Source organism: Arachis hypogaea, chromosome 8 (assembly GCF_003086295.3).
Source record: "Arachis hypogaea cultivar Tifrunner chromosome 8, arahy.Tifrunner.gnm2.J5K5, whole genome shotgun sequence".
In the NCBI taxonomy this organism is placed as follows: Eukaryota; Viridiplantae; Streptophyta; class Magnoliopsida; order Fabales; family Fabaceae; genus Arachis; species Arachis hypogaea.
In genome coordinates this window covers 34,747,416-34,815,915 of record NC_092043.1, presented here as the reverse complement: position 1 = coordinate 34,815,915, position 68,500 = coordinate 34,747,416, and the positions used below count along the sequence as shown (strand labels likewise).

Below are 68,500 nucleotides of genomic sequence, written 5' to 3'. Positions count from 1 at the left end.
TAGTGTCAAAATTTATTTTTTTGACAAATTTTAATTTTCTTTTACACATTATAACCCTCAAAAATAATCTATATTGTTGTAGTGGATTATTGTTTTATATATATAAATATATTTCGGTGGACAATTAAATTTTAACTTGATGGATATTTTCTTATACGGTAATAAAATTTTTAGTGCAACTATTAATATTTATAGAATTGTTTTTGTGTATTAATAATTTAATATGATACATAAATGAAGTCATTATTTATTATTTGTTTACAATTATTCACATAATTGATTAAAATATTTGTCATATTTTAAATTATTTTGTATAGATATTTGATTACGTCAATAAAATTTTTTAGTACAATTAATAGTATTTTTTAGGAGTTAATTTTTGTTATATTAATCATTTAAAAATATAATTTACTGTTAGCAATATATAGTTTTTAATTTAACTATTGAATTTTTTTCTTAGTTATACTGAGAGCCAATAAAATAAATTTATAAATGGAAAACAAATTTATATTAACAAAATTAAAAAATAATATATCCAAAAATAATAATTATAATATATAAATTGAAGTAATAATTTAAAATTTTCTAAAACTAATATAATCAAATGCTAATATTAGATCTAAACTATTTAAATAATATATTAGCTATCCTAAACCTTATAGACACAAATAAATAAAGGTTAATTATAGTGTAAAGATGTAAATTTATACAGAAAATACAGATATTCATTTTAAACCATACAAATTATTATTTATTAATAATATTAGTAACATTGTTGATACATACGTGTAGTTGTTTTCAACCACAAAAACATAATTTGTATAAAATAAATTTTTACAGTAGTGTTTTTCATAAATAAATAGATTTTAATTAATCAATCTCGAAATGATAATCAATTGAAATAATGTTATACCTTAAATATTTAGAATTTATACAAATTTAAATCATCCTCTTGCTAAATAAACTTCATCATTCGTTATTTATCTAATATAGCAAGATATAGAATAGCCACGTCCAAAGGCTAAATTTACCTTTATTTCCATCAATGGCATTGAATTGACGTACCAAAAAACTAAAAAATCACAATATATTATAAAAATATTTAGATTACAAAAAATTTAAAAGAAGAATATTTAAACACAAAAACTAATCTTTGAAATTGCATTTCCAAGGTTGACATAATTCTTTAAAAATTAAACCTAAATTGAAGAAACTCAATCTCATTATATGCTCCACTTCAAAGATTTTCTTGCAGATATAGAAAGCATGAAGATGATAGAATTTAAACTTAGCCTATAAAATTTCTTGATAGCAATGGCTCAATAAAAAATTGAGCTTCTCCTAAAAAACTAACTTTACCACATTTTATTGGGTTGGTCATAATATATATACAAGTAGTTCCAACTATCTTTCAGTAAAATAGAATTCATTACCCTTTCGTTAAACTCTTACATTCATGTAATTAGAACTCGAATCAGTGAATACAACCCGAGCTAGTATTTGATGGATGCAGTGCATTGTAAATGATGTGGCAAAAGAAAATTGCGATGTAAGGTTAGATGAAAAAAAAAAAGCTTGAATATAAACAATAATCAAATTATCAAAAGAATAATAGAATGGATACATCAATAAAATGTCATTAAAAAATAATAACTTGTACCTTAAAAAAACATTTCAATGAAAAACGAAAGATGCATTTTTATTTTATAAAGTAGTCAAAAAATAACAAACTAAAAAATTAAATAAAATATTTTACCTTCAAAACTTAGACTCATAAACCTTATGTGTGGTATTATATATACCTTTAGTCGCAAAAAATTAATTATTGAAATTGATATCAATATTAATTTATTTTTTATTAATACACACGTGGATAACAAAGCTATTAAGCATATATATTAGGTAAATATTAATTATGTATGTAATAATTATATTATAATTATTGTCAACTAGAATAATTGATAATTAATATAATTAGAATAATTGATAATTAGTATAATTATTTATTAAATATTTTTTTATATAATTATAAAGAATGTATTTTTAAAAAAATAATATGAGAAGAGAGATACTATTAACATAAATATCATATAAATAATAATTATGCATGATTGCTAATTATATTTTATTTATTAATAATTAGAATGATTGACAATTAGTATAATTATGTATTTGTTGATTTTTATATAATTATAAAGAAGATACTTTTTTTTTAAAATAAATTGAAAAAAGAGAGGTGTCATTAACATAAATATTATATAAATACTAATCATGTATGATTGACGTTTTTTTTTTTTTGTAGAGAAGGGTTATAGACTCCAACAACAGTAAGAAAAGCACAAACTAAAACAAAATACTAAAGAAGCATTACTTGCAACCTCTCAATCTGAGGGTACTCATGGCGTCAAAGGAGAGTGCATGAATAGTATTTGAAGGGGAGCATAAAAATATAGAGACTACAAAAAAGATTTTGTCCTTTTTTGGCTGCCATCGAATTTGTTTACGGAAGAATGTTATTCCAACGCACCTGGGAGATTCTTTTCATGAGAATTGCAACGTCTTCAAGAAGGATTGCACACACGGATGCTGGGCAGGGCACCCATGCTTAACGAAATTAATGGCTATAGCAGAATCTGACTCAATAATTACATGATGAAATTCATTAGCAGTAATAATTTGTAGTCCTTTAATTATTCTCTATAGTTCAGCTTGCATGATCGAACATCCCCTAAATTGTAAGAGAAACCTGTGACAAACCTACCCAAATGATTACGGACAATACTTCCACAGCTTGCATTACTTGTTTGATTGAAGAAAGAACCATCCATGTTAATCTTCATGAATAGATTGTTCGGGGGCACCACCGAATTAGCTCCGGATTGGTGTTGATCTTCTTTGAAGTAATGTTGGCCTTCATCATTAGAGCAAAATCATAGCTCCTGCTGATAATAGAGCCAGCCACCCCACTAGGATGAGAACTATTTCCTTCGAACACATGTTTGTTTCTAGAATATCACAAAGATGATAAAGACTCCAAACCGAATAGGCCAGTCACCATGAGTCAATAGGTTGCCAATTAACCACTTCATCTGGTTATAAAGTTGAAAATTTTTTTTATGAAAATTTGGAGCTGAAGTAAACGCCAAGTATCTTTAGCAAAATGGCAATCCCAAAATATATACAAAGATGTTCCATTACTATGAGGGCACCAGAGGCAGGTAGCACCATGGGATAAATGTCTTTTGTACCTTTCAGCATTGGTGAGAATAGCATCATGGGCAACTAACCATAAAAAATAGCATATTCTTTTTGAACCTTTCCATCTCCAGATGAGCTTGAAGTTATGATTATAGAAGTCTCGAGTCCTCTTGTAACGAATTATAAGCAAATTTCAAGAAAAAAGTTCCATGAGAGGAGTTCTCTTACGCAATATTGTCACCTTCCTTCCAAGATGAAGGTAGAGACACGGCCACTATTTTCTAAACCGCCATCTCCGGAAGCAAGCTCTTCGGTTTGTCCACATCTCAGCCCTTGAAATAGTGAGAAAATTTGTAAGTAAGCTTCCTGAATCAGAGATATCACTTACCTGAGGGTGAAACTTATTTAAGCTTCCTATATTTGGCACCCAGTTATGCTCCCAAAACCTTATTTGAGATCCAATGCCTATGCACCAAATTGAATTGGCCTGGACATCCTTCCAAGAAGAGTAGATACCCTTCCACAAATTGGATTCATTTTTCTTCCTCCCATTAGGAGGAACAATATCATTGCTGCATTTGTACTTTGCCCTCAGAACTTTTGACTAGAGAGAGTCTCTTTTCTCGATCAAACCCCAGCCCAATTTTATCATGAAGGCTTAGTTTTGATCTTTGGCATGTCTAACGTCAAGACCATTAACCGGCTTTGTTTTAATAACTGCCTGTCAGTTTAAGAGATGAACTTTTTTAGATTGCTCTGTTTCTCCCTAAATAAAGTTCCTACAATTACAACCAATAAAATTACAAGTAGCAGTAGGTAATAGAACATTTTGCATAGTATAGAAAGTCGTAGTAGAGAGGACAGTTCTAATTAAAGTAGTTCTACCTGCTAGAGAGAGGGAGGAGGTTTTTCAGTTGTTAAGTCTTCTCTTGATCTTAACTTCAATCTCCTTGTATGTGTCTTTTGTCATTCTAGAGTGAATGATTGGAATACCCAAATATTTTTTCAGGTCGTCAGTTCTAAAAAAATTTAAGCAATTGCTAATATCATGTTTCATTTTATGTCCCACATTCTTTGAAAAAAATTCTAGTTTTTTCATTGTTGATTTTGACAATTAGTTTAAAAATAAATAGTCATTTCTAACTATGAAAGATTTAAGCGATGACAAAACTGACAATGAATAATTTAAATAAGTGTTGTGACCATAAATGATTATATCTATATGACAATTCTAACCAAATATTTATCTATGAGTAACTCCATTAATTTTTAATCTTATGTAGCTATTACTCTAATACGTGGCAATAATTATTTTTATTTTAAAAATTAAAATATTAATAAGTAAAATACCCGGAAATTATTTTTTATATGGAAACATGGGTGGTGTATTGGGCAGATATGGGTGAGAGGGGTGTTTTGCGGGAGGATGGTGTCAGGGGCAACACGCCGGGGGCGTGATAGCTGAGCACGGTCAGCCACGTGGCGAAGCCCTAGCAACACGCCGGGGGCGTGATGAAGTGGCGAGAAGACAGCTGCCACGCAACACAGGGGGCGAGATGCTGTGAAGTCCGTGAAGCTTGCTGAGTTTCGAGGTGTGCAGCTTCACGTGGGGGGCGTGTAGCAGGCCTGCCTGCATGCAGGGAACACCCCCCTCCCCGGTAAGCAGCGCCCAGCTTCCCTATATATTGATGAGCTTCCTCCATTGAAGAACAGAAATGGTGTGCAATGAAATCTGGAAGCAAGAGAGGGGAAAAAAAAAGGCAGTGTGCTGTGAGCCGTGTGTTTGAGGGAGTGTGAGTGTTAAAATAGAGTGTGGGTAGTTTGAATAATAGTAGTGGAAGTGAAGGTGTAATCAGTTGGGGTAGTTATAAAAAAAACTGTAGAAATATAAAAAAAATGGTACGTAATTATGCGGCGCCTGAAGATCATATTATCAACTATTTGGAGCATCCAATTTATGTAAGTTGATAAAATTTAATTTTTTATATGCTGAATTTTTTTAAATATTGTTGTTGTTGTTAATATTTTATAAATTTAAAGAAGAAGGCCCAATTTATTTTGTATTTTACGACTATGTTAAAAAAAATTTGAATCTGTAAAATATAATTATATTTTTTTTGTACGTAAATTTTTTGAGTATTATCGTATATTTTTTTTCTGATTTTTGAATATATAAAATTTGTTATGATTGTTAATGAAAGTAATGCATAAATAATAAATATTTGAAGTTTTTAAGATAAAATAATTTTCGGTATTTTTAAAAGATTAATAAAAATAAATAGATACATACATTGTATGAAGAATCGGATCTGTGCACTTTCATTGAAAAAATATGAATGGATTTTGACAAATAAATAAATAAATGATATTAAAAATATTATTTATTTACTTATTAAAAGAAAAGAAATATATATATATATATATTTATTTATTTATTATAAAAAAATTGCTTGACAGTAAATAAAAAAAATATGTAGCTTAGTGAATAAATAAAACTATTTAGAAATATTTATTTATTTATTTTAATTCAATAATATGTATAACCTATTTAAAGTAACATTTTTTTAATGCAGCCTAACAGGAATTTGATAGTGCGTAAATTGGATCTGCCACAGACGTGGAATCCGATGGTGGAAAACTACCTACGCGCCACGGGATTTTACCACGTCTCTAAAATTGGGGTAATACGTGGATTTCACCCGCTATTAGTTGCTCTGGTCGAGAGGTGGAGGCCAGAGACTCACACCTTCGTGTTGCCGGTAGGTGAGGTAACAGTGACATTGGAAGATGTTGCTTATATATTTGGGCTACCTATTGACGGCGAGGCTGTGAGTGGATGGACAGACAGTAGTGGTGACTTCGTGCAAAGCCAGAGCCACGCAATATTTGGTCGAGAGCCCGAAGTCAGTAGTTCTTCAAAATCCTATATAAAGCTGGGTTGGGTAAGACGTGTCAGAGACGCGGAGCCGTTAGACACTGAGGATTCTGTGAGGCGATATGTCAGATGTCATATCTTCTGTTTGTTGGGGTCGACATTATTCACGGATAAGTCGACCGCATACGCCCACGCGAAGTATCTACCACTGCTTCGAGATTTCGACCGGATCCATACTTATAGTTGGGGGTCAGCATGTTTTGCACATCTTTATAGGGCATTGTGCCGTGCATCACGGTTTGATACGAAGGAGATGGATGGACCACTTAATTTGTTGTTTGTTTGGGCTTGGGAGCGAATGCCTTGTATTGCGCCCGTACCGAGGAACACCCTACCACCCGCTGAGATACCAGTTGCAAAGAGGTAATAATTATTATTTTAGTCATGTGTTATATTCATGATGTATCTTTGATTAAGGGTTAAATATGTAAATTTTTCCAACGAATTATGTTTCAGGTGGAGTCATTCGGCGCGCACCACAGCGTGGTCATCGAACACCGTAGTGACATTTAGGCATCATATAGACTATATGCAGGAGGTAAACATTTATGATTCTTGTGAATTCTATTTCCAAATATTAACGTTACGCTTCTGACAAACGAATTATGATTGGCAGTTTGAGTGGCGGCCGTACGCCGGATTGGTAATACCCGACGATCTACACGGACACCTTGATGTGTGTGACACCGTTGCTCCGTTGTTGTCGTTTGAGTGCATCGAATGGCACCCTGTGGACCGAGTGATGCGTCAGTTTGGGTATGTACAACCTCCCCCGCAAGAAGCAAGGGAGATTCCAGTAGACCTGCATTGCATGGCTCTTCGCGGAGTGCAGCTTCATGACTGGACAGTTATTCATGGGGCATGGATAGGAGAGTGGGACAACAGGCAAAACACTCGGCTGCGTGATCTGCACCCCCTTCCGACTTGGGATTTTAGTCCGTCCGCAGAGTATTGGGATTGGTATGTGCGCTCATATGGGCATCTGTTGAGATTGTCGGGGTACGTTCCTCAGGATCCACAGCCACCTGTACCACAGCCACCTGCCCCACAGGAGTTCGTCCCTCAGCAGCCATAGCCACATCAGCATGCAGTCTTTGAGCCGTTTCCATATTATGTACCCCAGCCACCGGAGCACAGTCATGGTAGTCACCAGTCTCAGGGCAGCCACCACTCTCAGGAAAGCCACCACCATCAGGGCAGCCACCACTCTCAAGGCAGCCACCACCATCAGGGCAGCCACCACTCTCAGCTGCCTATGCTTACGATTCCTTCCGGTCATGATTGGTTTGAGTTCTCTGTTGGTGGTCACGGAGATCAGCAGCAACAGAATTGGGCCAACGCTAGTTTGGGTGGTTGGTCAGATTTTAGCGCCATGCATTCGCCATCAGTAGGTGCGAGCCATGGCTTGCAGGGTCATGGTCAGGACCCCTCATCAGCGACTGCGTCATGTGACAGTGGTTTCCTTCGGCGGGATTACACAGTTGTTGATGACTACCACCCCGGTGCATCAGCTCCGACAGAGGCAGGTGGGTCCTCTACTCCGGCAGAGGCAGGTGGGTCTGTTGATCCGGCAGAGGGAGGTGGTTTGGCAGCTCCAGGTCACCCATATGACCTACGGACAGAGCGAAATCCACCTGATAGATATACTCCGTCGCGGTTCGGTCTGGGCATCATGGGTAAGGGACAGCATTGGATGGCTGGAAAGAAGTGAGATTGGATTTAGGGTTTTTAGATTTAATTGTAACAATTAAGCTAATGTAATTCGTATGTTCAGTAAGTTGACGTACGTAAAATGTAGTTAACGTTTCCTATGTTTACTTCACGAAAGCAGAAAATGATAATATCAAAAATACAAATATGACTAGTATGAAATTTAAAAATACAAACACGAGTAGTTTGAAGTTTTAAAATTCAAACATGACTGCTAAACAGTTTAAAGATACAAACACCACTACTAAGAAATTTAAAAATAAACACAAGACTAATAAGAAATTTAAAAATACAAACACGACTACTAGGAAATTTAAAAATACAAACACGACTACTAGGAAATTTAAAAATAAACACACGACTACTAAGAAATTTAAAAATACAAACACGGAAAAAATAAACGTCATTCACCCCCACCACTCGGTCCAGCACGCTGAGGACATCGACTCCGACTATGACCCTGAGCACCACAGAGACGGCATACCCGAGGACCACGCATGTCGCGTGAATCCATCTCGTTCAAGTACCGGGTCAATTTGGGGCGACCTTTCGACGTTCGTCTCAAGGCGGGATTAGCGACCAATGTGGGTCCCTCATATGCGGGCCATGTCTCGGGATCACCCAACGGAGTAAACTCAAACTTATATACCTTACGAATCTCTGACATCTTGTACACGTCATGCACATACAGCTGCCAATCGAGCCGCTGGTTAGCACAACAAGCAATAACATGGCGACAAGGTAGTCGTTCCACCTGAAAGTGCCCGCAGTCACAAGTCCGTCGCGCAAGGTCAACAACTGACAACTTCCCGTTAGCCATGTCGCGCACCTCAAACACCTCATTTCATCTATCAAACCGGTACACTACTATATTCCCAGCCTGTTTCATATTTGCCTCTATCCGCTGTTGTGCAAATACGGAGTAAGTAAACCCAGCCCGCCTGCGTTCGTGAGCCTCGGCACTCTTCCGTGTAAAAAGTTCATTTAACCGATAATATGTTGCTCGGACCAACGCCAGCACAGGTAGATTACGGGCACCCTTCAAAACTGAGTTAATGCACTCGACAAGGTTGGTCGTCATATGGCCCCATCGATGCCCCTCGTCGAATGCCAACACCCAATGTCTGAGTCCAATGGCATCGCACCACCTGACATATGCCTCGCCTCGCTCTTCCAGCCTCTTATAGTTGATGTTGTACTCCTCCATCGTTCTTGAATACCCAATGTTGACAACAAGCTTCTGCAAGTGAGGGACTTTGAATGCCCTTAGGAAGTTGCTGCCGATGTGCCGTATACAAAACATCCACCATGCTCTTGGAGGTTGCCAGTCACCTCCGGAACGATTTACTGCTGCCCGAATTGCCTCATGCCGATCTGAAATCATACCCACACCGTCTTTTCTGACAACATGCATTCGTAGATTTCTGAGAAAGAAGTGCCACGCATCAGCTGTCTCCCCTTCCACCAGCGCAAAAGCTATAGGCACAATGTTCTGGTTCCCATCTTGTGCAACAGCGACCAGGAGTGTTCCTTTGTATTTTCCGTATAAGTGTGTGCCGTCCACCTGAACTAGAGGCTTGCAATGCCTAAATGCCCTAACGCATGGATTGAAGCTCCAAAATACGCAATGAAGTATTTTTACACCTTGTGCCTCCTCATTCCCGTTGTACAGTGGGCGTGTTTCTATTTGCACAACTGACCCAAGTATCTTCTGAACCATGACCGAGAGCCACCATGGCAAGGCTTGGTACGAATCCTCCCAACCACCAAAAGCCTTCGCTATGGACTTCTGCTTTGCCAACCAAGCCTTTCGGTAACTGATGGTATAGTTGAATCTTGACTAGACTTCCGCTATTATAGATTTCACCTTGATTGACGGGTCAGTCTCGACTAACGGCATTATACTATCAGCAACGGTATCCGAGTCCAGCTTGGAATGATCCTGTGAAATCGCTCCCATTGTGCACGTGTGCCTTCCATTGTATCTGCGTATCTCCCAACAATCTTTTTTCTGTATCAAGCTGGCTCGGATAAGCCAATCGCACTCACGCCCATACATCTTGCATTTTGCATAGAAGGTCTGTGGCTCAGACTCATACACATCGTAGTCAACTCCTCTAACGATAGTGTATCTTCTAATTGCAGCAACCACCGACTTCCTGGAACTGTATTCCATTCCAATCCGGAACTCTCCGTCCTCAGGATCGGCAACGCCTACAGAAAGCGGAAAATCATCGTTCACTAATCATTCCAAACGTATCAATTACCAAAAACGTATTATTCATGCATGACGTACCTATGTTTTCATATTCCAGAAATTCCGGTGCATGCATGGCGTCGAGATCCAACTCACGCATGAACGGTGGCACGTCCATCGGTTGACTGCTCGAGGGATGAAGCACTATATTCTCCGTTGCTGTCTCAACTCCCACATCACCATCCTCGTCTTCATCGCCGGCTTCGTAAGTGGCTTCGAAGTCCTCTTCGCTGTCACTATTCATTCCCTCGTACACTGCAGCTCTATCATCCTCTATATCTAAAACATTTTGAATCCCTTCCGTCTCTACGCTTTCAAACTCAACATATAGTTCAATCTGTGGCTGTCGCATCTGAGTTTGCCGGTAAATTTGAAACATATTCTGCATACTCCCTTCGTCAGTGATGGGCATGGTGTCAAACTGTATTAGACCACCAAAAACTACAACTGGATTCCGGTACAAAATTCTGCTCACTCTCATTAACGTACCGTTCTCCATGCTTTGACAAAGACCGTTCTGAAGCTCCATTAACGTCATGGTGCATGGAACCACAAACGAAAATGGATTCTGACAGACAAACCTCACGCCCTCACGAGTATTGCGTATTATTTCACCGTTGCGATACACCACCAAGTTTGCAGTACCCTCCATTGCACTCCCAACACTCACAAAACACTCAAAGAACACTCACACACTCTTCCTCAAAATGAAAATGCAGCCCATCACTGCCTATATATAGATGAGAGGATTCACCACGCCTGCCCCGTGCTGCCCGTCGCAGCCAATCAAAGGTCGCCACGTGTCAGCACGCCCCTGCGTGATGAGTCAGCACGCCTCCCACGTGCTATGGCCAACTCAACACGCCCCACGTGCTGAGTCAACACGCCCCCGGCGTGATTATGCCACGTCAGCACGCCCATCTGTGCTGAGTCAACACGCCCCCGGCGTGCTTCGAGCTCCGGCCAACGTCGTATCGCCACGTTTCTTCACGCCCCCTGCGTGTTGACCTTGAATTACAAACGTCCATAACATAGTAATACACATGGTTCTCCCATTACTAGCCAATTCACCATCAACTTTTCCATAAGCAAATTATTGAGCCTAAAATACCCATCAAATAACGTGTAGTTATCCCCAACCCTCCTTTTTTTCTTTCAAAATGTTAGAAGAGTAGTCACCAAGAAAACTTAAGTCACCAAAAAACAAGTTAGAAGAGTGAGAGTCGGTGTAAGTTTTGCGCGAAGAAAAAGTGATGAAGACAGTGGCGATTTGCAGTCGCTGATCAGTGTCATAAGATTGTTCATCGTATACGCGTTTGGACGTCGCTCGCGGTCGCAAGTTCATCTTGATCTGTGGCAGCATCTTCGCAGAGGAGGAAGACCAAGTTATAGACGTTAGTGATTCGATTCTGAAAAATAAGCACTTTTACAATACTTGGATGCTTGAATATTATGGTATGATTCATGCATTTCAATGTAGTGGTGCATTGTTGCTTTGGGATTATAGGATTAGAGTTTGTATTGTCACTGTTTGCAATTTTTTTTATGGTTCTTAAACCAATTTTTTTTTTATGTTGTGATTGTCTTTTAATTTTTTTTCTTTTGATAATTTCCTTTGAGATTCTGTTTTATATTTTCTTATTTCTTTTTTTTTTCTATTTGTGTTGAATGTGGATTAAGTCATTTCCAAAAATAAAAACTGTATTCATTCTTAAATTGGTGGACAGGGGTTTGAAGGGAACCAAGAAAAATGGAGGGAATGTAGTAGAAAAAAAAAGTTCATGATTTGGCTTTAGCTCGTTGATTAGAAATTCTGAGTTAATTCTAAGTTTTAGGTAGTTAATACTAAGTAGTATTCATGAAAAAAAAAAGTTATAAACATTGTTTATTCGCTTTGACTCATTGGTTAGAAAATCTAGAAAATTAGTCAACATTTAGATTACATTATTTTGTTTTATAAGATGATGATGTACATGGAAGAAATTTAAAATTTATGACTTTTACTAATTGTTCTATTTGTGAATTTAATATAAAAATTCTTTATTTATTTTCTTCTGTTTTGAATAACTATGTAGTTTAATTTGTGTGTAGATGGCAACTACTCATATTATACTACAGAAAAAGCAGCACCAGCTACCGCACCAGGACAGAACACACCTACAGCAGAGCCAGAACAGATCCCAGCACCGGCACAATAGCCCGCAAAGCAGGTATTGTATTTTCAATACACCCCAATACAAAGTTACACAATTTAGCATCTTGGTTGGATTATTGTGATTTAAATTACACAATTCTTATTGCCTGAATTTAGATTCTTTGTGAATAGGTGGCACCAATTATTCCATCTCCAAAACAATCAATAGCAATAAAGCCAGCTCCAGTTAGACCTCCAACATACATTAGGCCACATAACAGCAAGAAACCCCCAAAAGATTACAAAGAGGCCGCCACCAATTCTCCTAAACATCATCAGGCCTCCTTCAATGAGCAACCCATCAATAAGACCTAGTGTGAACCAAAAAACCATGGTGGGTGTTAGTGCTGAAACTACTACAAGGTTCATGTAATTTATGTCAACCTTAGGATTAAGGACACCAACAAATGAAACATCAAGTGGCAGTAGCAATTCCACCCCTAATTAAGACTAGCTCATACTGGAATTAGAATCGTCTCCTATTTTGAACATAGATTAGAGCAACAAGATTAAGATTTTTTGTGATTTTCATAATTACTATGGATATATAGACCATATATTGTTATACCATTTTGGTACTTATTTTGATCTTTCAGTATTCAGATCTTGATGTATGAACCACTATCATGATGCTGATATTCATACTTATGTGTGGTTATAGTCAACTTAGTTGTAACTATCAAACTGATGTATGGCCATTGGCTTTTTGGTATTAATATTAACTTAATGTTAAAACTTTATTTAAGAGTATTCTACTTGTGTTTTGTCTACTATATACAACCAGTGTCATATTCTTATCAATCTTTAAGTTCATTCATTGTCATAAAAGTGAGAAGCTTGAACCAAAACTTTCTTATATTTTTTGAGAATTTTTAAACCAAAAAATAAACCTTCTCATGGCAGTAAAATTAACACTTCATACTCAATAAAACAAGAATTGAGATAACAAGAGCTTCATTTCATTACATCCAACACAAATACAGATACAGTTATAAGAGATTTAATCTTCAGTTTTAAATTAATGACCCTTAAACATCATACCATTATTGTTACTCAATTCAACTCAATTTTACATACTTCAACTCTTTAAGAATGGGTACATAGTGCAAATAAAACACAACAACAGACAAACAACAATACACATATTTCACACCCTCATACTTTTAATTTCTCCTTTTAAGTTTCTCCATCTTTATAATCAATTTCAATTTGGCTACATAGTCATCTTCTATTCTAGTTACATTTTACACTGCATCATGAGTAGAAAACGTGCAATCATTGTTTTAATCCAATTAAAACTCTAGCAAATCTTTCCATCCACCATCAATCTCATCTACCTAAGCAAAATATTTACAATCCTGATTCTGTAGTAAACAAACCAAATAATATGCATCATTGTTGGGTAATTTTTAAAATAAAAATTACAGTTCCTAACAAATATTTAGCAAATAATTTTTTCACTTACTGCCTATAATGGACAATGAATGAAACTTCTTTCAGGATTTGTCAATGTGTCAGATTCCAGCAACACCACATTCAACCCGCAAAAAACACCTCCTATCGACCTTCTTCTCCTTTTTTGCATTAAAGGGTATCCTAACTAAATCGCCGCAAATGGTTTAAATTTAAAAACACAATCACTACTATTGCCTATATATGCCTTTGACATCATCAATAGGACTTCAAATTAAAATGATGGGTTTGCCTGTTATCTTTTAATTTAAACTTAACTTGACAAGGACTTAATTAGGTCAAATTTAATATTTGGGTGTGTGTGTGTGTATAAAATTTAATATATATTTACTTTAAAGTATATGCATGCATATATATAAAATTTTGAAATTTTAGAAGTATATCAATTTAATTTCAAAATATATTTGTAATCCATATTTTTAAAACAAATTATATTGATAAAATACTTTTAAGTTATATAATTAGATTATTTAAATATTAAACTTCTATAATTTATCTTTAATTCTTTAAAAAAACATTTAAGCCTAAATATATGTTTCCGACTAAAGCCTAAAAATATATCAAGTTAAAATTTCAAGATCCTCAAATGCACAACGGACCAAATTTGAATGCCGCCCTTTTATAGAAAATGTATTCAATATAAGTAATTTTCATCAAACTGAGTCATCACTAGCTACCAACTAAGTCTATCGATGAAAATTAAGTAGATCTCACTTTAGATTCGGTCATTTAATTAGAATTGCTTAGTTGTGTATGTTAATTAGATTATCATTTACTCAACACGAATGCAAGTTGAGTATTAGAAACATGTCTAAAAATGGTCGCATTTAATTATTTTTTGGTGTAATTATTAGGGATTTAACTGTGTAAGTGTAACTTAATTAAGGTGTTTTCTTTTGGCTGTACATCAATTGGAACGATGCTTATCTTAATGGCAATGTTAAAGAGATAATGGATGTTCTAAATTTGATACTGCTTTGAATATTAGGATGATTAATTAAATAGTTTATTTGATAATTAGTAAGTATAGTGATGTTTTGTTTATAGTTGTACTTATCAGACTTCGTCATTCTCCTTTTTAGTGTCGAAATCTTTGCAAAATTATCAAAAAAAAAAATGTCGCATTTTATTATTTGAGGTGGAAAGCAAGTGAACTGGCCGGTTAGAAGATGAGTAATAATACAAGTGTATTTCTTTCTTTTTTTTTTCTTTTTTTTTTTTTAAGTGTGTGTGAATTAACTCGGTCAACTCAATTAGATTATTGATGTTTCATTAAGCGAGTAGAGTCTCTCAAACACAAATAATTTCTGATTAAATGATCAAAATACCATCTTATCAATCCCATAGAGTCTCAAGAATTATAGCCTCCGCATGTCCTATTACTATTTTCTTAGCATCTTCAATCCCTTGTATATATATGGAAACCATGGAGAAGTAAAATTTTTTTAAAAATAATTAATTAGCCTACAATAAAAAATTGAAACCATTTCACTTATCACAAAAGTGTTAAAATACATAAATGTGAAAGAGTGCAACTCGAATAATATTAAAAACCACAACAAATTAAACTAGCAATCTTTATATCTATCTAGCGTAAAATTTCTATTATTTATTTATTATTGTATTACAATTGAAGAACTATAAAAATCAGAAAATATGGTAATGTGGTTACAATTATATATCTCAACGAACATATATTAGGTAACGTTTGAAAGAAAGACTAAGACTGAGAAGATAATATTTTGCCTCTCAAAATTAAATTTTAGTTTTAATTTCTGACTTTCAAACATAATATTAAATTTCAATTCTCCCATATCTTAATTTTAATATTTAAAAATAAACACTACCTAAATAAAAGCAGATGAACAATACAATAAATTGCATAACGGCTAAATTAGATACGGAAAACATTTATATTATATATCTCACTGCAGAAGATATCAAAAGACACAAACAATGCAAAAAGCTATAAATGAGCAAATTAAAAACCTAACTAATAGTAAAAACTCACTTATTAGTACAATTATTTTTATATGAAATTAATAGTTAAAAATTGTTAGATAATAACTTAGTTAAATATATCAAATTATTTAACAATTTTCAACTATCAACTTCATATATAAATAATTGCATCTAAGTCTTCACCCTCATTAATATATGCATCCTCTTGATGAACATACAATTTTATTAGAAAATATGAGTAAGAAATAAAGAAAAAAAAAGAAGAGTAAAGGGAGACATTTACTCTGCAAAAACAAGTATGGATAATGGACATATGGTCATCACTACTCATTATGCTTAGGGTTTGGTCCTCCGGGTGAGACCCTATCACCAAAAGAAATCCGAGTTTTCATATGCTTTGCTCGATCAAACCCTAGATTATGCAAGAGGCGCTGCCCTTCCAGATTCCTAGCCTCCAGACTCATCAACATGGTTGAGATCATCAACATAAGAATTACACATAATTCAAAAACTCGTCCTTTATTCGTATTTGCCATGCATGCAACAATGATGATAATATGTATATTGTTATGTGATCAAGAGGTTATATACGAATTTGAAATGGGAAACACTCAATTTAGGGTCTGAGAGTGCATGCTATAGAATCATGCTCACTCTCCTGGCTACTATTTATACAAGACAATAAACAGAAGAATTATATTCTTACCTTTTTTTTTATTTTGTTAGAGTGCATAACCTAATAATTAAGCAATGCAAGGAGGAACGCTATATTATTATGCATTAATCTACATGTATATTTTCTTGTACACTTTTTACTTTTGATATTAAAAATAATTTATAAAAATTAAAAAAAGTATCTTTTATATTAAAAAAATGTATAAAAAATATTTTAAAAATATGTAAACATTATTTCCCATTAACAAGAGTATTAGGGGGAATATAAGCTTTAAAGTTTTTGTTACGAGGGTTACCTTGAAACGATGATTTGGACTTGAACGTGAGGTCTAAACTTTTTATGAGGCAGCAATCGATTTGTTCTTGTGCTGAGGTGTTGCTGTCCGAGTTCCTCGTGAGAAGGTGAGGGTGGTACTTGCAAGAGACTCCGATGCTTAAATTAGCGAGTATTTTAGGCAGGTTTTTAATATATTAGAACATGAATATACTTGAGGGGTGTCAGGGCATTTATAGTAAAGTTGATAACCACATTTGTTAGAGAAATTCCACCTTTATTGATGGATAATTGTTTTCTTTATTTTAGGAGTTTGTTAGAATCTATTTTTCAGAGAAGATAGATATAGTTGGAAAGATTCGCAGAGGCAGTTACTTGCATGGACAAGTAGAGTTGAGTTCCTTTTGTTGTGTTCGACCTCTTCAAAGAGGTTGGCTATACGGCAGAGGCCAGCTCTTTGGGTTAGGCCTTTTACCCTTATTGGACCCGACTTTTATGAATTTGGGCCAAAGTATGAACAGTGTCCCTGTGTGAATCTGAGCTTTACATGAGGTCGGGTTCAAGCATTTTGTGACTTCAGTTTCGACGTCGAGTACGCCACCTTCAAGAGGTCGAGTACTCGACATGTTTTTGAAAAATTGAATGCTGCCTCTTTGAACGAGGGGTGAACATTTTGTGACATTTTCCTTGAGATCCACGCACGTCTTTAAAAAAGGGCATGAAATGACTATTTTGCCCCTTCTCTCTTATAAAAATGCTTCAGCTCTTCTTCTTTTTCTTTTCCCATTTCTGAAAAAGGCTTTCCTTGCTCCCTCCATTGAAAAAACTTTCTCACTTCCTTTCTTTGTTTGTTTCGCAACCATTTTTTGTTTTTTCAAGATTTTCTTTATCTTGATTCGTTCGAAAGAGCATTTAGTGAAAAGGATCGTCCATGTCTTTGCTGCTTGACGTGTCCCTTTCCTTCTTCGAATTCTTCAACAAGATTGGTATCCTCGACTCTTAGCTCCTTTTTCGTAACTAGTTTTTGGTCTTTTTGAATCTATTTGTATTGAGGTGACCTTTTGGGTAGTAATAGAGGTTCTTCGTATTGTTGGTTTTGTTTGTGTCTTTAAAGTATTTTTTTTTTTGAAAAATTGTTTGATGTTGCCGCTTTGTCTACTAATAAAGAACTCCTTGTTGAAATTGCTTTTTGTCATTTGTGGTGTGTTTAAATTATGCTTCTAAAGTTTTGAGGGACTGTAGCCTTTTGTGACTTATTGAATGTGTTTGTGTAGCCCCTAATGGTGTCGCTGTTGTTAGTGCAGGAGAGACACTATTTTTGCATTTTCTGATTTTGAAAAAGATGTTTTTGAAATTGTGTTTTGCATTTGTTTTTTTTTTTTTTGCCTGATTTTGTTTACCGATATCTATTCTCTTTAGTGAGGAATTGATTATTTGTATTTGTAGGTGTAGCTTTTATGTCTCGGTCTATCATTCTCAATATGTCGACAAAAATCCTTCCTAATCTTTTGACGTGGGTAGATACTCCTGTCATTTTCTTTGTCCCCATAGTCGATAAAGAGTACACAGAGGTATTCTGAAGACACCATAGGTTATGTAAGAATCGAGAGGATGAGAGGAATTACGAGATAGTGGAACCCGACCCCGAAGAGAGAGAGTGTATTTTCCTCCTTTAGACGACTCAAAATGTCCATTTTTCTATGCATATGATTGCTTCTTTACAAAGTTAGAAATTAAGCTTCTTTTTCCAATTTTGAAATGAACATTCTCTGGACTTGTAATGTCGCTCCTTCCCAGCTTTACCCAAATTCTTGGGCTTTATTGAAAATTTACCAGCTTTTATGTTAAGAGCTCGAGATCCGACCTTCTCTCAAGGTTTTCTTTCACCTTTTTGTCTTGACAAAACTTGGGTCTTCGAAAGAAAAGTCTTCTTGGTTTTTCTTTTGCGCTGTTCAGTGTAGAAAGGTTTTTTTCATTTTTGATAAATCCTTCCACGACTTTAAAAAACTATTTCTTTAATGTCCGAGCTGTAGAGGGTGTTTGGCCTTTCTATCCATATGAAAATGATGAGCCTTCTTTTCTACTGTACTGGGAGGAAAAACCTATAATAGCTAAGTATAATGTAGATACCTTAAATGATGTTGAAAAGTGTGTGGTGGACGTGTTAAAAGAGTGCTGAGGCTAGGCTCCTTACTTGGACAATAAAAGATTCTTAGGGGACCCCAATCAGTTTCGGTTCAAGTTAGGTAGCTTTCCGACCTTTAGCTTTATGTCTCTCGGATGTAATTTATTGTTTAACGTGCTCTTTTAGTTCTATTTTGTAGAAAAATGGCTCCTAAATCCGTAGTGATGAAACAACTACGCCAAACCAAGAAGACTGTCATTGCCCGAGGTACTCAGGAAAAAGAAGTCAGGGTTGCTTCTGTCCGATCTTCACCGAAGAAGTCGGATTTGGGTCTTTCATCTTAGAAGAAGTTTATTCCATTTTTTCTGTTTAGGTGATTCCTCCTGACTCTCTTCTAAAGAGTGCAGTTGTGCTCCCTTCTCCTTTATTTTCAGAGTCTCTTCCTAAAAAGCAAAAAACTACCAAAGAGAAAAGTATTTACGATAAAAGATTTGACGGAATTGTTTGGAGAGAGAGAAATATTCTCCCTCGTAGCCGTATCAGTATGGATGATGTGGCTATTCAGAGCCATCTCCAACTCATTGCCCAGAATAGAATTCGAATAGCAGAAGTGTGTACGTCTTTGACTAAGGAATTACAAAAGACTCCCTTTAGTGTCACTTACAGCTCTCTTGTGGCTTCCCAAGCTGAGGTGGAGAGACTTAAAAAAATAAGGAGGGAGTTGGAGGAGGAGAAAGTCAGACTGATGTCCGACTTAGAGAAAGCTTGGTCTCGGGTAAAGAATGCGGAGGCGGTCGCGACTATGGCGGAGAGGATGAAGAAGAGAGTGGAGGAGAGCTACACCTAAGTATATGGGGAGAAACTTGACCTTCAAGAAGAGTTGGAGAAGCCCAAAGAGAGATATGCCACACTAGAAGAGTCTGTTATCGAGAGGACGGATGAAATGTTTAACTTGAAGGCTCAAGTCCAAGTCTTGTCGTGGGGTCGATCTCTCCTTGTTCAACCAGGACAATATAATGGTTGATGGAAAGATCGTTCTGACCCCTGAGGATGACGATGAAGAACCTTTACTTGACCCTAAGTCTTCAAGTACTGGGGTCAGACAAGCTTCTAGAAGGTGGATGACACGGCAACGTGCAGGCAGCAGAACCACGGATGCACGGACGACGAGGGACGAGCAGTAACAACCACCCACAAAGACAGATGAGAGGCAGAGGGAGGCACGACGACACGTAAGGAGGGAGAGAGGTGAAGGCCAACAGCAGCGGTGGTGAGTCTGTGGTGTAGCACGGCGGTTTCGAGAACGGAAAATGTAAATGGTGAAGTGGAAAGGAGAGAAGAGGGATAAGAAGAAGAAGGGAAGGGTGTCAGCGGTGGGTGGGTTGACAGCGACAGATAGTGTGGTTTTGGAGATTGGAGAGGAAACCGATGGTTGAGTGAGAGAGGATGGATCTCGAATGAGTAGGAAGAAGATTCGCAATATAAATTTACGATCTATTACCATTGAATTTATCGTTGGATACTACAAAAAATTATTAAATACCGTCGGATTTACAGTCAAATTTAGCATCATCTATGTGTGTCGGCTTTACCCACAAATTTAACAACAGTTTTATTGTAAAATTTGTCATGCCAAATAATTACTTACTGATAATCTCTTCTAACAGTAAAATCGGTAGGTAATTTGTTTTCCCATTAAAGATTACTTGGCATTTCCTTGAGTTTGGATATCGCTAGTAATCTTTGATAGAAAACAAGCCATTTCCTTGATTTTTGGATAAAAGAAAATTTATTTATCCCATAAATAGACTCTGTTTCAAAATATTAGTTGTATATATTTTTTTAATTGAACAAAAATTTGTTATTAAATTTTTTAATTGAACAATTATATAATATATTTTAGGTTTGATATTTTCATTGGCAAAGCTTTTTGCGGACAATGGAGGCCATGATCTCCTAAAATATTTTGAAAAATATTTAGTAGTAATACAATAGATAATATAACAAGCTCATTTGGCAAAAATATTAGGTAATAATTTAAACGTATCTACGTTCAACTCTTCATCCATTTACTTAATAATTTTTCAAATTCAACATGAAAGACTATTGGGCTAACTATAGAAAGGTTCATCATCATAATCATTACAATAAATGATTTATATTTGGTTTAATTACTCTATTAATTTTTATAGTTTTACAAAATTTTTAATTAGGTCTCTATATTTTTTTTAATTGAATTTCTATATTAATTTTTTTTTTTCAATTAGGTCACTCTTAACAGTAATTGATTTTATTATATAGGGATCTAATTAAAAAAATTGATGTAAGAACCCAAATAAAAAAAAAAAGTATAGAGACCCAATTAAAAATAAATTTTCGTACAAGAACTTAATTAAAAAAAAAAAAGTATAAAAACCTATTTAAAAATTTCGTGAAACTATAACGACTAACAGATAATAATTAAACCTTTATTTTTTAATATTATTTTATGTTTTATTAGCTTTTTAAAGAATAAGATGAAAAAAATACTTGTTCAAGGATAATTTAATTATTTATATTACAAAAAATATTTAAAAAATTTGTTCTAATTTAATTATTAAAAATTTTAAATCACTTAAAATTTGAAAAATGCCACTTTAAGATATTTTATAATATTTATCTTTAAAAAAAATTCGTTTATTGTCATGGTAATGACAAAATATTGAAAAATTGTGATATTTATAAATTTTGTTTTTATATAATACTTTTATGTATTTTTTATGTTAAAATTTGTTGTCCTCTCAAAAAAAATTTTCAAACTCTGCTATTGGATATTTAATTGTTTATAGTATATCTAAGTGTGAAATCTTTTCTTTCAGATGTAGCATATATTGTATCTACTTAATATATTAAAACTGAGTTTTCCCCAATTAATGAAAGTGAGGTGTCACTTTCTCGTGAATCCATTTTTCCTCCAAAAGGAATGCATTTAATGAATGATACATAATTATACTAATTTAAGAAAATATCTTTATTTTAATTATATAAAATCAATATTTAATGTATTATTAAATTATTTATCAATTATTAATAAAAAATATTTTTAATTATTTTAATGAATAATGCATAATTATACTAATTTAGGAAAATATCTTTATTATAATTATATAAAATCAATATTTAATGCATCATTAAACTAATTATCAATCGAAAATATTTTTAACTATTTTAATTATATATTCATTTTAATTATATTCATATCTTTCTAATTCTTATTCATTATCCAATGATTTTATTAGTGGCAAGTTGTTAACCCATTTATATTGATAATAATAATAATTTTATTAGGATAAATATCAAATTCTATTCCTAATATAAAAATATAAAACTTAATTCCTTTCATTTTTAATTTATCACTATAAAAGACCATATATGCTAGAAGAAAATATCATTCGTTTACCAATTACTCTTTCATTTGATAGCTTTTACAACAATTCTTTTTCTTCCTATGAGGCGTCATTGTAAAAAGACAACTATCGTGGACACAAGCTACCACACTCTCCAACTTTCGTGCTCATCATTCGGAGCTCTATAAGATATGTTATCTATGAAGTATTTATAGACCATGGTATTATCATGTATGCATAAATAAAAAAATATTTCGTATTTAAATTTAAGTCATTTACCTGTTTGTGATATATTGTAGTGTGAAATTACTTTCAATATGTGTTGTATAATGATATTATGTTCTAATTTAAGCTTTTACTTTAGAACTGTATTATGATTTTATCTCATCATTTTTTCTTAGATATCAAGTTGACGTATTTTTATTTATTATTATTATTATTGAAACGGATGTGATATGAAATGTACAAAAAAAAATTCTCACATTCAATTTATTTTATTTTAGTCTTCTGTCTATTCTATTTATTTTTATTTTCTTCTTATTCATTTTATTTTCTTTTTAAATGTTATATAATTTATTATAATTTATACCAATATACTTCTATTTAATATACTAAAACTGGATTTTTCCTCAACTAATGAAAGTAAGGTGTCACTTTCTCGTGAACCCATTTTTCTTTCAAAATGATTGCACTATTTCTTTCTTTTAAATTTATTTTTAAAAATTATCTTTAATTGATATAATTATATTATAATTAGTATGTAATGAATGATACATAATTATACTAATTTAAGATAATCTCTTTATTATAATTATACTAATCTCTTTTAAATTTATTTCAGAAAATTATCTTAATTATAATTATATAACAATATTATACTTAGCATTTAATGAATAATTCATAATTATACTAATTTAAAAAATATCTCTATTATAATTATATAAAATCAATAATTAATACATTATTAACCTAATTATCAATCAAAAATATTTTTAACTATTTTAATTATATTGATATAATTCTATTTTTTATTCATTATCCTAAAATTTTATTAGTGACAAATTATTATCTTAATGGTGACCTATATAATAATAATAATAATAATAATAATAATAATAATAATAATAATAATAATAATAATAACCAAAAATAGAAAATTATATTTTAGAGAAATATAAATTAATTATTAATAATTGGTTATTAATAATGATAATTATATGATTAAGTTTTAGTAATCATTAAATATATTTAACATAAATAACCAAGTTTAATTAGTTAACAAATAAAAGAAAATATTATTAGACAATTGTAGAATATATATATATATATATAAATAACTAATTAATATTAATGATAATTCAAAATATATATATATATATATATATATATATATATATATATATATTAATAACTAATTGAATAATAATAACGATAATTATCGTTATTATTCAATAATAATAATAATAATAATAATAATAATAATAATAATAATAATAATAATAATCTTTTCTTTTATTAAAACACTCTTCTAATTGAAATAATAAAAATATTTAATGAAAATAAAGGATGAATTTTTTGGCTTGAAGGATAATATAATCGAATATTCTTGAAGATTTTAAAGCTGTAAGTATATATTCTTCCTATATTAATATACACATACATGTTACCTCATTTTTTTACATATGCCTTATGCAAAACATATGGAAAGTTCTTGGAGGTGACCAAGCTCCATTACTTCTTTCCACAGCGGCATTTATGGATTCATGACGGTCGGATATCAGTCCCACACCATCCCGAGTTACAACATGCTGACGAAGGTTACTAAGGAAAAAGTACCATGCATCAGAAGTCTCTCCCTCCACAATAACAAACGCAATTGGGACGATATTGTTATTGCCATCTTGTGAAACGGCCACTAGTAGACAACCTTTGTACTTTCCGTACAAGTGTGTCCCATCCACCTGGACAACGGGCTTACAATGTCTGAATGCCCTAATGTAGGGGTAATAACTCCAAAAGACCCGATGCAATACCCGAATATCAATCACCAAGTCATCACCTTGATATGCAGGCATAGTCTCAAAATGAACAACAGCTGATGGCTCCTTATGACACATGGCCTCAAACCATATAGGCAAGGCTTCGTACGATGCTTCCCAGCCTCCAAATATTTTTTCCACTGCCTTTTGCTTAGCCAACCATGCTTTCCGATAACTAACGGTGTAGTTGAACTTCGATTGCACCTCTGCTATAACTGATTTCACGTTTAAGGCGGGGTCAGCCTCAACCAACGGCTTTATTGCCTCTGCAATTGTATTCAAATCCAACTTTGAATGATCCTGAGAAATTGTTGCTCTGGTACATGTGTGACTGCCATTATACCTCCTTATAACCCAACAGTACTTCCGGCTAATTATGCTAACCCAGATAAGCCAATCACACCCTGACCCATATTGTGTACACTTAGCATAAAATGTCAACGGCTCAGACTCATACACCCGATAGTCTACGCTTCTTCGTATGGTATACTCTTTTATCGACTTAATAACACCTTCCCTTGAACTGAATTCCATCCCAACGGCAAATTCACCATCTGCGATAAAAGGAATTTCTGCCACAACGACAGCCATACAAAACATACTTAAAAAACAAATATTGTAACATCGAAAATGAACGTAAACAATTTTTTATTGCATCCATTATGACATAACTCCATCTTATTTATATTTAACTAATTGACTTATTTACACTGACCGCGAATTTGTTTTCAACTAATTTACTGACTGATATTAATTTCTATTTAACTAATTTACTGGTTTACTATTTTACTAATAAATACTAATTTATATTAATGTAATTTACTAATTTACTATATAAAAACAAATTTATATATTTACTGAAGTTTTCTAACTTAACTCATAAATCCTAGCTGATATTTATTTGATTTACTAACTTCTATATAATTTCTAATTCACATTCAACTTAAGTCACTTGCTAAAAACTTTCAAAATAAATTATTAAAAAATTCTAAAACATTTTATAAATATAGAGAATTACGTATCTGCACTGGTATAATCTGGAAACTCTGGAACATGCATGGCTTTCAGATCCAAAACTCGCATGAATGATGGCTCCTGAAACGACATTTCGTTTGCAAGTGCATTTGCCACATCTGACATATCCGGAGTCACAGCTCCGTCACCTTGATCTTCATCTCCATCTGGACCAACAACTTCGTAGTTGTTTTCGAACTCTTCTTCGCTATCGCTGTTGTAATCTTCCCGTAGAATATTCCGGTCGGCCTCAGATTGCTCAAACTCAACATACAACTCGATGAACGCGAGTTGACTCCGATTTTCAATATACTTTGAAAACATCTCTTGCATGCTCGCTTCGTCCGTTACATATTTCGTTTGAAACTGGACGAATCCACCAAATACTTGTATAGGATATCTATATAGAATACAGGCCACTCTTCTTGCCCTCTCAGATTGAACATTTTCACAGATCACACCTTTGAGCTCTTCAAATGAGATTGTGAAAGGAATCACAACATCTAACGGATTTTCACAAACAAATCTTGCTCCTTCAGATGTTTGTAATAAAATTTGACCAAAATAATACACTTTCAATAAAACTCTGTCACTCGTTACTCTTAATCACATAAACAAAATCAAAAACTTGAGAACTAGATCTTTAAAACTATTATGCTAAGTAAAGAACAAACAGAGATAAAAAAACCAGAACCGTTGAAGAAGGAGAAGAAGACACGAGAACGTCCTCACCCGCATTCAGACACTTTTGTTTAGAGTCACCAAAATATCGGACTTGCGATTAGGTATGATTCATTCAAAAAAATTTGAAAAACTCCTAATCGCACCATCCGATTTGATTACACGAATTAAAAAAAAATACACTTCATCAGCAACTCCGAGAGTCCGATTACGCTTATCAGCCAATTTTGTTTCAGTCACAACAACTCGGACTCTCTGATTAAGTATGCTTCCTTAAAAAAAAATTAACAAATCCTAATCGTACCCTCCGATTTCATTAAACGAACAAAAAAAATTTCACTTCACTTGCAACTCGGACGGATCGATTACCAGTTTCAGAACATTAAAAATTCTATCTTCTTCAAATCGGACCAACCAATTTGTTGGTTCAAAGCTGAAAAACAAATATGTCGAAAGGTCCGAGTTCAATGATTTGACACCACAAAAAAAGCTGCCCCACATATTGGTTTAGAACCCATGATACCATATTCTGAAATGACACACAGGCTGTATCCATATCAATAAAATTGAGCTTCATTTTTTTAGTATTCATATCATATAGTGTTTTCGTGAGGTGGGGGTAATTTTTTTTTCTTTTGTTTGTTTCTTCAGTTTCTTAATGGATCCGCTTTTTATCGCACGTTTGAGTTGGTTCGCATTGGCCAAAATCATACATCTAACTAATTAAATGACATTGGTTGCTACTAGGCTTGCCACACTTGCAGGATGAGCTTCGGAAGCGTTTGATTTGATGTGGCAGTTTTGGCTGATACTTTATATAAAAATGGACATATTCATGTTTGACTTCGAGAATGTTCTTGTTGTTGTAAATGAACAATGTATTTCGAATTCGAACCACCAAACAAGTTTGAATTGAAAAGTAGAATATGCTCTAAGATCTAGTAAGAAAAAAGAATGAATTATATACCCAAAAAGTTTAGAAGCAATCGCTTTTATTAAAATTTGGTTAGTACTTAATTAGTAAAAAAAGTGAATAATTTTATACTATTAAATATAATTTTATATTATTAAAAATATTAATAATAATTAATTGATGACTACAAATCACATAAATTACTAACCTCTTAGCACTCTTCTTTTATATATATACATATAAAATTTAATAAAGAGTGAGTTATTTTTTAACTTGTTCAATAGTTATTAGATGAATTTAATTATATCATTATACTTAACACTAATAATTTATTTAACTTGAATTGTAAAAATAAAATTATTTAACTATAATAAAAATTTTTCTATAAATTACAAAATTTTTTTAAAAAAATATTAATTTGTAATTTATATTTTTTTAAACCATCCAATTTATTTTCAGTTCTAACTAAAAAAAATAAAAAAATAAAAAGAACGTGTCTGTTAAAAAATTTGAACAGTTTACATCTCTTATTTGTTTTCCCATGATAAAATATATGCCAAAATTAGATAACACCGTAAAGCGACGGATTCAGAAATTTTATAAGAGGGGGTTAAATTAAATAGAAAATAAATTAAAATATAACATAACAAAAAATCAATAAAATATTATTTATAGTATATAAGTCAAAATTAATAATTATATTATATAGAAATCAACATTCAACTATATATTTTAAGATTTTGGTATTTTTAAATTTGTTCTGCCATATTTCATATAACTAAAATTATCAATTTATCATTTGAAATAAATTTTAAAGCATTCTCTTTTTCAATATATACAATCATATAATCTACTAAAAATTTATCTTTTATCTTGTTTTAATAATTTTTATTGTTTAAAAAATCTATTCAATTGTTATTATTGTCATAGAAAAAATCAAAATAAGAAATTTTTTTATAGTTATTATTTTTTTACATTAATTTAAACCTATATTTTTCAATAACTTTTTAATTATTTATATATTTATACGTTTTCATTATTTTTTAAACCTATTTGTTAATTACTATTAATATATTATAATACACATTATAATTTATATATATTAATAAGTTACTAACATTTAAATTTTTTTAAGTGTATTAATATATTAAAATATGTTTAATCTATATATATATATATATATATATATATATATATAATAATAATAATAATAATAATAATAAACTAATAGTACTAATTTTTTTTTTTAAAAAATGGGGGCATGGCCACTTTAGACCCTCTTAAATCTGCCATTGACACCATAGCCGCAACAATTAGAATAACATGTACTAAAAATGGACGGACATACCCAAGGGAAGGGGGAGGGAAGGCCTCGACCCGTAACTTTTTTTAAAAAATGATTAATAATAATAAATTATTAAATACGGTTTAATTTTTTTAAAAATTTATTTAGTGTTTAGTTTAGAATAAATAAAAGTTTAATTCAACTTAAATATTAATAATTTTTAATATCTAAAAAGTAAATAATAATATTAAAAATTTTTTATAAAATATTATTATTAATATTTTTAATTAAATAAATATTTTTAAATCCCATAATGGATTTTTTTTACCATTTTTCTTGATTCATTTGGTATTAATTATCTGTGTTTTGATTGTTATAACTGAGAGATCTTTTTCAGATATAAATATTGTGAAGAATAATTCAGATACAAAATGAAAAATGAATTTTTTGTTAATTGTCTTTTAATTATATTGAAAAGAAATTTGCTGAAAAATTTGACACACATTTTATTATCGATGAATTTTATGATCCGAAAAATCGACCATTTCGTTAGTAAAAAATACACATATATTTTTTGTCTTTTAAAATATATTCTCTATCAATATATTTCTGTAATACATCTTATATTATATCATTTTTTGCATAACTTTTTAATATTATATATATTATTAACCCTATGATAATATTTCTAGATCTATTCTGCTAAAACTACTTACAAATATACAACACAACAACACATGAATATTATACCTGAAGGGTGAGATTGAAGAACGGGGAAATTAATGCATGATTTGGTTTATGTTTATTTTTATCTTTTTGATTATTTTTTTTCTAGAACTGATTAATAAATTGATCAGTAGTTTAACAAAAAGTTAAAAATTATAAATTGGGACATATTTTAAAAAAAATTCATAATTTGTAAAAATAGTTTTATCATAATAGTGTGATTTGAATGTTAAAATTCAAGTTAAAAATATATGGCTAGTGTTAATCATAAGGATACAATTAAATTCTTCTAATAATCATTTACTATATTATAGAAGGTAACTAATTTTTTATTTATGAGAAGGTATGTTTTATATATGAGTAGTGCTAGGGAGTCTAAACGTACAATGTGTACAATGGACTAAATCTTTGGTTTATGAATAAAATGAACATCACTTATACTATCCAGAATAACTATCCGGATACCAGGGATAATAAAAATTCACCAAAGTTCGAACTTTTGACCTTTCGGATCTGGAATTCTAATAATATGTCCTGAAACCACTCATCCCAAAAGCGTAACCTAATAGGACAATGTAACACTAATAATCATATCTCTAATACTTTCTAAACCTTCATTGTACACATTGTACGCTTAGGTCATTGGCTCCCTATACTTTCTCTTTTCATATTGGTCATGCCAAGGTATGTGATGTGTCTCATTTATCTTATGAGTAATGAACTAATCATATAACATCTGAAAAATATTAGTGAACTTTAGGATATAATTTCTAGTTATCTATATATTGCTCCATATTGTACATGCCACTAGAGAATAGTAATATGATGATATCGATCTGAGTTCTATATCTACGTATTGTTCTTGTCACATATGTTGATGGCAAATGCTTGATATGAAAGTAACACCTCTATTAACTTTGTTCTGTAAGCTTTATAATTTGACCTTAGCTTTGATTTACAAATACTTGTTTATGATATCTAGATGAACTTCTCTGCAACACTTGCACTTGTGCTTAAAACAATACCACCATCATTATTGCTTGTTGCAAAAAACTTCGATGATGATGAAGGGTATGCAGGAAAGGTTGGGGAAGAAGCTGAAAAAAGAGAGGAGGAAGAAGAAGAAGTAGAAGAAAGATGTGAACTTGAAGAATGTGAGAGTGAATGAAGTTGGAAGAGGATAGCTAAAAAAGAAAGTATCATCATTGGTCTGTAGAATTCTTTTGCTTTCTTCGTTCAATAGTAGTTGTGTATTGATTAATTATGTAAATATTAATCTTTATTACTTATGTTGATATTATGAATATTATTTGGTATTTGTATAAAAAGTAGCTCCATCTTTGATTATTTATATATTTTGTTGAATTAGAATTATATTTAAAAAATCAAGTTTTAATAGTGATATACGTAAAATTTAGTTAAAATTGGTAATTATGAAAACAATAATAGCGATTGATTTAGTGATTGATTTAGAGATTTTGAAGTAAAACATTAGTAACTGATTTAGTAATTGAAAAATAGTAATCGATTTAACAATCGAAAAGTTGGTCATTATTTAGAGACTGATTTTTTCAGTGATCGATATTGTTCGATATAAATTTGATAGCCTTAGTTAAAAATCAGTCGCTAACTGTTAGCGACTAAAGTTAGTCGTTATTTCTTATTTAGCGACTAAAATTTTAGCGACCACCAAAATTGATCGCTATTTTAATAATTTTTTATAGTGATTTATCGTTAGTCAATAAATTGTTGTGTGCATAAGATGAACAATTTTTTTTTATACAAAATTTCTTAATTTTTCAAAAGGCAAAACATAAAACAATTGAAAGAGAAACAAATTTGCTTATCATTTTGTCAACTCAATGCTAGTATATTTACGGTCAAAGTATTGAGAGAGAGCGCACCCATATATATATATATATATATAAAAAGAGAAAGTATAGGGAGCCAATGACCTAAGAAATTTCCTAAAAAGTGAAAACATACATAAAATTTAATGAGCAATTAATACACTGGAGATGGCTCCCATGTAACTTGAGATTGTAATCAGAATAAAGAATTTGCTTCATAATACTAACACATCAGATCAGGGACACAATTATGATAAAAATAATGAAATTATATACTTTGAAAAAATAAAAAAAGACTTGAAACAAACATCATAAATAAGAGTGAGATAAAGATCACCTCTACTTTAGCAGGCTTCTCTTTCTTCATTTTAGTAGCTAGGCTTAATGATGATGAATCCATTTGAAAAAATATGGCATTGGCAAATGCTCTTTACTATTACATGCATATCTAAAGCCAAATAAAGCTAGAAAAATGCTGAGAACCTCTGAGTCTTTAAGAACATGATGTAAAACAGGCAAAGCTATATGAAAAATATTATCACATCCCTCAATGGCAGAGTCAAATGAACCTTGTTTTAGAAGAACTGCCTTAAAGAGTCATCACATCCCTCAATGGCAGAGTCAAATGAACCTTGTTTTAGAAGAACTGCCTTAAAGAGTTGCAACCTCTCCTTTGCACCATTTAGTTTGAGCAAGTGCTCAATATTCTTTGGATCATCTATCTCCAAAACTAAAATAAAATCATTATATTATACTCATTTGAGAAATAATGTTGTTTTAGTTTTTAACATTTTGGTGAATTTTATTTTGGTTTCTAGCATTTTAATATTTTATTTTTATCTCAAAATATTAAAAATATCATTAATGTTATCTCACAAATTTATTACTAATAATTAAAAAAATTGATGTACTATTAATAATATTTTTTTAAAATTATATTTGTTCAACTTTTTTTTCTTATCTTCACTAAGTTCAAATTTTATTTTTCTCTTTTTTCTCTCTTTTATATTATTAAATTTCTAGGAGAAATTTGAGAAAGAAAAAGAAAGAGGAATAAAATTGAACAGACATAATTTTTAATAAAAATATTATTAATAGTATATTTATTTCGTTAAATGTTGGTGAATGAGATAAAACTAATCTCATCTTAAATATTTTTGGATAAAAATAAAATAATTAAAATATTAAGAACTAAAATAAAATTTATCCCAAACATTGAAACTAAACAGTACTTTATCCAAAATAATAATTAGTTTATTAAAAAACAAAAATGAAGTGACTTGGGTCACGAACTGTTAACCAGAGGCACCAGTCACACACAATATTTCCAGAGATAAGACTCATTCTTTCTTGTTCCTCGGTCCTGCCTTGTGTAGTATTGTGTTCTACCTAAACGCGGTGGATCAGCACTGAGTTGACCAGCTACGTATATCTACATTATTGACCAATATACCTAAAATTAAGCTAATTAACATCATACGCAAAGTTGTTAGTAACTGTACTAATTCATAGCTTAACTTTGTAACTAACTACAACACTTTCTTGTGTGAAGTACCATTGGTTAATTAAACAGCTACATTCGTTTTATCTTTATCTTTATAGGAATACAAATGGGGAGCCAATTTGCTGACGTGGCGCTCATACGTTAAGTTTGGGAGTTTATTTGCTTACGTGTCATCACTAGAAATTTTTAGATTTATATTTATAAATTATAAATTATTATTTGCTTAAGTTGTTATTTTCAAATTTTAAGTTTGGGTTGTTTTACATAGGTTGTTATTTTTTAAATTTTAAATTATTTTATTTGTTTGGGTTGTTTTACTTAGGTTGTTATTTTTTAAATTTCAAATTATTTTATTTAAGTTGTTATTTTTTAAATTTTATTTAGATTTTACTTAGGTTGTTCTTTTTTATATTATAACACTATTTTTTAAATATCTATTAATTCTTTTTAGCATTATTTTTTAAAATTTTAAATTTTTTTTTAAATTGCAGCTACATAAATTTTTTTAAAGAAATTTAGAGTTTTAAAAAAATATATGTTAATTATTCTTCGATTATTACGTACTAATATTATTATATTATTATATTATTATAAAAATTTTCGTTATGTTGAAATTTTTAAATTATTATTTGTTTAAGTTGTTATTTTCAAATTTTAAGTTTAGGTTGTTTTATTTAGTTTGTTATTTTTAAATTTTAAATTAAAGTCAACCAAATTTAAAAAATATTAGTTATGATGCAACTATAAAAGTATAAGTTACGAGAGATGTAAAGCACCACAATTTAAAGTACATCAATTCCTTTCTTTACATATATCCAAAATCTCTCTATTTATTCTAATGGCTGGTATTCACAAAATTGCTGACATTAATCCTACAATCGATAATTTGTGTGTACGTATACGAGTGATACGGTTATGGACACTACCAAGTTACGAAAATTCTCCACTGTCATACTCAATTGAGATGGTTTGGCTTGATGAAGACGTGAGTTTTCTACTAATATTTTTCTATTTTATTTAAAATTTATATTATTTATATTTTAAATTTATTTGTTTATTCCCATCTAATCGTTTTTTTTTGTTCATTAATTCTAGGGAGGAAAAATACACGCCTCAGTTAAGAAGGCTTTTGTGTCTCGATTCGTGAATTTGCTGGAGGAAGGAATATCTTACCAAATAAGATATTTTGGTGTTGGACTCAATAAGGGTTACTTCAAGACTACATATCATGAATACGTGGTTAATTTAAACCAACGTACTGATGTGCACAGACTTCCAGAATCGTCGAGTATCCCACGACATGGATTTAAGTTTGTGAGTTTTGACACTCTCAATGCTCCTGGGTATGATTGCACCTATTTAGTTGGTAAGTTTATTATTTTAGAAAAAGTATAATTATTTATTTTATTGATAATTTATTCTGCGTTTTTTTTTACAAATTTATTGACAATAATTTTTTTTATTTTAAATCATTTCAGATGTTGTTGGATATCTTGCTGGAATTGAAAATGAGAAGACTCTTGAAAAGAATGGCAAATCTACCAAATATACTGTTATCGAATTAGAGATTGATGATGGGTAATTATCTATTTATTTTTATAAATATAAAAATTTTGCTAATCTCATCTTTTTAAATTATTATTTTAACTTATTTTATTATAAATATTTTTATTAATATTAATAAGTAACAAATATATTTTAACTAACATTAAGCTTTAGTTAAAATTTTTTAGATTCAAAGCCACCGTTTTTAAACGTCTAATTATTTAAATTTTTTAAAAAAATCACTTCGAATTGATTTTAAAAAAAAGGATTCAAATTTAAAAAAATAATAAAAAGCATTCTTTCCGCGGTTTGTTTGTTACAAATTTAAAATAATTAATTAATTATTAATTTTTTAAATTATATTTGATATTTTAATTTTATTATTAAATTTTAAATTTTAAAAATATAAAATATATATAATTTGATATTATTTTATTGGTAGTTACTTTTTAAACATTAAACATTCTATTTGATATAGAAAAATAATGGAGTGTGCACTTTTTGGCAACTATGTACATGAATTAAATACTTTTCTGGGATCTGACTGTAAGGATGGAGCTGTTGTCGTCTTACAGTTTGTTAGAGTGAAGTTATTTAACGGTAATATTTATCCATATTTTTTTAACAATATATTTTTATATATGAGTTTTTACTTATTGTTTATGTGAATTTTTACTCATTTTGTATTAAAATAAATTTTTCAGAAAAGATTGTTTTACAAAATTTCATGTATGGCATAAAGATATTCTTCAATCTTGAAGATACAACTGTCATCCAATTTAAAAATAGGTGGGTATTTTCTTTTTAATTCTTTAGTTTCATACTATGTGTGTGTTATCTAACATAATTTTTTTTTATTTTATTTATCTAGCTTTGTAAGATTTGAAGAATCTAGAGGTAATATTGGCGGAATTTCAAATGAGGCTGCATTCTTAAAAATTTATCAAGGCAAAACCATCGAACAGTTAAAAGAATTCGATACGGTAATTTTCTTTTTTAAAAAAAATTGAGAAAAAAATAATTGAAATTCGTTGTACATAGATTATTTTTGTTTATTCATCTTATTTATTTAAAAAATTCACCAAATTTAGGGAATTTAAATCATTATTTTTTTTTTCAAAATTCTATTTGTGTTGTCTTGGCTACTATAAGTCATATTATGGATACTCCAGACTGGTGGTACGGCCAATGTGAATGCAACAGGTCCACATATGCTTTTACAAAAACTTTCAAATGTTAAAGTTGTGGCCGTCTCCTTTTATCTATAACTCCAAGGTTATTTATTTATTTATTTTTAAATTAAAGTATATGCACATCGGATTAGATATTGAATAAGTCTATATTTTAACTTTTTTTTTATGTTATTTTCTTTTTTAAGCAGGTATCGAATAAAGCTTGGTGTCATTGATAATTCTGACTGTGCATGTTTTGTAGTCTTTGACAAGGAGGCAAAACAGGTTTTGGGAAAGAGCTGTGTAGAGATACTTGATCCACTCCTATTGGTAAGATCTAATCAATATTTATTTCTAAAAATATTAGTGAAGATATTTTTATTGGTAATTTTTATATTATTTATTATTAATATATTATGTAATACCCTGCAGAAAGGAGATCTATCAGATACACCTACACTTTTGCTCAACCTAATTGATAAGACCTTTCTCTTCATCATTGAAGTTCAAATATCTGATAATCCACATTTTTCACCTTCTTATAAAGTTAAGAAGATGATTGATAATGTGGACCTCATAAATAAATTCAAAGAGGCTCACCCTATTCAAATTGTGAGTATAATTATAAGTGTACTTTCTATTAAAAATTAATTTATTTTTTGCTTCCTTGGTCATTAGTAGTATCTAATTTATAATTAATAATTAATTATAATTTTAGGATGTTGACTACACCGGTGGTTTGCTTCCAATTTCAAAGACATCCTCAATCATTGAAGGAGAGAAAGTAGAAGGTGCTAAGGTATTTGTTCAAAAAATATTTTTTTTTGTTTGTTATCTCAAAATTAGATCTTAATTTTATTCAAAAAATATTAGTGAGATAAAATCAAAGGTTAGAAAGAAGTCTTTAATTTAACGTGGTATTTTGTACAGAATTTGTTGCTTGAATTCTCCAATGAAGTTGCTGCCAATGATGAATCCGAATTGTTGGAAAATGCTATTACACCAACTAAGCGATTATCCTCGAAGTCGGAAGAATCGAAGGTAGAAGGAGATACCTCAACTTCCAAGAAGATCAAGATTGAGAAAGAAACTTGAGAATTTGGATGCACATGTTTTGGAATCCTTTTAGAGTCTATCTAATAGAATAATGTCAAGCATATGTTTGTTTTGGTGGAAACATTGTCTTTTCTTGAGTTGTTATTTTTCTTTTGGTTCTTTTCTATTTTTATGTTTGTAATTTAGAATTTTTTTAAATATAAATTGAAGTTATTTGGTTATTACTTGTGGTTTTATTTTTAATTTGATTTTCACCGTTGATATTCTGATAATATCTAATTTAATATTTAATATCATAAAGTTATAAATTTCTTCTTTAAATTATTGTTGATACAATTAAGTTAGTTATTAATTTTTAATGTGTATTTATTTTTAAAAAAATCTAATTATAATTTTTAATTAAAGTATTATGTTTAGAATTTTAAATTTAAATTCAAATATACTTTTTTTTTTAATTTTTACGTAAGCAATTTGAGAATATTTTTTAAGAATTTATATAATTTATAAGCTATTATGCTAATTACAAAAGGAGTATAATAAAGTAAATAGAATTAACAGTCTTATTAAGATGTGAGGTTATTTATACTATTTAAAAAAATGTAATACTGTTTAACTTTTAGAAAAGGTATAATAAAGTTAATACTGTTTATGATGACACTAAAAAAAATTATTTTTAAATTAACAAATTTCTATATTCTTAATAGACAACGAACATTTGATTAGAAAATTTTATTTAAAAATATAAAATTTATACTATCTAATTAGAAAATTCTATTTAAAAATTTAAAATTTGAATTTCTAATACTAATTTCTAATTAAGTAAGTTCTTAACCATTTCGATTTTTAAATTTAAATTTTTTTACTTGCCATATTTATAAATTTTTATTATTATCTTTTAGATTATTTCTCCACAATAGAAGTACTTTCATCTTTTTCTCTCTTTTTAAATATTTTTTTCTAAATTTACGATATTTATAAGGTTATTAATTTTTAGATTATATTTAATTTTATTATTTTTATCGATAAATAATAGGATTGATACTATTTATGACGAAACTAATAAAAATTATTTGTAAATTAACAAATTTCTATATTCTTAATAAACAACAAACGTTTAATTAAGAAAGTTTATTTAAAAATTTTTAATTTGCACTAGCTAATTAGGAAACTCTATTTAAAAATTTGAAATTTAAAATTCTAATACTAATTCCTAATTAAGTGACTTCTTAATCGTTTTCATTTTTAAATTTAAATTTTTTTTTATTTGTCACATTTATAAATTTTCTCTGTTTACTTCGTTTACGTTGTTATTTTTTAGATTATCTCAGCACAATAATAGAGGTACTTTCATATTTTTCTCTCTTTTTACTTATAAGTTATTCATTTTCAATCTCTTTATTTAAGGAAATGAAAAAAATATTTTAACTGTAAGTTGAATTTATTGATCGTGAGATTAAACTTATATTTATTTGAAAAAAGATACTTTTGAAAAAAATATATATTATTTTCCATAAAATATGTTTACGTAACTGAATAAATGAGAATAAAAGAAAATTAAAGCAACCAATGAAAATAAAACCTATGCGATTTTACATAGACATAAGAAGACACTAATTTCATATTCAGCATTTTAGAGAAACACAAAATACATATTTTTAATGAGTGTTTGTGTATGACTATGTCTTTCATCATTTTTGTCTCAGTATTCAAGCACCATACATGTACTCCTGTATACTCCCGTGTCTATGTTTTGATCGATATGTATACCAAAAACAAACGCCGCCATATGTGTATTCCTGTGTACTTTATTTTTTAATAATATAAAAAAAATTGATAATAAAAATGTATTAGGTATAATGTATATATATTTTTAATTAGTTAAAAAAATTATTTATTTGGTATTTTCAGGTATATATTGAAAGATGCAAGAAGTCCAAAGAGAAGCAAGATTGAAGAGAAAATTGATATTAAAAGACAAAGAAAATACAAAGCGGACCACAATTCAAGGTAGACTTCATACAAAAAATAACTAACATGTCATGAGTATTTTGGCCGAACGAAAGCCCATAAAATACAATATTTTCTATATATTATTTAGCTATTGACAAGTAATAAATTATTAATTTACATTGTTTTTGTAATATGTTACTAAATTTGTTTATGAAAAAATTACAGGAAATTCGAGTGATGGTTCCAATGATGTGCATTTTCAATCGGTGTTGTCGAACATTACAAATGGACTCAATACAGGTTGATTTTTGGATGATTTTTTTTGGAACTTACTTATGTGAATGTACATGCACTTTATGTATTTTGATATTCCTACTATTTATTCAATTATAAACTTTAACAGAAAATATGTTCAAAAAACTAATATCTCGAGTTATCTTATTAGATAATAACCCAACACCATATCGATCAAGGTCTCCAACTACTAATCTACACTATGTAGGTGAAAAGGAACGATGTTCCAATATTAGTGATATTAGTAATTCAGGTATCACATGCGAAGCATATGATAGCCCATGTCATCAGACAAGTCAAAAACAGTTTCAACAAACATCAAACAATATCCACCAGTTGCAAAGTCAGCGTATGTTAATATATGCTTTTATTACTTAAAAACCAAACATTTAACTTTTCAATTGGTCTATTAAAAACAATGTTTGATATATGCTAAATAATTATTATAGATTCATTGGAGTACTCAAATCGAATTAGATTGCAAAGGGATGCAAGACTGAATAGAAAGACTATGCTACTTCAAAAGAGACATGGTAAGATAAGCATGATAGATTGTAATTATCACAAAGCTAAAATTCTACTTCTTTTATCTTTAATACTACTTTCATAATATATATTCATAACTCAGCTGATTCAAACATTTAATATATATATTCATTTTTCTTTTTTTTATAATATAAAGTGCTTGATTTACTATCTCTAATGATTACAGGAGCAAGTACATCTAATTCAAATTTAGATACTAAAGAATTAGAAGAAATGTGCATAGCTGAAAAAGGAAGACACCTGAGACAAAGAAAAACATTCTTGAAGGAATTGGCTATAAATCTTTCAAAATTTTTTGAAGAAGTTGAGGATATTACTGAAAACACGACTATATTAGATGATTATGTGCAAATTGAATACCCAGCCATATTCGATGTTGCTGAGAATACAGGTAATCTAAGAAGTAGTAATATCAGCAGTTTATTATTTACTATTGTTATGCTTCTTATAAACAAAAAATTATCGTTTAGTGTTCAAGTTTTTAAAATTCAAACTAAGATATGGTTATATATTATAATTTTTGTATTTGAACATTGATATATTGTAATTCTTATTGTTTGATTAGTGTGCATGTAAAACTTAAACCTTGAGGTTGGCACAAAAAAATTGTATTATATGATCTCATCTTTTTAATCTATAAATTGCAACCTTCGGTAATCTTTTATAAATATTATTTTTATACTTAACATGGTGAAAGAAAGATATATTTTTATATAAATAATTTTTTTCAGATATAACTGAAACATAATTTATTATCTTGGTGATTATTAGATGTGATAGATATTGATGACCAAGAATTTTTTTGTCGACATTGCTACGCCATGATGTGGTATGAGGAGAGATCAGAAAAGTCTAAAACAGGATCCAATATTGAGTTCTCAATATGTTGTATGCGAGGGAAGGTACAACTGCCGTTTTTGCAACGTCCACCTCAGCTCTTGCAAGGTTTAATATCTGGAGCAGACCAGAGAAGCAAACACTTTAAGGATAATATAAGAACTTATAATAGCATGTTTTGCTTCACGTCCCTCGGAGGTAAAATAGAGACCTCTATCAATGATGGGACAGGTCCTCCCCAGTTCATTGTGAGTGGACAAAACTACCACAGAATTGGAAGCTTGGTGCCAATTGAGGGACAAAGACCAAAATTTGCGCAGTTATATATTTATGATACAGAAAATGAGGTCTCAAACAGGATAGAAATTTTCAGGTTTGATTCATGCATTCCAAACTGATTAAAAATTTATTTAGGTAGTTCGTACTTTGATTTTGGTTAATTATGAATACTAATATTTTCAATTGATGTTTTATACAGTTCAAGAACAAACAACAACAACATTGACCAGTCCTTAGTTCTAGATCTCAAGGACATGATCGATCAACATAATGTTCTTGCTCACACATTTAGGATAGTGAGAAACTACCTGAATCAAGGAGATATCGCAAATATAAGACTACGGTTGTACCGAAAAAGATCAAAGGATGCAAGAGTCTACAATTTACCATCTTCTAACGAGGTCGCAGCTCTAATAGTAGGAGATTTTGATTCTGGAGATGCAGGACGTGATATTATAGTTCAATTAAAGTCTGGACATCTGCAAAGGATTCATGAGACACACACCGCATTTATTCCTCTTCAGTACCCTATGATGTTTCCTTACGGTAAAGATGACTACCAAGAAGACATTCCTTTGCGAGAATCTCATAGGGCTGATGAAAATAGAAAGAGACAGCGTGTGAGTTTAAGGGAGTTCATAGCATTTAGAATACAAGAGAGAAAGGTCGAGTATGCAACCATTGTCAATGGTGGAAGATTATTTCAGCAGTTCTTGGTTGATTGCTTTTCTATGATTGAAGCACAAAGGTTGACCTACTACCGAAACAACCAAACCAAGGTGAGGAGTGATATATACAAAGGGATTCAAGATGCAGTTGTTAGGGGTGAGACACGTGCTTTTAAAGCAGGTAAGCGTATCATCCTACCTGCGTCCTTCACTGGTGGTATGAGATACATGTTTAATAATTGTCAAGATGCTATGGCAATTTGTAAGAAATATGGATATCCAGACCTCTTCATCACAATGACATGTAACTCAAGTTGGCAAGAGATTGGCAGGGTTAACAATCCAAGGAACTTAAAGGTTGAAGACCGGCCGGATATATCGTGTAGAGTATTCAAAATTAAGCTTGACATGATAATCTCGGATCTTAAGCAAGGAATTCCATTTGGAGTGCTAGATGCAGGTATTGCTCATCATCCAACCTTATTTTTAAAGAAATATTCCTTTAGATTGTTATAAAATAAATGGCAAAATATTTTCTTACTTAACGTATTGTTGATTTTTTATTATCACCCTTAATTTATCAAAGCACATACATAAAATAGATAGTTTAAATATAACATATAATTTTTTTGTCTTTTTGGTATAAGGGATGTATACGGTGGAATTCCAAAAAAGAGGTCTACCACATGCTCACATTCTTTTATGGTTAAGTGGAGACCATAAGATAACAACGACAACTCAAATTGATTAGTTAATATCTTCAGAGTTGCCAGATCCTGCTCAGCATCCAAAATTGTTTAGAGCTGTATCTACATATATGATTCATGGACCATGTGGTAGAGCATTCTCAAAATCTTCCTGCATGAAAGATGGGTACTGCACCAAATATTATCCCAAGACATTCAGTAAAACCACAGTTATCGATGATAGTGGATACCCATCATATAGAAGACGAGACACAGGGGTGGTTACTGAGAAGAAGGGAGTCCATATGGATAATAGGAATGTGGTTCCATACAATGCATATCTACTGATTTCTTATCAAGCGCATGTTAATGTAGAGTACTGCAACAAGTCGAATGCTATCAAATATTTGTTCAAGTATGTGAATAAAGGTCCAGACAGGGTAGCAGTTGGAGTTACAAAGGAAGCTTCCAGTGGAGAGGATGCTCAGGTTATTGATGAGATCAAACAATTCTATGATTGCAGATATTTGTCTGCATGTGAGGCTGTGTGGCGAACCTTAGCGTATGATATTCATCAAAGGTGGCCTTCAGTGATGAGATTAACCTTTCATTTGCCTGGAGAGCAAAATATCATCTTTAAAGATGATGACGATCTTGAAGAAATCGTGGAAGAAGAGGAAGGGAAATGTACAATGTTCTTAGCATGGATGGAGGCCAATAAAAAATTTGAAGCAGGTCAAACTTTGACGTATGCTGAATTTCCAAACCAATTTGTTTATGATAGAGAATCAAGGGTATGGCATCCACGCAAAAGAGGGTATTCTATCGGGAGGTTAAATTATGTTCCACCGGGTACAGGTGATATTTATTATATGAGAATTTTGTTAGCTGTTCAGAGAGGTTGCACAACATATGAGTCTATTAGGACAGTTAATGGAATTACATATTCTAGCTTCCAAGATGCTTGCTATTCCATGGGACTACTGTGCGATGATAGGGAATTCATTGCAGCTATTAATGAGGTAGCTAAACTTGCATCTGGTCATCAATTGAGAAAATTATTTGCGATGCTACTGATATCTAATAGCATTAGCAACCCAGAGCGTGTTTGGAATGCAACTTGGACATTATTGGCTGATGGAATACTATATGAGAGGAGAAAAGCTTTGAAAAACCAAGGTATTTTACTATGTCTTTTTTTTATATCAAGATTGTATTCTCTTATTATCTTTATTTTTATTAAGAATATTAATAGTTTTATTTTAGAATTACTTATTAAATATTTCATAAAACCACTATGTGCTTTTTCTAGGACTAAACATGACTGATGACGAATTGAAAAACCTCTGCCTTATTGAGATTGAGAAGATACTCAACAGCAATGCGAGATCTTTAAGAGACTATCAATCAATGCCATATCCTGAGATGTCTCATGTTCGCCTTTTTCAGAATAAGCTAATAGAGGAGGAGTTAGCATATGACACAAATGAGTTGACTCATACAAACTTATATACAGAACAAAAGATGACTCATGAGCAAAGGTTAGTATTTGATGAGATACTCAATGCTGTTGTTACAGACTCTGGTGGTTTTTACTTCGTTTATGGGCATGGTGGGTGTGGTAAGACATTTATTTGGAATGGACTTTCTTCTGCTATTCGGTCTAGAGAAAAAATTGTTTTAAATGTCGCATCCAGTGGAATTGCTTCTTTACTCCTACCTGGTGGCAGAACGGCTCATTCTAGATTTTCAATACCCATCACAATTACTGATGAATCTACTTGCAACATCAAGCATGGCAGTTTGAAGGCTGAGCTGCTCATCCAAAGTAGCTTAATAATTTGGGATGAAGCTCCAATGCTCAATAAAATGTGCTTTGAAGCACTTGATCGGACGCTCAGGGATCTTATGTCAGTTACCGATCAACATAAGACACATCAACCATTTGGTGGTAAGGTTGTTGTTCTAGGAGGTGATTTCAGACAGATACTTCTGGTGATTCCGAAAGGAAGTAGACATGATATATTGGCATCCGCTATTAACTCATCCCATCTGTGGTCATTTTGTAAGGTTCTGAAACTGCATACAAATATGAGGCTTCTAATGTCTTCTTTGGATCAAGATGAAGGTGAAATGAAGAGATTTACTAATTGGATACTTGATGTTGGAAATGGAAATATTGGCTCTGTTGTTGGTGATGAATCAGAAGTTGAAATTCCAAATGATCTATTGATTACAACTACTGATGACCTTCTCTCTCATTTGGTAGACTTTGCATATCCAAATTTGTTGCAAAACATGTCAGATTACAGGTATTTTCAGAGTAGGGCAATTCTTGCACCCACGCTTGAGAGTGTCGAGAAGGTAAACGATTTTGTCTTGATAATCTTTCCAGGGATGGAAAAGGAGTATTTGAGCTCTGACACAACATGTCAAGCTGATGAGAATGAAGATGTACAACAAGAGTGGTTCACACCAGAGTTCCTAAATGACATCAAATGTTCGGGACTACCCAATCACAAGTTGACTTTGAAGCCAGGAGTCGCTGTAATGCTACTGCGAAACATAGACCAGACTTTAGGTTTATGCAACGGGACAAGATTAATAGTTAACGAACTTGGCAGCAATGTAATTGGAGCGACGGTAGTGACCGGTAGACATATTGGAGATAAAGTGTACATTCCAAGAATGAACTTGATCCCTTCAGATTCAGGATTGCCATTTAAGTTCCAACGGAGACAATTTCCATTGACAGTATGCTTTGCAATGACCATTAACAAGAGTCAGGGTCAATCATTATCACATGTAGGGCTTTATTTGCCAAAATCAGTGTTCACCCATGGATAACTTTATGTTGCTTTGTCAAGAGTTAAGAGTCGCAGTGGCCTCAGGGTTTTAGTTCTAGACGAAGACGGCAATCCAAAGTCATCAACAACAAATGTTGTGTTCAAAGAGGTTTTTAATAATATTTAGGTAAGAATAATATTATTTTTATTTTAATAGCATGTTATAATTTATACTTTTGTACAAATATTTACTATAGATATAACTAATTTATCTATAACTCTTTTTTCAGATTTGAAATGAAATGTGTAACAAGGAGCACAACATCCTATGCCAATTGCTTTTCTAATGAAGTTAGTAAGATACTAAGTTATCGATCGATAAATTTTTATTAGCTTTTTATACAAAATTTAGTGTAAATTAACATGCTATTATTACAGTTATATATGTTCTTATTTTTTTCATGTCTCCCTCCTTATGGTTTAAGAATATTATAAACTTCAAACTCTTCTATTTATATTTTACTTTGAATAAAGATAAAACAACATATTTAACACGTTTATTATATAATGACGATGATAGTGTTATACTAAATTTAAAAAAATATATGGTTATAAAATATTATTTTTAATTTAACTTATCAAATTTAAATATAAGCCCGTGCATCGCACGGGTTTAACACTAGTCTGTAAATAAACTAAAAGTAAAAGTGCTTATTAGCATACCAAAAGAAAGGAGAAGAGTGGGACTCTTGGCGAGTGATAACGGCGGCGGCGTAGTTCTGCCGTCGGGAAGGGTTTGGAACTGAATCGGCTTCTGAACCTGACCGATTAGGTTCATGACATTCGCTACCTACAGCAGTAAAATTCAAAACGTGGAGAGGAGATAGCGGCGAGCGGCGAGCAGAGAGGAGAAGAGGAGCAGGAACGAGGGAGCGAGCGGAGAGGATTTTATAATAATATTTTATTTTGTTATAATTTAAATATACACTATATTAAATATATATTAAAATAAATTATTAATATAAAATATATGTTAAAATATAAAATATATATTAAAAATAAATTAAATAATATATATTTATATATAAATATATAATGATTAATTTTAATATATAAATAATATTTTATTTAAATATTATTATTGTTAATTTAAGTATCATTATTATTATTATTCACTATTATTATTATTATTATTATTATTATTATTATTATTATTCGTGCTTAATCAGGGAAATAATTATATTTTTATATATTTATTTTGTGGGAGGGAGGGGGGGGGAGGTTATGTGATTATGTCTGAGATATACACGTAAGCCAACAGGAAAAACTGGATAAGAATCACCCCATTTTAATTATTTTTTATTTTATTTTATGAATCTTTTTTACAAAGACTCAACGAGAGTATATCCTTGAAATCTTATGCGATATATAACAGAAACGTTTTGAAATCATCCGACACACATTGGATATGATTGGCGTTTTAAGCTAATTAAGGTGAAATCTTTTCAATATATATTTATCAGTCAAACGTTATTACTCCTTTTTTATGAATAATAATAATAATAATAATAATAATAATAATAATAATAATAATAATAATAATAATAATAATAATAATAATAATAATAATGTAATTAGAAATATGTTATTAACTATTCATCCGTGGTTCTCCTGTTTCCCACTAATATCTACTAAAGAAGCTATGTGTTATTATAATAATATTTTTTTTATGTTAAAAGTAATAAAAATAAAAATGCTATGTGCATGCCTTATACTAGCTATGTCTACATACATCTTAATTAACAAATATTTTAAGGGCTCAATAATTAATAAATCAGAGATATTTTAAAAAAAAATCTTATCAATATAACATTAAGCATAATAGTAATAATTAGATACATTTTTAACATTTAGTATTACTCAAATAATAGTATAATGCATGCATGTATAACTACTTGCATTGAGAACAAAAAGATATATAATTGCTATATGGGTAAGTAAAATGACGACACAAAATGCTCATAAATAGAAAGCCTCTTCACTAAACTCTTCTTACACCGTCTCAAAGAGAAAAAGCACAGATCAAATAGACAAAAACCATAACGTAACGAGAGACACTATCAAACAAGGTAGAAATTTAGATACAGTTAACTTCATGTAAAATTGATAATTGAGAGTCAAATTGATAATTGAGAGTCTTTAGATGAATAATTTAGTCAAACTTATCAATTTAACGACTTTCAACTATTAATTTCACGTAAAGTTAACTGCACCTAAGTTTTCTCCGCAAAAACAAACCTACATATATATCTCTCTGTATAAGTTCCATAACACAAGGCTTAATTTGAAAACATATGTAGGCCTATTTAATTGAAAATACTACAAATTAAAGCGAGATGTGAACCTGGAAAGCAAGCTCGATCGCAATAAGAACACCGAAAATTTCTATGTTGTTTTGTATATCACAAAAGCATATATAATAACCCCCAAAAAACAAAGCTACTTATTGGTTGGTGGTTCGGCATTATGATGTGGATTTGGTCCTCCTGGTGAGATTCTATCCCCTGGATGATGCAACTCATCACCACCACCATCTCGAATATGGAAATGGATATGCTTTGTTGATGTATAGTGATCAAAGCCTAGTTTTCGAAATAGTTTATAGCTATCTACATTACTATTCTTGTGAATGTGTTTGGGGTGGAAGCTGCGAGCCTTCAACATCATGAAGGAGTTGGAGAATAATAGGATTAGAAGAAGTAGAGACGCTTGAGAAATTCTTGTAATTGCCATGCTGCTGTGATGTGAGGAATTTGAACTAATTAACTTAGCAAGAGTGAGGAGTTTGGAGTATGGAGTATGTAGTAGTAATTGGAAGCTGACTATGACCACTATTTATATATCAACAGATATTTAAAAGATGTGTGTAATTTCTACTCATTTTATCTTTCATATATCATATTAACATGTAAAGAACAAACACAAATATAAATTATATTGTTATTGTTTTTATTTCTTTGCTGTTATTTGATTTGATTAGTTGATTGCAAAGCTTTCCTATCCAATCTAGGTAGGGTTGCTTTTCTTTAATTTGCCCCCTTTTTAAGGTTATTTAATTTGATTGTAATGTTGCCTTTGTTGCATTGCAACTAGAGAAACAGCAAAAGGAAACTACAGCATCAGAAATCAGAATATGCCAAAATGAAACCACGGTTTCTAGTTTTTCGTTTCCGCTCTTCTCTGGATTTTGTAGTGCGACTCAATAATAAAGAAAAATTGTCGACACGTGTATCATGCATGCCATGACACGTTTCGATTATTAGATCGGATTCACATGGCATGGCATATTTATAAAATGAATTGAGAGACAAGAGAGGAACTAAGACTAACAGATTATAATTCAAATTATATCATTTTTTTATTTTTATCTAAATATTTTATGTTTAAATTTTTTTTCTTAACTTTAGAAAAAAACTAACAAATAGATATTAAATATTATATTTAGTATAAAATATATTATATAAAATTATATCTAAGTATTATATTTGATTTAAAATAAATTTAGAATATGAGAAATAAATTTAAAATTTAAAAAATTGAATAAAAATATTTTTAAAAAATATTATTAAAATTTTATTTTTAAAAATATTATTTTTTGTATTTCGATTTTTTAAAAGTATAAAAAAATTGAAATTTTATATCTCAAAACTAAAATTTTAATTCAAATCACTAAATATACTATTCAATTTTAGTAAAGAAAAAAATACAGCCTTAAATATATAATCGTTTGTTTTTTTTCATATCAATTTAAATTTAAAAAAATTATTTATGACATAGTATTAACAATTTTTTTATTAAAAAATTTAGAGTTTAATTGTTATTGACTTTCAAAAAGCAAAAATAAGATTAAAAAAAACATATACAATATTTATAAAAATTCATAACGTTCTTACATAAAAAAATGTGTTATACACATAATTATTTATATATCTACTCATATTAATTATCATATTATATTTTTTCTTAGCTCCGTAAATAAATTAAACAGGACTAACATTCAAATAATATCCTATGAAAACAAAAAAAGCATCTAAATGTCAGATAATGTTTTGAGTTAATATTTAATTTAATTTTTAAATTTATATGTAAATCTTAATTTAGTCTTTAAAATTTTAATTGTTTTTACATAATTTTTAAATTTTGTAAATATGCCTGACATTAATCTCTAAGATAACTTTCAGTACAAAAACGTTAATGAAGTGTTAATATAGACAGTTATATACCACGCTGAACCTGTAAAAATGCAATTTTGATTTTAGTATTCAAATAGTCTAAAAATGACGTTACATTACATGTTTTGTTAGGTAATTAATTAAAGTTTCAACAAATATTATTTACGGTGTTATTTTTGGGTTATTTGAGTGTCAAAACCAAAACGATATTATTTTACAGAAATTAGTGTGGTATTCGGCTATTCACAACAATGTTCTGTTAACATTTGTACATTGAAAATTATTTAAAAAACTAACAAGAGTCATAATAAAAATTAAATAAAGAGAATTAAAACTTTAAAAACTTCAAACTCACATATAAATTTAGAGACTAAATTAAATATTATCTCATTAATTTTCTACTTAAAAAAAGAACTTAATTGTTATTAGTTATTACACTGTTTTAGTAATGGACACACTAGAAGTAGCCATTTAATTAAGATTTTTCCCTTCTCTCCAGCCTTTATTTCCATATTGATTAATTAAATGCTTTTGAAGCAGTATAACTGTGTAACAGACGTAGAAATCAATAATATTAAAATAAATTTCAAAACCTTAATTATATCAAAAGAAGAATTTGGACCACCCCGAAAGATATATACTCTTGATTATTTCATATAAAAAGTTCCCTCTCTTAAATTAGTGCACTATCTACAAGAGGTTTAGGGTTCAAGAGGGTATTAGGAGTCTTTGTAGGCGCAGCGCGCAAGAATTGCATGGACCATTATTTGTCTTTCATCCGGAATTCGGTTATTAATCATATGTGATGGAATTATTTTTTCTAAAATTTATACAGATTAAAAAAATATATAAATAATTATATTTTTAATATTTTTATATAAAAATTTAATTTTTTAGATTTGTGTAAAATTTACATAATTCTTTTTATGTATCTGAATTATTTTTAGAGATCATCATCAAATATTAAAATTCTAAATCTTTTAACTATGGTGAAAACTCAGGTGCAGTTGATTTCACGTGAAGTTGATAACTCAAAATCGTTAGATGATTTGATTAATTTGATTAAATTTTCATCTAACGACTCTCAGCTATCAACTTCACGTGAAGTCGACTGCACCTGAATTTTTACCTTTTAACTATATAATTTCTAATACCATGATAACATATATTTCTTATGTATGTGTAAGGTGTAGCTCAAGCGCATATATATATATATATATATATATATATATAAGTTTTTTTTTTTTATTTTATTCATTGTAATAATTTTTGGATTACTGTATTCTTTATTCTGGATTTTGATTGCTGTAATTATAAAAAATAATGATAATTTTAGTTTGATTAACTTTATTGATTAATTTTGATACTGAAAATAGATCTAATTGCTGCTTCTTTTGTTATTTTTTTGTTTCATTAATTTTTATGAAGCTACAATAAATCTATTGATGGTTGATAATTTTAGAATAATTTTATTATTCACTCTTCACTGCTTTGTTAAATTTTAATTTTAATGATTATGTGATATTTTATTAAATTTTTTGGAATAATTTTGTTGATAGTTGATGTGTATTTTAATTTTTTTTAGTTATAAATTTTTATGTGTGAACTTATTTATAAATTTTAATAATAAATTATAGACAATTTTATTGTGTGAAATTATATAAATTTAAATTTTATTAATTTAAAAATAATTAAATATAAATACTTAAAATTATATATTAAATTTTTAATAATTTATTTATATTTAATTAAATATCGATTGAACTACTAAACTATTAAACTAATCACTCTATCAATTTATTGACAGCTTGAATTCTCAAAACCAATACCAATAAACTCCTTGGCCTCTGTAATGAGCTTAACTATCCCCTCCAATACTTAAGGGTCAGAATTAAGATGATAGGTGAGAATAACGATTAACAATTCAGGACAAGATTTGATACATAATGCAGGTGGCGGCGGCGTGCTGCGTTTATTAGATTTGGACGGAAACGTTGATCAACTTTAATTTTGGCCTTTAACAACCTGATTTCTAAAGTAATGATAAAGGGTGTGTGGCTCCACGTAAGCTTATGCCATGATTTTCCGATTTTGTCCAGTGAGCAGCACGTGATAACATATATAATTTCATCTTTAATAATGGGACGATTAAGGAATATCAATCAAGAATTTCAGAAAAGAAACTAATCCATGTGCTAGGGCATGTGCCATATCACCATATGTTTCTTCAAAAATTAAACCTAACCAACTCTTAGTCTTATTAGATAAACAGTTGGAAGGTGGTGAAAGAAATTGAGAAGCTGCAAACGTGACATTCTTAAATTATTTGCTTTTCGGTGTGCCTCTGCCTTCACATGTTTATAGATGGAAATGTTTTAACTATGCTAGTGATGTAAGACTTAATTCGTTGTTAATTATTTTTATCGAGAAATAATGTTAAAGGGTTATAATTTATTTTTTTGGACCAATAATTAATTATTAATATTTGAAAATATACGTTAAAAATATATTGTTAGATTATTAAATTAAAATAATTAAATTAATAATTAAAAATATTAGATAAAAATAATAAATTCTAGTCACTTTTAAACTTTTCTTATTTTTGTCAATGATAGTGGAATTTGGTTAGTTGAATATTTAGCTAGAGAAAGGCCTACCAATTAAGAGATAATTTGATATGATAAGTGTAAAGTAATGTAATAGCGTATGAATTATGTATTAAGTGCATGTTTGCTACTGGTTCATGGATCAAAAGAAAGTCAATATGTGGATTAATTAAGGTACTAATTAAAATATGCATGATGCTACAGATCAATTCAACATTTATATTTGTAAACTTGAACCATAAAAAATTTATCTTTTGTTATCTTTCCGGAAAACTTGGAATCACAAATTAATAATAAATGTTAAAAAGTTTACTAGTGTAATATCTATATTATTGTGTGTGAATTATATTTACTATCTCATTTATCTGTGATCTCTACTCAAAACACACTGCTGTTCATTAATTTAACCAAGATAATATTAACCAGGATATCTGGGCAAATATGCTAAGCATGATAAACATATAAGATATCCGAAAATTTTCAATATTGAATCGTAACCTGATGAATGTTAGAAATTTATTTTACTTTTAATGATAGAAAATAGTGGTTAATATATTTATTGTTAATTAATTTTTTTTATATTTTGTCACTAAAAATTTTAACGGCAATTATAATAATCATCATAAAAACCTTTTTAAAGATCATAAAAGATATATAACTTTTAGCGCTATTTTTTCGACATTTTATATAATCACTAAAATTCATTCTAAATGGTAATGTACTAATGTTATTCATTTTTATTATTAATGTTATTGCCTCTAATACCTTAAGACACTTCTTAATTATATTATAGTCATTTCTTTTAATTTAGAGGTAACAATCTATTTTTTTTATTTTAAAATTATTTTTATCAATAATAATTATATATTATTTTATATAATATAAATATATTAAAATTAACTACAATAAAATAAAATATAAGAAATGCTAGAAAACTATTAAAATTTATTATTTTTTTATTATCACTTAATTATTAACTCAATTTCTTTATTCTAAATTCTTTAGTCTAGTAATCCGAAAACATATTTTATATATCTTATACTTTTAAATATTGATGGCTAACTGATCATCAAAAATAATAAATTTCGATAATACTAGAAAGACAAAAAAAAAAGTTAAAACTTATTTATTTAATATTTATTAATTATTACAATATTTAATAAATATTAAATAAGACAAGTTCTTGCGATTTTTGACTAATATTTTTTTATTGACCAAATATTTTCTTTTATCAACCACAAAAAATATTAAACTATGCCATAGTGTTTTCATTATGCTTTTCATAACTAACAATATTCTGGACAAAGTCCTAAAATAAAATAGAATAAAATCACTTCTATAGTTATAAGTTCCAAAATCTTGCATCCTCTATATTCTTCCACCTGTACAATTAAGTATCAATGATGAAAGCATTCAGGCCATGATTAACAGTAGAAAATCTTATTTAGCTAACAGAAATAAAATAATTTGATTGGCATAAATAAACTACCATTTTCTTTCAAACGGATTGAATGGAAATGTTGCAAAAGGTTAGGCCTATTATTCTGTGGTTGAGAAATCATGTCACTGCTGCTAATATTGAGAATGGTCGGCGATGGACGAAAGTGGGTTTCTCGATTACAATAATGGAGGCAAGTGAGGATGGAAACATGAACAATTTCTCTTTTCCTTTTCTTTCTCAATCAATTTGATTTAGGAAGATCAGATAAAAAGTTATAATGAAAATTAGTGGCAATAATGATAATTTCTGTGACTATTTAATTTAAAGAAATTAGAATTAAAAATAAAAAATAAAATAATTTTGTGACAGTAATAATAATTGGCATTACAATATATAATAATATATAGCAAAAATTCAAATATATATATAATTGTCACAAAATCATAATTTAAATAAGAAAAATAGTGATTATTATATTATTGTCACTAAAAATGATTTTTGTCCAGTGTTAAAGATATAGTCATATCTCTTCATTTTAACTTAAAATTTTGAAAAAGTGATTTTAGAATATAATATCAAAATTTATATAACTAAAATGTTTAAAATTCAATTTTTGTTGACATCAAAAGAGAAAGAGAAAAAAAAAATTAACATAAAGCATATAAAAAAAAGGACTTATGTAAACGCAATCTCAAAAAAAATTATTACACGAGAGAGCGTATTAAAAATTAATGTATTTTTTTTATCAATTTAAATTTAAAAAAAAATAATTTAATGATAAATTTATATCGTCATTAAAGGACTTATTATGAAAAAGTAGATTAATGACTATCGAAAATAAATCTTTTTTATTTTTTATTTATTATTGTAAAGTGTAATTTTTTAATTATATATTTATTAAGATCACACTTGATAATATCAATAATTGAAATAAAAAATTAAGAAGATGTTGAATGTGTAATTTGTTTTTAATTAGGTTGATTATCTGACACTATAAAGATATAAAGATAAATAAAGAATTGATATGTTAAAATTAATATTACATTAAAATTTAAGGACGCCATCCATATAAATTGAGTCTCGATAAAAATAAAGTATAATGAATAATTGGATACATTTTCCTTTATTTCCTTCGTATAATATCCTCTAGTTAGTATATCTGCAAGCCTATATGCTACAAATTGTCATTCCCAGTATTCATATTATGATGGTTATATTACTACATCAAGGGCCAAGCTAAGGTGGTTTAGCTAGACGTTTATTTCTTTCCCTATTTGTATCCTCTCTCGTATAAAAAATATATATAATTTTATCATAAAATTATTTATTCTAGATATTTCAACTAATAAAAAATATAAAAGCAGTTATATCTTTGATACATTTCTTATACAAAAACTTTTTTTTTAAATGTAATTGTATATAAGTAATTGTTTTTATTTTGTCTTATGTTAATTTTTTTGTGTGATAATATGAATTAAATTTTAAATTTTTTAATCATAAAAAATCTAATCTCATATTATAAAATTACTTATCTTATAAATTTAAATTAATAAAAATATATAAATAATTATCTTATTTCTAATATTTTAAAATTAAACTTCTTAAATCTTAAATCTTAAAGTTTAAATCCTAAAACTATGGCAAAGACTTTTTCTTTAAAAGAAAAGGAAGAAGATTATCTCATATTGGTTTAATAGTAAATGTTCTCACACTTTTTAATTTTAAAGACAAGATCCGTAGAGAAGTTATGATGAGGTCTTCTCATATAGGTTGAATTATAATATCTAAATATATATGTCCCTCGGCCATACACTAAAGCTAAAGAAGTATATTTAAATAATCTTCAAGAGTCAAGTCTTGCATTTTTTTATAATGTGTTTAACAATTAAAAATAATAATAAACCGCCTAAAATGTTCAAGAGATATGCATGCAATGCAAGTTACTTTTTCTTGTTGCTAGTAATATGATTTGATTTCTGATTCTGTTAATTACTAAGTGCTTGTTCATAAAATCATAATTCACAAGGTTATTAATTGAAGTTCCCAACATTTAGGTTAGCTTCACCTTTAAGTAGAGGGCGGTGCGGGGTCATTTAATTGTGGAATTATAATAAGGGTTTCACTAATACGTTTTGTGAGGATATATGTTAAAACTTTAAAATGAATAATTGAAAAAGTTTTTTTTTTAAATATTACAAAATTTAGGTTTTTAATATATTTATCAAAGAGTTTAATTTTAATTTTAATATACTGTAAATAAAATAGTTTATATAATTGTCTAATTATATTATTTTTAAATAATTATTCATATAAATATAAAAATAATTATTTTTACTAATATAATATTATGAGATTAAATTTACACATAAAAATTCGAAAATTAAATTCTTTATTAAAATAAAAAACTTAAAAAACTTTTATTTATAACGGCTGTAATATATGTTCTTAAGATACTATTAACTAAACCCTTTAATTTTCGGTAGTAATACTATAGTTAGTCCTATTATTTGGTGGTACTAACATCATGAATTACAAACTGTATTTAGAATATATTGGTTCTAAAGTATATTCCCTTTAGAAATAGTTCCCTAAAGAACTAATCCACGGCTAGGATAGATTAGCTATAGCAGCAGACCATAGCTTAGTGCGAAAGAAATTAGTATATTTTTAGAAAGACAGAAAAGGGAACAACTTTATTTAGATGAAAACTCTATTTTTATTATATATTGTTTTGGACTTTTGGGCTACTTTTTGAACAAGAATAAAGTAATGTTGTATTTGCATTTTTAATACTAACAATTATTTCATATCAAAATACTGAGATATATCTAATATTATCATAGCTATATTGTTATATTTAGCCTCTTGTTATCAAGTAAGCCACCACTTGTTGATAGGAATAATTATGAGTCCTTATATATATATATAAATTTGCTATGGCTAATAGAAAGTTTTATCTTACTAAAATTAGTAATGTTATATTATTTCTCTCAAGGATCAAATGTATGTATGTAATTAAATTTGTCCTGGCCTGATCCAACTAAAGGCATTTTCAAATTTCAACCTCTTTATTTTAAACTCAAAGTTGGTAAGTTGACTAAGTTCATAAGTCTTTGATCTATTTAACAATTCAACTTTGTAAATAATTAGAAATAAAAAACACCATTTTCTTAGTAATATAGCAGTTTAATTGAATGATTAGTGTAGCATTACCTCTATAATTATCATGATAAGAAAATGGATTGAACAGTTTCGTCTAATTAAATTTAAAACACAGTACCCTTAAAGTAAATGGATGTGACTGTCCAATGAGAAGCTGACACAAATCCTCTGTCTCATGACTCATCAGTGGAATTGTAGGAGTTTACTCCAACTCCATCTCCACATATTTAGCATATTGATGAATAACAATTGGCTGTCTTTGCATGCAGTAAATATTAGATGGCAATATATTTCGCAAGAGGATTTCAGTTAAAAATTTGATAGTAAAATCTGACTCCATCTCCTAACCATTTTAACAAGTGGCAACTTGATCCTTAACAAAATCAAAATGTTCTAATTTTTTTGTTAACTGATAACAGTACAATCCTAATTGTAATGTTAATTGCTCAATTTATTTTATTTACGATAGATACCTCACTAAAGAATTAGCAAAATGCATCTAAAAATGGTGCATTCAGCTCTAGCACCATCATATGAAGAAGATTTTCTATGCATCACCTCTATTAATTCACATAAACAATTACACACCACACTTGGTAGTTGGTACCAGAAAATCGCCAACTAGAAACACCGTGACGGTATAATGACAACGAACAGCTCACATTGTGGTGACATCGTCTGTTTGAAATCATTTGTGGAGACTGTGTCTCTCTTGTGCTGTGCTCCTGTTCATTGGCAGAACTTGAAATAAAATTTTGGAGGGGTCAGATAGAAAATAATTGTCAATATGTTTTTGATATAGACCTCATTTAAGATAAGCTCGTCTAACCCTATCTCTTTGATTTGTGTGATATTGCCAAACTTGAAGCCTTTTTTCAGGTCTCGTTTCAAAAAATTAAGGTCAAACTAATGAGATGCAACTCTTTGAACTTTTTAAAGGTTGTATCTCACTTTTTTCGTTTCATAAAAATAGAAGAACTATCTACAAGTATTGATATTGTAAAAGTTATCTATTCTCCTTCTTAAATATTAACCTTTCTCTTAAGAAATGTATCAATTCTTTAATTTTTCATGATTATTTCATATAAAAATTTGAATATATATCCTGTAAAATATATAAAAAGAAGTTAGAAGGACAAATATTAAAATTTATAATATTTATTAATTTTTTTTATCAATTTATACAAATACGATAGTATCAATGCTTATTGAATATTCTAATATTTTTTATCATATAAAAAATTAAATTAAATAAACAGTCAAATATAAAATAATATTAAATTATATAAATAAAAAATACCTAATTTTTTATATTTGAACTCAAATGTAGAGGGAGTGTTGCTTATTGAATAGAGAGTTACGAAACGCGAATATACTCAATTCAGTCTAACTACAACATGTTTTAAATATTTAAAACTAAAAACTATTGTGCAATAAAAACAAGAGATGAAGATTGAACTTTGGTATTTTAAGTTATAGTAAAATATTTGAGCCAACTTAACTATATTTTGAAAAAGTATTATTAATTTTTTTAATAAAAGTTTGGGGGGCATGGCCCTCTTGTCTGAACTAAGCTCCACTCTTGCTCCTACTCACTAATTTCATTGCATGTATTTTTATGAGAGGAACTTGTTTTTTTGTTTAGTGTATAGTTTATTTTTTTCATTTTAGGGATTCTAAAGTAATTAAAATTGGAAAAAATTAAGTTTTGAGTTCTGTTTACTTAGTAGTGAGATACTGTGAGATTATTTTAAAAAAAAAATGAGAGAGATGGTTTGAATTATGAGTTATGAGTTGTTAGAATTTAGCTTAATTTTATTGTTAATTTGTTGCAGATGTCTTATGTTATACTACGGAAGATGATTTAAAAGAGACGAGAATAATTTGCTCAACTAACATTGATAGCAAAATACATAAGTTTTTTAAGATAGATCTAGACTTTGTGAACTTTAAAGAAAAAATACTTAAGGAATGAGGTTATCAAAATTACAAGATGTAGTGGTTAGACCCTACTGCACATGTGGGTCTAAGTGTCTTTTAAAATAGATAAGGGTTTAAGTGTCCTCTGACTTCGTTTTTATGAATGACGATTCGAAATTGATGATTAATCCGTGCAATTCATGATTTTTTGAGAAAATTTGTATTAATTTAAAAACAAACAAAATGCATGCATTTTGTTGATTGTGTAGGGATTATCTGCGTGCTCTAAATAAATTGAGCATTGACACGTATATAGTTAATGTTATGGCTATAAGATTGTGTCGATACCAATTGATGGAGATGTTAACAAAAAGTCTAGAATGTCTAATAGAATGAATACATAAGAATCGACATAACATTTTAGTTTTGTTAGGAGACGAGTTGTCACTTATCAAAATGATTAGATACGGAGAGAGATTTTACTCTAAATTTTAAAATCTCAAGAGCAACTTCAATAATTCAATTTGCTTGTGTCGTGTGTCAGAAAATAGCAACTTGTACCATTGAAAAAAATAGGAACTTGAATTATCATCGGTAACTAGGTCATGATCACTGATTCACTGTGCACCAAAGTCGATTGCCACATGTCTCCTCCAGCCGCCGCAGATTTGCCACTGCTGGATGGTTGTGCTCGTCTTTCCTGTCCACCATTAGCTGCCACCCAACCTTGCTAACTGTCACCGTCGACCTCTTAAGTTAAAGATATCACAATTTTATTATCTCAAAATTAAAATATATATTTCAATTAATTTGTTTTCCCTCGACCTTATAAATGTTTAAATTTTTTTAAAATTTCTTAAATTTTACAATATTGTATGACAAGGCAACGTAACGTAAGAGTTAGTTGTTGGATATAGATAAGATCAGGCTCTAAAAATCTTGTGAAATATCAAAAGTGGTGTCAGTCAAGGACTTTTTTTCTGGACATTATTTAAAATTGAAGACAATGGATCAGATTTCGCATACTCGTTAGCTAATTGGTTCTACGCACTAACATGAGGTTTTCAATATTTGAATCAAGGGATCGGAAACACTCAGATGCAGTTGGTTTTATATTAAATTAATAATAAAAAATAGTTAAATAATAATTTAATTAAATTATTTAATAATTTCTAATTAATGACTTCTAATAAAAATAATGATATATAAATTTTTATTTTAAAATGAAATAAAATAAATAAATAGATAAATAAATAAATAATTTTCTGTATAGGATTCAATTATTTTTCTAATATATTATATTTTATGTCCAACAAGACAACATAGGATGTGACTCTTCCATTATACTATGCCGGAAAGTGAGGTTTTTACGTGGCGATCCGATAGACAGAATTAAAAGTAAGCATAGAAGATATCAAAGAATAATAAGCTTTGTTTATTTCTTTTCACATATCATGTGCTAATGTTCTATCAACATCATATATACGCTGCATAAAGTCATTTTTATTGGCCCTATAATTTAATTTTCCCTTAAAACTTTTTTATCGCATTTCTTTTAATTAAATTATCACCATCACTAATAGCAACTCAATTTTTTCACCGTTTTTCTCAATGCAACCGATTAAAGATTAATTAGTCATAAATTTAAAATTAATTTAAAAATTGATTAAACGAACATATGAATTGATTATTCCACTAATCTAAATTATAAAAAATAATATTATATAGCCAATAAAAATTATTAATTTTAGGCAATACTTTATATTCTAAATACTAAATTTTAATAGTTTAAAAATAACATATTAACTAAAAAATTGACTAATATTAATTTCTTAGTATTTCTCATTTAAAAAGGGCAAATAATCAACAACTATATTTATATAAAATATATATTAAAATATAAATATATATTAAAAATAAATTAAATTACATATATATTTATATATAAATAAACTTTTTGAATAATCAAATAATTTGAGTAGAAAATATTTTATTTTAATTTTTTAACTAATTAGTGATTCGAGTTTAAATTTTGAAAACATTTAAAAAGAAAATTATAAAAATCTTCTGCAGGAAAAATTTCGTCTCTCTATAATTTCGGTGAAATATATGTTTATCTTTATATATAGGATAAATGTAAGAGCACTAGAGACGGAAAAAAGAAAATTGAAGGGTGACACTCAAATTAAAGAAGCAGAAGAATCCAGGGAATAAAAAAATTGATGAAGGGTTATCCGATAAATTATTTTAATCGCAGGGTTGTGGATTTTTCTTCTGGTTGACAACAGACTAATTATTAAAGAGTGTGATTCTTAATCATAGATATTTGAGTCAGGAAGGGCGGGCAAAGTGAAATGGATTATCTAATTTAAGTTGATAATACCTTAATTAGCATTGTTACTACTTAATTACTAGACAATATATAGTGTACCCTTATTTTATTCTGCAGGGAATATGCTTGCTTGTTCAGATAATGGCCACATAGACATTGCCTCCTCAAAGAAGAATTGGCCACGCATGCCCATTGTATGACAATTATTAAATGATAAACTGGTAAATTTTAGTGTTGAAATTGAATGTGAGATCTCACACTTCTGCCTCATGGATGGGCACTTCATGCTCTCGATTACCTTCATAATTATATATATAGTCTATGTATATATTATAAGCTGTTAGCCTGTGATTTTTATTATTGATTTCCTTCTATTATGATGTTATTGTTGGGGATAATATGATCATCAGGTGCATTTTTTGTTACAATAAAATTTTATGTCTAAGTAAAATTTTTAACTAAATTTAACCAATTTGTTATAACAATTTTTTAAATCACGCGTCTGCTTCTCATTTTTTTTATCTTCTTTTTTTTCTTCTCCTTCTTCTCTTCTTCCTCCTCCTCTTTCTTCCAAATTCGCACATGCAAGTTTTTCTTCTTCTTTTTTATTGTCATTACCAATAATACCAACATTTTGCAAACATCTTTATTAGTTCTAATTTTTTCTGCTGTCATCATTAAATAATTTCAGTTTATTTTTTAAATTTTTTTCATCTCATTTGTGTGTTAATTGAGGTTTACTTGATGCTGCTGATAAATATTGATCAAAATTTTTATTCCTTAAGTAATTTTAGTTTATTTCTTAGTTTAATTAAGATTCATTTGGATCCAAAAATGAATTCAATGTATTTTTGTTAATGATTGAGTCTTTTTGACTGTTTGTTAGAAATCTGAACTAATTTTGGTTTATTTGTGTGCTAATTGAGGTACACTTGATGCTACTGATAAGTATTGATCAAATTTTTTATTCTTTAAGTAATTTCAGTTCATTTCTTAGTTTAATTGAGCTTCATTTAGATTCAGAAATGAATTTGATGTATTTTTGTTGATGATTGAGCTTTTTTAACTGCTTGTTCAAATCTGAACTGATTGAATGGAATATAGTGGAATCTAATGCAATTAAATAAAGTGATCATGAATAATTTTGTTCTTCTTTGCTAAAAAATTTGGTCAATCTATAGTTCAATACTTATCAGCAGTATCAAGTGAACTTCAATTAACACAAACACATTGAATTCATTTTTGGATTCAAATGAACCTCAAATAAACTAAGAAATGAACCGAAATTACTTAAGAAATAAAAAATTTAGTCAATACTTATCAGCAGCATCAGGTGAACCTCAATGAACACACAAATGAACCAAAATTATCACAAATGAATCGAAATAAACTAAAAAATGAATTGAAATTATTTAATGATGGTACCAGAAAAAATCAGAACCAATAAAGATGTTAGCAAAATGTTGGTGTTGTTGGTGATAATGATAATGAAAGAGAAAAAAAAAGAAGAAAAAGAAGAAGGGAAAAAAAAGAACTTACGTGCACAAATTTAAAAGTAGAAGGAGGAAGAGAAGGAGAAAGAAGAAGAGAAAGAAGAAACGGAGAAGGAGAAGGAGAAGACGAAGACAAAAACCAAGAATAATATGTTTTGCGATTTTAAAACGCGTGTGTATACACTTTGATGTGATGAAAGTGATTTTTGTTAAATTTAAACTAACTTAATTGAATTTAATTATAAAAAAATACTTAAATGTGTGTTTTTGTTATTAAATATAATGTGAACGAAATCATACCAAAATTGATTTCGAGATGATCAGTAAAATCAGTAACCGATATCTATGTAGTAGTACCTTATACATGAATGTTAGCATACATATGAATAATATTGTATTGGTAAATTTTAACATATACAAATTATATCATATAAAAATAAATAACATAAAAATATTAAATATTAAATTTTTTTAATTTATTCATCATCAATATTGATATATTGATAAGTAATAATGTGATTACTAATTTATTTTTTATAAATTAAATAATAATAATAATAATAATAATAATAATAATAGGATTAATCAAAATGATAAATAGAATATTTTTTAATCAATAATAAAAGTGAAATATATTTTTTTATGAATTATGTATGATAAATAATGGTATTTTAGAAAAAAAAGTGTACACCAAATAATCTCTCATATCATTAATTATTATATATTTTACAGATAGATTACTTAATAATTATTCAATTATTTGGTAAAAAATTAATTTTAAATAATAATAATAGAATTAGTTATTTAGGTAGATAAAAATATAAAATAAGTTATTATTTTATTAATTAATTTTTATTTTAATTTATATTTGAAAACTAATTATTAAAATAGATGTTCAATACAATATTTTTTAATTTATTAGTAAATATTAAAGTTAGGTAAAAAAAATTCAAGAATATAAGTTTCAATTAAATATATTTATTAATTAAATAATACTACACTAATATTTTACTTTTTATTAAATTGATTTAATATATATTTTTATCTTATATTTTTTGATATAAATTAGAATTTAATTTTAATATATTATTAATAATATAAAATATTTTACGGTAATGCAATCATAATGCATATTAAGAATTGAACTTCTTCTATAGTCAAGTGGCTTTTAAATATTCAATGATTTTAGTAAGCTAGAACCACATTTTTTCTCATTACTTGTAACGATGTCTTTCTACGGAATATATTGTCTGATCACCATTGTCGAAAAAACTTTTAGCACAAAAGACCCATATTTAGGTCCATCAACAGCTATTTATTGCAAGTAAAATATTGAGTATTGTTAAATTTATTATTGTCTTGAGGTTGACGTATAAATGGCGTTAAAAAATGTTTATCGATAGATTATTTTATCTGATTATCGGTAGATTTTTTGTTGGTTGTTTTAATAATTTTGTCGAGACTGAATTGCTGATAACTGTTGAATTATTCCGACGATAACTTTCGTGCCATATTATGTGTTTTGGCACTAAGTTATCGTCAGATTTGTCCGCCGATAAATTTTATGGTAATTTTTTTTGGCATAGTTAAGCTACAATTAGTCAAATTAAAACTCTTATTAACAAATTAGAGCAGAAATTCAAAATTATCAAAAATCAACAAATTATTTTATTAAAAATAAATGCTCTGAATATAATGAAATGTCACAGATTAGAAGTAGAATACAATGAAGTAGATATAAAAAAAATTATATTCCTAAACTTTGCAGATCTTGGTAATCGTCGTCGTCGTCGTTGACTTTTTCTACTGAGACGGTAGAGTAGGTGTTGATGTTGGTGTCCCACCAGCAGCTGCCACTGGTACTAGTAGCACCACTGCTTCCAACGCGTATCTATTGTACACCTTCATCTGCTCGTTGTACACCTTCTTCTGCTCTCGCAAACGATCTAGCTACTCCAGTTTTTTTCTCAAGTCCAAGCTGATGGCTACAACATCTCTTACGCGTGTAAGAAGGTTGTTGTATCTCTGCTCAGACTGCTCTGTTTGTTGGAGAAGCTCCTCTGTCAGCTTCTGCACCTCCTCCTTCAAGTCGACAACTTCCTAGGATCGACAAGGTTGGTGGCAGTGGCAGAGGAAGCTGCCAATGCAGAGGAGAGGAGGCTACTAGCGAAGAACAACCCCAACCTGAAGTAGTGATTCTTGTGGGATTCAGAGGCGATCTCACTCCAAATCCTATCAGGATCTACCATTGAGGTTTTGGAGCCGGTTTCATCGTTCCTACTAGGCGGCTGAGATTGTTGGGTTGCGGCCTCCAATCTCTGCGTGTAATCCTCCTGTGTCACACACGTTGTGATTAGGATAAAAGTTAATTGACTTTAAACTAAATAAATTTGAAACTTAGAATTAATTAAAACTCACATAATAAACCACTCGTCAGCAAATTTTTTCTTGTTAGCTTTCAAGGTATGGATATACTTGAAGGTCTCTGCTAGTGTGGTCTCACATCCAATGACTTAGACTACATCTAACCAAATCAACCAATAAAATAAATCAACAAACAACTAATTCAAGTAACTGTTAACAAACATTATCAAACTACTTACCAGTCTGCTTTTCGTCTTCATCAAGGTTGCCGACCTACCCGTATATTTCGACGACCTCGACGAAGCCTTGTTAGCGACGTTCATCAGAAGGCGACGTTTGAAATCCTCATCATTTCTAAAATGGGCCTCCAGTTCCTTTTTGATAGATGGATAGATCCAGGTCGTTAGGTGGTCGCGCCCCTAACGAACATCGCTCATCATCTGTTGAAGTCGTTTAGCTGTCCGGTGGTCATAAATCTTCCTAATCATGAGATTATGTTCCATATCCCATATGAATTTCAAGTATACAAAGTGATTCAACAACATTAGTTAGTCAAAATAAAATACAGTTCAAATACATTTAATTAATTCAATATTATTGGGTTCTTACCGTCCACTTCTGAAACCATCGTTCTCTAGTCTCAACAGGGATCTTCGTGTAGCTCGACCACGGATGGTCGTACGTTGACTTAATCACCTAGGAGATCTCCTGTGTACAAGCATTGTTGTTTGGTGCAAACCTATCAGAGAAAAAATCCCTAAAATTAACAAACACATAGAAACACATAAACTTAAGATTAACAAACTTAAAATTAAAAAATAGTATGTACTCACGCCTGCATGCCATTGGGGCAAATTCTCAGCCAGATGACAGCGGTGGTGAAGGAACATTCTGCTGGGGGGCACTAGAGGAATCACACGTACTGCGGGATCAATCATTGGATCTATAGGGAGTGTAGTAGAAGGAGGCGCGTAGTTCGAGTTTGGGATCATATTGGTCCACTGGACCCGCTTGTGATGTCACAGGGGTCGATCGACGGGGTAGTCGGAGTAGAGGGCAATGACTGAACAGTCCATGCGGATTCTGTGAAAACTCTTCCTCTACCATGACCACGAGACCGACTCGATCTACCTCTACTACCTATCGTCATGTCTGCAAAGAGAATATATTATTATCACTAATCAGCATATATGCTACATGAATCATTCAACAAAACTCCCCGAAAATTTGGACATAACCTCTCCTAAAATTGGACATATATATATATCTTTATGGTTCTCACAAATCCAACCAATTTCAATCCACAACATCAGTCAACACTCAATTAATTTTATAAAAAATAAACTTAACTAAACAAAGAGCCTTGATTCAAATCTAAAGTAATAAGATGTGACATGCATAAATTCAATGCAAAAGCAATATGCAAAACTTCAAGTATGAATTAGACTGAACTATTTATTCTTAATTAGATTCAAGTTAATATAATCAAGCATAATAAGTGGTGACATGCATATAAATCCAATACAAAAACAATCTACAAGACTTTACAATAAAATGTGACATGTATATAAATCCAATGTAAAAGCAATCTACAAAACTTTAAGTTTGAATTAGATTGAACTGTATATTCTTAATTAGATTCAAATTAACATAATCAAGCACAATAAGATGTGACATGCATAGAAGTCCAATGCAAAAATATATATGCAAAATTTGAAGTATGAATTAGATTCAACTATTTATTCTTAATTAGAGTCAAGTTAACATAATCAAGTACAATAATATATGACATGCATATAAATCCAATGCATGAAACAATATGCAAATCCTAAACCCCAATTTTACAGTAACATAATTTAATTTCTAAACCTCAAATTCATAGAACATTGTTCAATTTTTTTTTAAACATATATTAAACCCAATTTTACAGAAAAATAAAAATATTAATGGTAGAAAGGCTAACTTTCTTGGAATAGAGAAGGTGGCTGACAGGGTAGCAGCCGGCAAGGCGGCACAGTTTCTTCACGGGCAGAGGCGCGGCTCTAGCAACTCTCTCATCGCGGAGATGGGTTAGTGCAAGGAGAGGAGGGAGGTGGCGACAGGAGGCATCTACGGCGGTGTTGACATAGCGGCGGCGAGAAGAAAGAGGCAGAGAGAGACAGAGAAAAGAGGGTAGAGAGAGATGAGATTTCTAAATGAACAGAGAGAAGGTTCATAATTCGAATTTAGAGCATGATTATCGTCGGATTTACCGGCGGATAACTCCAACGGTAACGCGTTGCGTATCACCAAAATGCAGCGTTCCATTAAACATGATTTCGACGGTAAATGCGACGCTACATTTAGCGCCTATTTGCTTTTTTTTTTCCGCCAAATATTACCAGCAACTTTACTATAAAAAAAAGCTATCCGCCAGTAATTATTTGGCATAATGAGTCTCACGACAAATCCGTTGGTAAATTCATAGGTAAAGCCGATGCTAATGTGCGATGCTGAATCTGACGATAAATTAAGTGGTATTCGACGTATTTCTTGTAGTAATTACTCTAACATCCGAAAATGCTCGATTTACACCATGAGCTATGATACCATTTTTTTGGGATAATCATAGCCAGATATTTTCATATTATATTAAACACTACGAGCGTGAGTGGAAGTACACTAAAATTGATGTAGAGAATCGCCATTAAAATCAATAAATGTAAGGTGAATTCTACTATGCCCTCCTTCTAATTTTAAAAGGTAACTTACCTCTTGTTACATGTCACAATATTAACGGTTGAATTAGATTAATTTATTATATTTTAAATTTAATCTTTTATTTAATTTAAGTTTTGATAACTCAATTAATTAACTATAGTATAATTTTTTTATAATTTATAAAAATTATTAAAAAAATCTCATTTTGTAATTTTTTTTCTAACCACATATCTATTAATCATTTTTAACAAAAAAAATTTCAAAAGATAAAAAATTCTAGAAACATTAAAAATAATGTTCAAAATATTATATCTTGCAAAAAAATCTCTTCATATATAGTATTTCGTACTTACTAAAAAATCTTCTATTACAATAAATTTTATTTTTAACTACGGTTTAATTAGAATTGTGTATATTGAATGAACTTACTGAATAAATAAACTGAGATACATACAAGCACGTAAAATTATAAATTTTTTGAGAAAATAACATATTTTTAAAAATAAATCCCCTTAATTTTTTTCAATTAAATTTGAATTTCGTTAAATTTGGTGCAGATTGCATAGTTCTTTTTTTCTTCCCTTTTTGTTTTTGCTCTCAACAACCTTGAGTTTAACCATTTTTTTTCCAATTATTTTCGTACGAAGAATGAATTTTTTTTAATAATAGTAAGGAAGTAAGACAAAATATTGTTATAATAATTTTTTATATCTTTTGAATTTTTTATTTATTTGTTTTATTTTTTAAAATTTTTTTGATGGAAAATGATTAATAAATATGTGGGTTGAGAAAAAAAATTACAAAATAATTTTTTAGATTTATTTTATTTTATTTTTTGAGATTTTTTTTGTTTGAAATGATTAATAAATGTGGTTTGAAAAAAATAAATTACAAAATGAGATTTTTTTTAATAATTTTTATAAATTGCAAAAAGAATTATACCATAGTTAGTTATAGTTGGTTTATCAAAATTTAAATTAAATAAAAAGTTAAATTTAACTATGATAAATTAATCTAATTCAACCATCAATATTGTAATATATAACAAGGGGTAAGTTAGCCTTTAAAATTGAAAGAATACGGTAGAATTCATCATATATATATATATATATATATATATATATATATATATATATATATATATATATATATATATATATATATATATCATAGGCATTAGGTTCGAATAGTTATGCCACTAATCATATCATCATAGTACAATCAATTATTTATTACAATTCATTGGTCAATTACTAATTCAAACTCAAGATTTTCTCAACTGCACTTCCCTTCTCAAAGTTATACAAATATCTTCCATGATTAAGTGGTAAATTATGCATGTAGCCGCGTTCTTATATTTTATAAAAGATGACATTAACATTCTTCTGGTTTAATAACTCAAAAAATCTTCTTGTATTCATGTTTTTGGTGAATTTCTTTTTGGTCAATACTCATCTTAGGCTTAATTATGGGCCTATAAAAGTTTGAGGACCTACAAACCATGCATAATGCAACCCATCACTGCTAGATATCCAAACTCTTATTGCTAAAACATGATGTAATGATAATTAACCTTTAGATAAACAAATAGTATGCTCTGACCCAAAAAAAAACCTAGTGTGGAAAACTCTGTTCTGAGTGCAGAGTTTTGGAGCAAAATGAGAGAGAGAGGAATTATCAGTGAGAGTTGATCGAAAGAATCTGAAAGTGAAGAAACTACAATCTTAATGGTTGCTTTATCTACAATATAATCTACTTAACTAAGTTAAGCCAGCAAGGTGTAACCGAATAACTAACTCCAACCCAGTTAGTTACACTGTTAAATTGGGAAAGCCTACAACTAACTCCTCCTGTTCTTTTATTGCTTCGGCATTATGATGATCTGCCACAAGTTGTTCCAACATTTTATATTATCTAACTAATAATTACCCTGATAATTCTTTCCATGTATTAGGATTTAGTCTATGAATTAGGAAAGAAAAGGTGACTATAATTTTTGCATGAACGCAGCAAGTTTAGGAGTTTATCCTTAATTAATAGAATTACAAAATTGCTTTGAATGTTCTGAGATGATTGTATATGTACAAGACAAAAATAAGAATTTAGAGATCAAATGGAGAATGACGGAGATAATTAAATATATTCTGAAAGGTATCATCAGAAGCAGTGGAATTGTGATCCAAGCTGAGAGAATTGATTGAAAGAGAATAAAAGGTGAAAGGAGAATTGT

The 68,500-nt window shown here is 29.6% G+C and overlaps 2 protein-coding genes and 2 long non-coding RNA genes across 4 annotated transcripts; 2 read left to right on the top strand and 2 right to left on the bottom strand.

Annotated features, from left to right (window-relative positions):
- Positions 1-8,246: 8,246 nt before the first annotated feature.
- LOC114924354 (uncharacterized) lies at positions 8,247-8,663 on the bottom strand. The gene has a single exon (XM_029288736.1). It carries the CDS (start codon positions 8,661-8,663, stop codon positions 8,247-8,249), a length of 417 nt encoding a protein of 138 aa, XP_029144569.1.
- A 3,138-nt stretch (positions 8,664-11,801) lies between these two features.
- Positions 11,802-13,032, top strand: LOC140174603 (uncharacterized). The gene is made up of 2 exons (XR_011864338.1): positions 11,802-12,310; positions 12,427-13,032. It is a non-coding gene; the product is annotated as an uncharacterized lncRNA (long non-coding RNA).
- On the bottom strand, positions 12,181-13,875 carry LOC140174604 (uncharacterized). Its single transcript, XR_011864339.1, has 2 exons — positions 13,760-13,875; positions 12,181-12,605 (listed from the first exon to the last, which is right to left on the bottom strand). It is a non-coding gene; the product is annotated as an uncharacterized lncRNA (long non-coding RNA).
- Positions 13,876-33,039: 19,164 nt separating this feature from the next.
- Positions 33,040-50,260, top strand: LOC140174716 (uncharacterized). The gene is made up of 14 exons (XM_072200216.1): positions 33,040-33,168; positions 33,297-33,567; positions 33,680-33,779; positions 35,128-35,203; positions 35,849-35,959; positions 38,150-38,267; positions 38,427-38,567; positions 38,668-38,751; positions 38,931-39,155; positions 39,536-39,974; positions 40,080-41,008; positions 41,313-42,413; positions 42,547-43,062; positions 50,205-50,260. Exons 1-14 carry the CDS (start codon positions 33,040-33,042, stop codon positions 50,258-50,260), a joined length of 4,296 nt encoding a protein of 1,431 aa, XP_072056317.1.
- Positions 50,261-68,500: the final 18,240 nt, after the last annotated feature.

Excerpts from the sequence above, each read along its gene's own strand:
- LOC114924354 (XM_029288736.1), bottom strand. The coding sequence starts at position 8,663 with ATGGCTAACGGGAAGTTGTCAGTTGTTGACCTTGCGCGACGGACTTGT.
- LOC140174716 (XM_072200216.1), top strand. The coding sequence starts at position 33,040 with ATGGCTGGTATTCACAAAATTGCTGACATTAATCCTACAATCGATAAT. Across the intron at positions 35,204-35,848 it reads TTGACAAGGAGGCAAAACAG|AATTTGTTGCTTGAATTCTC; the intron begins GTTTTGGGAAAG and ends TATTTTGTACAG. Across the intron at positions 42,414-42,546 it reads AAAAGCTTTGAAAAACCAAG|GACTAAACATGACTGATGAC; the intron begins GTATTTTACTAT and ends TGCTTTTTCTAG.